Source organism: Erpetoichthys calabaricus, chromosome 1 (genome assembly GCF_900747795.2).
Source record: "Erpetoichthys calabaricus chromosome 1, fErpCal1.3, whole genome shotgun sequence".
In the NCBI taxonomy this organism is placed as follows: domain Eukaryota; kingdom Metazoa; phylum Chordata; class Cladistia; order Polypteriformes; family Polypteridae; genus Erpetoichthys; species Erpetoichthys calabaricus.
Window position 1 is genome coordinate 304,225,231 of NC_041394.2, and position 72,089 is coordinate 304,297,319.

The 72,089-nt window shown below is 37.0% G+C and overlaps 1 protein-coding gene across 1 annotated transcript; it reads left to right on the plus strand.

Annotated features, from left to right (window-relative positions):
* The first annotated feature begins 21,262 nt into the window (after positions 1-21,262).
* LOC114646808 (uncharacterized) lies at positions 21,263-36,390 on the plus strand. Its single transcript, XM_051923240.1, is given in 8 exon segments — positions 21,263-21,273; positions 33,311-33,512; positions 33,779-34,101; positions 34,104-34,772; positions 35,329-35,398; positions 35,706-35,836; positions 35,838-35,872; positions 36,108-36,390. Coding segments are annotated over 7 exon segments (1,548 nt in total). The 5' UTR covers positions 21,263-21,273; positions 33,311-33,313; the 3' UTR covers positions 36,229-36,390.
* The last annotated feature ends 35,699 nt before the right edge of the window (positions 36,391-72,089 follow it).

A 72,089-nucleotide genomic window follows, 5' to 3' on the forward strand; every position in this document is an offset into this window, starting at 1 on the left:
CACAATGGCTAACACGGTACAACACCCTAGTACTACGGTCAAAGGAAAGAAAGGGTGGAGCGGAGAGGGAATGGGAAAGAAAGAAAAAATTCTTGAAAAAGAGGCCGAAAGATGCACAAAAATAATAGATTTGTTCAGCAAGGTGTCAGGTAAGAAGCGTTCATGCTGGTGATGATTGCAAAATATGAGCGTTACTAGTTTGGATGACTGGATGTTCAAAATGAAATGAATGAACTGGAAACCTATAATTTTCTTTCCACTTGTAATACTAAATTGTAAAGTCATCTTTACCAATTTTGGTAGTGAGTGGTGTGTGCAACAATCGATTTCGTTAACATCAATTATCTCTGTTTTCAATTGTTTTCATTTTAATGGTATGCACGTGAACAAAGTTAAACTCAGCACTGATGCTGTGTGGAGAATGCATACTGGATAAAATCAGAGTCTGCTTAAAGTTTTCACGTAATGCATATCTGTTTTTGTTCAATAATGAACGAATGCACACATTGTACTAAATGACTTTTGCATGTGACCTTTAACATTGTCTTCAACAGTAGCAACAATGCTGTGTGAAAAATGCAAACTGGCTGGAAACAGAGTCAAATTTTCACAAAATGCATACATGCACAAAACATTATAGTTATGGTTTAGGCTAAAAAATTCTTTATTATACATACTGTAATGTTAATGTTTAAGGAATGAACAGCCGCACTGAGTAAAACACGTTTTTGATGATGCATTTTTCAAAAAATATGAACTAATGATTAAATAAATTATTGGTGCCTGTGGCTTTTCAGCATTGATTCAGTATGTTATTTGTATAATGTTTAACAGAATACATACAAATTTTGTGCATTCTTAATAGAAAAGTATTTTACATACCAAGTTTTTCTGGGCCTCTAGGTAACAGAGTGACAATGAAATGCATTAGTTCATTCATTATTTTCATAGCCTACATTTCCCTAATTTTGAAAGGCTGCAGGAGTGCAGACATTGCAAGGAGGCAGTTATTCTGGACAGGCAACAGGTACAAGGACTGACAGAACAGCATGTAGAATTGTAGGAAGTTGTAACTGGGGATAGGAAATTGATATTGATATGGAGACCTTGAGGTCTGAATTGACTCACTTTGCCACAAATTGGGAGAGTTTGAAGAAATCACCCCTGGATTGTTATAAAACAAGAGTAGTCAGTCATGAGTCAGTGGAAGATCCTGAAGCTCATGAGTCAGACTTGGTGAGTAAAACATGCTCTGCATGTAAACACTGCACAGTATTTTGCTATCTACAGTAGTTCTGTCTAAATATAATTTACTCACAGATGCCTACCATGTTATTGGTTTGGCATGCAAGTTTCTTCCCACTTTATCTTTTACTCAAGTTGCCTGTGAGAGAACCTTCTCTACCTTGAAATTTGTGAAAAACTGTCTGAGAATCACCCTCACTCAAGAAAACCTTGAGGCCTTCCTTTTGATGTCAACAGAGAAGGAAGCTTTAATGCGACTTGATGTAGATATCATTATAGAGGAAATCGCAGAGAGCAGCGAATTGTTGCATCGCCAGCTGACCTAAGGTATAACTCATAGTTTTTTGTTTACTAAGTGCATTTTTTATAAAATGCTTGATAGAATTAACTCATAGTTTTTTGTTTACTAAGTGCATTTTTTATAAAATGCTTGATAGAATTCTGTGTCTTTTCTGAGTCTTTTGTCTATTGAAGAAATTCAAAGTAGTCTTTTTTGACCAACACTTCAAATTTTGTGGAAGAGTATTCAGCATTAACATCCAGACACTGACAGTGGCTGTGTAGATTCCAGATTCACAGTTGAAATTGCAAACATAATCTATGCACTTTGGATTCCACTGACAACTACTTTTTTATGGTCCAGTGCTTTTTGCACATTTGTTTTGATATAAATATTATAGAACCACATAGTTTATTTATTTATGAAGTGTTGTTCCACACTTTATCAGACGTTGTCTTGAGACTAATATTTAAGGGTGTAATGTATGTGTAAAAGCTGAACCTATTGTTTCCTCATTCATAAAAAATTCAAAGACAAAATGGTGTTTGTTTTTTTTTTGAGTCTGTGCCTATACAAGAAAACTGATGTATATTGTGCGGCCAGGGTTAGACTTGAGTTTTTTAGCCTGAATAAGCTTCCCAGTCCAGCCCTGAGTCCATATGAACTGCAAATTCGACTGGTCTAATATCACAAGGGCCCTGTATAAGAAAGGGCAGAGCAGACTGTACTTCCTGAGAATATTCTGGTCTTTTTATGTATGCAACAAGCTACTGGAAATGTTTTATTAGTCTGTTGTAGTCAGTGTGTTATTCCTACAACAACAACCCTAACCCTAGGAAACCGGCCCAAGTACAGGCAATGTAAAATTTGTGGACAAATTTATCAGTAAAGCAAGCTCCATCACATGACTGACTTTGGACACTCTGGAGGTAATTGTGGAAAAGAGGATGGTGGCAAAATTGGATGCCATCATAAACAATTCTGCCCTTTTCCTTCAGGAGGTGCTTTTTTAGAGTCAGCCATAGGCTCGTAATTCTATAGTGTAATAAGAATCACGTCTGGGGATCTTTTCTGCCTGCTGCCATTAGCCACTTCAATGCCTCCATACAACATCCCTTCCTTCACTCCAGTCAAGAGCCATAGGAAAATAGTAGAAACTTACTAGATATTTTTAAGCCTAATATTTATTGCATTTTATGTTTTTGTTCTATTTTTTCATATTGTGCTTTGACTCAACATCGGTTTATTTAGTTTTTCGTTTGTTTTTGTTATTTTTGTTTTTCTGCAGTATGCATTTGAATTTTCCTTTTAGGGATTCATAAAGTATACTGAATCTAATCTAATCTAAAGTAATATAGCTTGAGGTACCTACTAAAAGAAACTGATTTCAGTTACAATCTAAAGCTATATGAATATGCTTAAATAATTCACAAGTGGTGTGATCTCGTGGACTCTAGACCACAAGACTACAAATTCAACCACGTCCGCTGATTTAGAGTGTGACTATGGAAGTTATTTAACATGCCTATGCTACAGAGAATATGTACTGCTAGTGGCTTTGGATAAAAGTGTTAGCTAATATAAAACAATAAAGTAATATGTTTAAATTATTGCTTTTGGCTGTTTATATTTAAGGGATCTACAATACTGTAAATTTGTCTGTGATTTAGAAAACAGAAATTAAATAGCCAGGCAGAGGTCCTGTCAATTTGATTGTAAGATTAGCTGTTAACTATTTTGAAAAGTTTGATTTACATTCACTTCTCAAGAAATACAGTATATGTCATATTATATAGAAAAATACATAAGATAGCAGTATTGTTTATAGGCAAATTAAACTCTTAAAATTTATTCTTGTTAAAGAAGCTGGTGATAGCTCAGTATTAGATAACACAACTACCATGAACTAAAGATGGATGTCAAGTATTTAGAGGTACAGTGCCTGTTCAAACCAGCTGAAAAAACTTAAAAGTATTTTAAAGTACTTTTCCATATTGGTAAGGATGATACTCATTTCAAACGTCTGCTGCAATTTTTAAAATGCTAGGCTTGCATTGTCAGGCTGATTACTTGATCACTTTTTAAATACTTATGTTACTTAGTTATTTTTACTGGCTCTCACATTCCTTGTTTATCCTGTCATTTGCAATTAGAATCTTTAACATTACACACTAAGTGTCAAACATATATATAAAAGGTACTATTATGTTTTGATTATAGCCTATAAAAAATACAGTTAAGCATTTTAACAAGTGGCAAAAACAGCAAGCCAAGAAAAAGAGCAATTAATCAGGTACTGTCTTCTTCTCTACATTTCATGGCTTTATTGACACATGGATCTCAAAGGAAAATATTAAGGTACCTTTTTTAAACTTTCTCTGAATCGAACACACATTTATGTTATGTTCTTTATCAGATATATATTAGCCTTGTAGATTTACTAATAGTCAATGAGCCAGATCCTATTTGCAAGCAGCCTTAAATAGGTTGTTACACACAACTCAGTGCTGGCCTGTCCATTTAGATGCTCATGTGGGGTCAACATTGTGGTGCACTTATGAGCATCCATCAAAACAAGAGAAGCATGCAGTAGTTGTTTTCCTGAAGGAATAAACATAGCAGACATTCATTAAAGACTAACAGGATAGTAATGCAGCACTGAATTGGCAGAGTAAATTATAAATGTTCAAGAATGACAAATAGAATTAGCAGCCTACCCACCACGTTTACTAACCTGTGTACACTCTTTTGACACTTAATATTAAAATTGCTGAAATACAATTCTAACATTCTTCTCATGACTTTTTTTCTTACTTTGTGATGGTAACAATATAAAGTGAATTTGCTCTATGCTACAAAGATCAGACTCCAGTTTGAAGCAACTGTTGGTAGATATAAAATGAATATCCTCGTGAGAGAAGACTATCAGCAATGAATAGTAATTTTAGATCCTTTAAAAAAATATGTGAATTACAAGTTTCTACTATTTGTGGTTTATAGTGAATGGTTCTTGTTTCAGAATCAAATGAACATGGATGCTGAAAACCACAAAGTCAAGTACTGTTCAATCACTGATTTTGTAATGCTAGAGATCACTACTCCACAGATTAATTCTAACTTTTCATCATGTTCCAGGACCAGTCCACTTCATATGGCACATTCAAGAGATGGTTTGCAGAACTGCCCCATCACAGGATGTCTCTCAAACATGAACAAGGTTCTGGCCAGCTTTCAAAATCAATGAAAGAAAGAGTATTTTGAGTATTATCTCACAGTGGAGCAAAAAACATGAACCAAGTCTTTAGTTTCAGGCGTCAAAAATGTTAACTCCTAAAATGTATTTGACATGAAGCTCTTGAAATAAAATATTTGACATCCACTTCTGATGTTCCAAGATGGATGCTGAGCTAATGATTTTAAACTGGAGGGGATTTTTAAAAAGTGCTTCATAACTGAGGGTTACTTGAGGATATATTAGTATAACCCAGAGTCTAAACAACAATGAAAACAATAAAAGCTTGTTGATTTTCTAACACAAAGGAAATCAGTGGTCCAACCCACTGCCAGTAAGATCACATGCCGAGTTTATTATTATTATTATTATTTATTATTATATGTTGAGTATGTAGTTGTTTTGAATGATTCTGGGAGAAAGTAAGAAAGTTATACTACTTAGGTGTCATACCGAGTGCTGGCATAAGTGTGGACACATCCTTGATAGCCAGGGTGAGAGGTCACCATCTCTCTTTTAATGGAGTCTCTCTGGCATTAAATGAAAAAGTTCATGAAACCTGACTAAGGAGTGATGTGTTGAATGGGAGTGAGATATGGCTAAAGTCAGAATGGAACATGAAGCAAAATAGGATATAAAGTTGGGAAGAAAAGACACAAGAATGATCAGGTGGATGTTTAGAGTGTCAAAAAGTGACAGGGAGGTGAAGGCCAAGATAAGAGATAAGCAATAGGTGTTGTGCTGAGAAATGGGGATGAGGCCAAGAAGGAGGCCAAAGAATATGTGGTTGGATGTGGTGTCAGATTATAACCAGGACTGTAGACGGTGAAAAAAAAAAAACAGAGGGGAACCCAACTGACTTGCATAAACCTAGAAAATGGCCATTAAACCAGTGAGGAAGATGAGGATGCTGTTGAAGATGTAGTTTATATTAGTTATTTGCATAAAAAACACCCACATAACTGCTCAATATTATGTTGATTTGCTTTTGTTGTTTGTGGCAGTCAATCACAGAAAGAATAGTGTTACTATAGGATTTGTCTTTAACCCTCTTTCTTTTTCAGTATGTAAATAACCTTTAACCTTTTTGCCTGTTGCAGATGCACAATGATGATTATTGTTATCATTAACATAATAATAACTGTCTTCTTCAGCATTATTCTTCTCAAAATTAACATTTTAAGACTTTCTGTAAAATGCTTAAGTGGGGGATTGCTGCAGCTGCTTGAGAATCACCCATACACATTGGGGATTATACGGGTCAAAAATGCATTCTCAAGATGTAGGGGCCTAAGGATTACCTAAACTCTGGAACAACCTACCAATATTGGACAAGCTCAATTCATCTCAGAATTAAAATAAAGACTGAATATGAATTATTTTAGCATAACATTGTTAGAGTTGTTGCTGAGGTTGTTTCTTGTTGGTGTGGCGCTTCCTCTGTCTTGGACTAGATATGTCATTACAAATGATGAGCCTGTTTTCAGACATCTTTTATCCAAATGAAACCTTAACCATTTGCCTGTTGAATATTTTTATAATGAGTCTGACCATAAACAATTGAAACTTAAGCTTAAAAGGATTGTGTTTTGATATAAATATTTTTATATACATTGCAAGTTGTTTCTCTGGTTATTTTTCAACTTTATGTTCTTCCATTTATGTTGTGTGGTTATTACTTCAGAATCCAGCATTCTGGCCTCAAATCCGGCATCCAGTCATTGTCCACATTCTCCTCATGTCCATGCAGGCCATAATCCGGGTATTGTGGTATTTCTCCTACATCAGGAAAGACATTCTTGTTAGTTTAATTGGTAATTGTTGGTCCTTGTGTTAGAGTGAGTGTTGGTTTGTGTGATGGACTGCCACCCTCTTCAGAGCTCTTTCTTGCTTTTGCGCAGCACTTTTGGACCCTAAATTGGAGCTTTAAGTTTATGTTTGTTTATGTAATATATCTTTTATTCAAATTGCATTTCTATTTATTGTACAACACACTGGGCACATAAGTAAAATATTCCCTAATTTGAATACGTGGAACTAAATTGAGTTAGTTACTTGTAAAACCTCATATAGTAGAGAATTATACCAAATATGGATCTTAGTGTATAACATCAGTAATATGAAAGACAGCAATTCACATAATTTTTTAGCTACATACCATTGTAAGAGTCACACTTTCCCCCACACTGCTACAAAGGACAAGGAAAATTGTCTACAAAAGAGGGTGTGTTAATGAAACCAAACTGAAAATGCTAAAATGTCAATAAAACCTATGTAGAAAAATCTATAATAAAGCCTAAAATACACTTACAGAACATTGGACACTTATTAAGTTGTGTTATCTGTGCTAAGGTAAATGTGAACTTTAAAAAGCTAGAAATAGCAATCCAAGTACTGCTTTATCATGAACAACTGTTACTCTCTATCAAGGTCAGTAATAAATGTGTCAGGTAACCTACTAGTTATTACAAGCACTGGAATTCAGAATTAGAAAACTAGAGATTTCGTATAATAATATATAATTAAATCTCTGTCTCTTATCCATCACTATTCTTTTGAGCAAGAAAGAGAAAAAACAGTAATGTAAAGCACATATTATAGGAAAAATCAGTAATTATTCTGCTTCTGCATTTAAAAAATTATATTATTCTGTTCCTTGCAAAAATGTATGTGAATCTGTAACTTGTATGACAGCCAGGAATCCCAATTCACAGAAGAAAGAGAAACCTACCAACGGTCTCATTAATTTCCAGCTTTTCTAAAATGAAGCTATTAGTTAAAAAAATAGTAAAACATAAAACATATTTCCCCACAGTGTCTAAAAGATTTTGTATGTTGAAACAAATTACTGTATAATTGTGCTATATTGCATTATGAATTAAGGCAGTTTACAAAGTTATGTTTATACGCCCAATAAAAAAAATTAGTTTCCTTGGCATCTAATAACTATTCACATAGATAAACATGTACAAAATAATCAAATACTTATTCTCCCAATAATTTTCATACTAGCAAAAGTTAAATGTATTTTGCAGTCCAAGTTCCTCCAAATAAATTAAACGAGTTAACTGAAATGTATTTTTCTTGCCCAAATGTGTAATGCTTTATAATTCTATGAATGATGCTAGTTTAAAAACCGTAAAATTCTTAAAGTACGGTACTCACTGCTTACATTTTCTGAATTTGCTTACAGCATAAGGAAACAGAAATCATAAACTTTCAGTTTTTCTTTCAACTTTCAGATATATGAAAACATTAGAAAGTATTTACTGATTAATATGATGCAAAGAAGTATGTTTGCTCATTCCAAAATGAATGTTAAAAAGTACTTATAGCACAATTATGTAAACGTATCACATTGAAGCGTCCCAATAATTTTGGATCCATCATCTTTACAAAAATGCTATGTTGAGTACATATCATAAACCAGGTGACCTAATATGAATTATATTGCATAGTTTAACTTGTCATAAGACAGTATTAAAGCTTTCAAATTGCATGGTTTTTAATTACCAGTAATATTTCATTTGAATATTGTTAATTTTAGACAGAATCTGGAAGGTTAATCATCCATAAAATTTTAAAACAAGTTAGAAAACATATGCTTAGTGTCCCATAACATTCATGTGCACTCTGTAAATTAGTTGACTTTTTTGAACGTTTTAATATTTTTTATTTTTTTACTAAATCATTGGGACATATAGCACATCAAATCCAAAATAACAGTGACAAGAGAATATAAATGACATGCATTAGTAGAGAACATACATGTTTTAAGTAGCATCTTAATGCATAATATCATGTATAGTAACATATTTTAGTGTGGTTGAAGACAGCTTTTATAGATAAGAGATTCCAATTCCAGTGATTGAAATGTTGTATTTTTGTCCTATTGTAAGTTATTGGTTGTAGAGGGATTAATTGTAGTTCATGTATGTTAATCAAAAATGTTTGGTGGAAGTACTTGATGGGTAAAGTGTTTTATTTTGTTTTTAGATCATCTCTGGCATGCACCTAAAATGAAAGGTACCAATTATAACCTCTTAATTTCTTTCCTTAATGGAGGCTATGAAGAACTGTCAAAACCAGCTGTATAATGGTTACTCGTAACTTCTTATCTGTCTCACTTTCTTATTATACCCTATGTGTTCGACTCTAGGGCCCTCTAATGGCTGGTTGCTCACTGACTGGGACTGGTTTTTAGTCCTTTACTTCAGCCCAGTGCACAACATTGGACTTTGCAAAGCATCCTTTATATACTTTAGGGTCTGCAACTAGAGAAGAAATTAATAAATTTAAGCTTTTACTTAAAATTATTTTATTTCTGTAATAACCAATACCAACAATATATAAGCAGGACAAAGTATTATACAACCTGGGTGGGTTCATGCAGTCTACATTCAGCCACAGAGGGTCCAGTTTTTTTGATTATAGATTACTAGCTGTCTAAGCACATGCTGTAAAAAGCCGGGGCTCCTAGAAACTATTGAAATCGTCAGAAAAAGAAATTGAAATACAGAGTCGGCAGTTTCGTTTTGCAGATGTGCTCGCCTCGCTTGTGTATTAGCAGCTAAGTAAGTTTGTCTTTCGTTGGTGGTTTCACTTTGGTGACAGAGTCGCTTTCTTTCAGCTTCATGCTGTAGCCTCATACTTCTTTCTTCTTCCGATTCATTAACTTGGGGCCGCCTTGATGTCTCTTTCAGTTTCATGCTGTAGCCTCTCTGGACAGACAGAGTCACACAATTCCACATGTAGACATTTATATATAAGATATGTTCTTCATTGAAAACTGAAAGGAAAGATTTCTTACCAGAGACAAAGCTCCTTGGAAAGTGTCCAGCAGTTTAGCAGATAGTAAGCTCAATTTAAATTTCTGTGGCTCCTCTCAAAGTTTCAGAAATACAGCAACTTAACACCCCATTCTTGTAAACAAGCTGCAACTGAACTAAAACTGAACTAAGACTCTTATCGGAAAAAAACATTCTAATAAAACGCAGTCAATCTCCCTTCTTGCCCAAATTAAGTGCTCACACCAGGCAACCACCTCTAGCAAAGTGGCTAACACTGTTATAGTTTCTCAAAACACAGGAATGTTATCTCACAAGCTCAAGAACCATTCATATGGGAAATCAAAAGCTGCACTAAGCTGCAAACAGACTGGCTATGCAAAATATTCTAAGTCCCGCTTTAACTTTAAGCTTTCCCAGAATACACTTCACTCCTGTCCAACTTGACAAGTTTTTTAGACCTTGGCCATTTACCTAAAATATGTCATTTGAAAAGGTTTAAGCATCCCCCATACAGAGAGGTAAAAGTTGAAGTCTCAAGCTAAAATTGTTGGCTACAGTAGAAAATGATGGATAGCATGTCATTGTTAAACTATGTTGATAACAGTGTCAGTGAAAGTCTGAAATATCAAAATTTCTAGATAATGCAGCCATGGAGTTGTTTTTGGTGTGTGCAAATACAGATTACAGGTATGTGTTTATTTATTGTATGCATGAGAGCTCACAGGCCAAGCTTAAACAGCTCTTTTCTTCTTTAAATAATTTCTATTTAAGTCATATGACTTTTTTTTGCTTTTCTTGCTTGCATGTTTTGTTATTTAGGTACAAATATCATTTAACTTCTCTGGTATGAGTGATAGCAGCAAGAAAAGTGAGCAGAAGTTTGTGCAAACAGCTGATGTGACATAGTGTTCCATGCTTTATACTCAATCTCACAGCACTTAAATAATTTGCACTGGGAATCTGTTGTGGCATCAGAAGCAACTATTTATCAGAAAAATAAAAAAGGAAATTGTACCAAAGATGACAAGTGAAATAACCTCACTGAAACTAAATGTGAAACAGTAAAATTAATATTTAATTGAGGGTGCACAAAATGTTTTGCCAATACTTTTAAATCAGAGTTTTTCAAATTACAAATATCTCTGTTTGAGATATTTCAGTAAAAACTTAATTTTCCTGACAAATTTCCTTGGATGATAATTATGCCAAACTTTAACCAAACTAGTCCCCTGCAAAGACGTTGTTGCATGCAGACAGACAGATAGATGTCCATACAGAAGGACTGGCAGATATACCAATGACATTAACTGCTTTACACCTTTTAAGAGACTTATTACAATAGATGAAGTCCTTTTTATATCTAGTCTTTGGATATGAAAAAATAACCACTAGAAATAAATTATTCTGAGAAATATCAGGCATAAAATATCTTGCCACTCAATTATGAAAAACAAAAGAAAAGAATGTGAACCCCTTACAATATGTTGACATTTTTAAAGGTAGAGGAATGGGGACTAAATTTATCCAATCTCATCCATATTTCTGGTATTAGTTAAATATAACAGACTGTTCATGTATTGAAATTGTGAACTCAATTTGTCAGTGCATGATACCTTGCCAAATGCCTTGCAATGACAGAAAATGTAATTGGTAATATAAATTTATCATACAATTCCTTTATAATTACTTACACAGCTTGTTCAAGTTTCACACCATGTATAGCAGACATGTAATATTGAGATCTACTGGCCACCAGATAAGATCTCTTCTTGCACTTTTTATCTTAATCTCACATAATTTTCTCCTTAAACCCGCCATCATTCAGTATGCATGCCTTATCTGATTTATTTCAGATTTTTTTCCTATAAACTAGTCTCGCTCAAGAAATTTTAAAGCTGACTTGCCCCTTGACTTCAATTGCAGTCTCCTATAGCAAACATCTGTTCTGAATAACTCCATCAAGGAAATTATCCCTGAAATGTGGGTTAACTGTAACACTTTTGCAGCATGGACTGTTGCATTTAAAAAGGACATTTCATGTTGCCAGCTCTACTGTTTTCACATGACCAGGAAATAACTTTCATAAAGGTTTAATTTTTGTAGTGAAAGTGAAGCTGGTGGAAATGAAAGAACATTCTAATTGTAATTATAAAATAGAACCTAAACCTCCCAGGCATCTTAAGGTGACATTTCCTATAATGTTTTACTGTACAGCTCTCACAATGATATGCACCACTTGGCATTAGAAGAACCTGAAATTAGAGTATGGGCACATAGTGAATCTATTCATTTATCTACAATAATTTATTTTTTGTAAATGCATTTATTGTTAGTTTGTTTCACAAAATGAACTGCTGAAGCCTGGAATATGTAATATTCTGATCCTGACACACTCCTGTCTTTGGGGCTTCTTTCATTCTCTTTGTTTTTACCTTGTTGGATATTCTGTATTTCTGTGTTTTTTGCTTCTCTAAATGGAGGTAGACATACTGTGTTTAAAATATTTTTCTTCTTTCATCATTATATTTTGTCACACGTGTGTGCCTGGGGACGATCTTCCTGGCTCTGGAAAGGTAAGCACTTCCACTCCAGGACAAAAGGGGGCACTAATGCTAACAGTAGCATCTCATTTGGATCCTAGAGTAACAGGAGAGAGCTCTAACTCGTTTCTGCAAAATGTTTAATGACCAGCTCTTGAAGTAGTCTTGTTTGTTTGTCTGAGTAGCTGATTTTCTTTTATTTTTTTTTACTAAACGGGATGGTCCAGTTGGCACTCCAACCTTTTTGTTGTCTACTTTGGTGTGCTTACCCGGATTTCCACACATTTATATTTATATATTTTCTTTTCTTCATAACTAAATTAAGCTGTATGTTTGTTACCATCTGAGTAAGATACTTTATCACTCCTTGGTTTTTCTTTTAAGCTATGGCAGATCAGTACACTGTAATTAGGTGGCATAGATTTCATTTCAGCTCATGTAATCTATAATGCAGAATAGTGCAAGCTGTACTTGTGTATGAAATATAGACAAATACATTTGAAAGTTTTTAATGAAAGAAGAACCTAATTCATTATCAACTTTAATTTTTTTCTATTTCAGTTAAATTGAATGTCATCATTTTAAAAAGAGCAAAACAAAATCCTGATGAACAATATTGGAGGAGATGCATTCTTTAATTTGTAAAAAGCTTACTTTTTTTGTATTTTTTAGAACACAACAAATTTGACAAACAAACAAAAGAGAAGACCATTCAGTACAAGTTTGTTTCTTTAGCTAATTGCTAAGATATCCCAGTATCTCATTCAGATACTTCTTAAGGGTTGTCAAGGTTTCTGCTTCAATTACATGGCTTGGTAGTTTGTTCCAGATTCCTACAACTCTTTGCATAAAAGAGTGCTTTTTGGCTTTGGTCCTAAGTGCACTTCCCTTTAATTTCCACTGTCTCTTCGACTAAGTGATTTATTGTTAAGTTGAAACAATTCTGCTAGATCTACTTTACTTTAAGATGTGGATTAGGTCCCAATATAGCCTTCTAAAATTAAACTAAATTAAACTATACAGGTTTAATTCTCTGAGTCTCTAAATAGTACATGACCTTAAGTTTTGGGATGCACTTGATTGCTCTATCCTGTTTATTAAAATCTATGGGTTGGATGTAAAATAAACCTGCCAAATTAAAAAGGGCAAGAAATAAATTAGGGCACAATGCAGCAGCCAGCTATCTGTGTACTTGAAGATCAGATTTATACAGTCTAAGTCTAATCAAGTACTAACTGAAATTTTCATCACCACCATCATCGTTTTCTTTACACTTTTCCTAGTTACATTTATAATGTCAACATGCAAAACTGTCATCCCTTGTTTGAAACTTTATCAAATATTTGTATGAGGGAGGACCCAAATATTCCTGGAATCAGTCAATAGCACAAGAGTAGGGTGTAGTTGCTGTAGTATGCCTACAGTCTGGTTAATCAGTCATGAGTGGCATTGTGTTGAGTGGACCAAGCACACTTATCTGGGGCCTCATGTATAAAGCCGTGCATAGAATTCACCCTAAAACATGGCGTACGGACAAAAGCAGAAATGTGCGTAGGCAAAAATAAAGGCAGATGCACAAAATCATGCGTAAGCCAACTTCCACGCACGTCAGCTCCATAAATCACGGTCAGAGTGAAAAGTAATGCATGTGCACGTGCCTGCCACTCCACCCTGAGTCCTCCCAGAATTTCACATATTTTAATATACAAATCAATATAAATAGCCCCTTCTGTTCAGTGTTCACTTAAAAAAAGTACTATTTGTTGGCTTATGCAGTAGTATAAGCAACAGAAGCATGGTGGAGACACTCGAAAGTTCAAGTTTAGAAAGTTGCACAAGTGCCCGAAATAAAAAAGAAGTGGTGAGATATCACAGTCGATGTAAAAAGGTGAGTCTCTGTCTGCCGTTTATTTATTCTGTTTCAGACAATATTACAAAAGCTGACCCCCGTGCTAATGACATGATGGTGCTGCTGTGCTGAGTACGTATTCAGGCGCTGCTGCCTCAGAAAACTGCTGAGAGGCCATCTGGCTGTGTGCTGATGGAGGCTGTTCTGGAGTCATAAAATGCAATAGTGGATGCTGTAAGAGATGTGTCCAATTAACTAAGGAATATAAGGGCTGTAGCATGTGTTACTGAACAAAATTTAAATGAATTGGTTAAAAAATAACCATCTGATTACCCGTTTGTACATTCTGCTAATTACATTCAAATTACATTCAAGCAAAGCTGTAATGGTGTCCGATTTGACTGATCATTAGGTGCGTTAGTGTCAGGTTCATTATAATGCATCTCTTCAGGTACATGCCTACACAATGCGACACACTTTCTGTGGACTATAGAGCAGCACATTAATAGAGTGGAAATGCATTCTATTTACATAAGCAAATGCAATCTAGAAAGGTGCTTTTATAGTGTAGTGATGGCCCTGAGCGCTACAACGGATTAGTTCTCTACTCTTTACATGGCTATTTGAGGTGACTCACTATATTTAAAAGAACTGCTTGCCTTTTGCCACACTAGTTGGAAAAAGCACCTGCAACTGTACGGAACTGCTGTTTTTATAGGCATTCCTCCTATATATAATGTAATCCCAGCTAATTCTTTTGGTGATTCGTCCCTGGCTGATGCAACCTGCCAGCTCCTTGCAATAGCAATGTGCGTGCAGCTGACCTCTCCGATTACATTTGGAATACCGGACATTGTTGCAAATTGTGCTTTTATTTTTTGCAGTTCAAACATACTGCAAGGAAATCTTATATATCTGAATGACAAGCAGATAATACCATCCTATACAGCTGGCATGGGGCGACTTGGTGATGATTGTGAAATACCCGATCGGTCAGTAAGTTCACGTTGAAAAGCTCCTGTGGTTAAAAACCAGAGAGTTGAAAGAACTTGAAAAGGAGCAGGTAGAGCACAATTCCTCAAAGTCTGCCTTTGTAAAGACTGCGCCAGTTCAGCACACATCATCATCATCTATAAATATGCAATCTTTTCTAATTCTTCCATTTGCGATATCTTCTAACAATGCTAAAGCAGCAATGGTAGTTGGAATAGTTTGGACATTCCATGCACCATTATATTATTACAGAATGATTACAATCAAGTGAATTCAATTCATTTCGGTGTACTGTATTTGATAAACCCTGCGTCACTGATGCAAATATGAAAATGAAAAGTAAATGACACAGAAACAGTAACACTGTGCTTTGATGCTGGGCGCCGCCAGTTTGCCAAACTGACCAGAAACTGTGTACGCAAGGTGGGGAGCTACTGTAAAAATGTGCATGGCTTCACACCAAGTTTAGTTTTTATACATCTCATAGTGTGCAAGGAAATGGGTATACACAACATTTTTGTGTGTAAGCACCATTTAAACATGAGGCCCCTAGTGTTTATTCTGCAGTCGGGCAGGTGACTTAGGTCATTTTTTGTCTCCAAGCCACCAAAGTAGATTTTCAAGAGGTAATGATGACCATGTTTTTCACCTTTAACAAACTTGTTCATTAAGGGTTTGTTCCATGTGGACATACTGTTAAATAGCAAGATAACATTAAACTGCTGAGGAGTATGTAGGCAAGCAGCAGGAACAAACAATTTGGTTACTCTGAGGTGTTGGCCTTTCTGTATCTTTCAATAATGACTTGATCCGAAAACAAATAATTTTGTTTTCTATGTCAGTATAACTCTTATTTGCACTATTTAGATATAGTGCTCCCTGCACAGTGTTAACCATTTTGCTCAAACAGCTGGCTACAATTGAAAAGATTGATAATTGATTCCTAATTAGATTCCGGGACACAATGCTGTGGATATATTTTCATAATGAGTTACTACAATATTAAATATTACTTTATCATCCAATTTGTAATTCTGATTACATGATTCATTGGTCAAACCCCTTCCCCTTTAGCTGTCTGCCTTCCGTTTTTAAACATCACATGTATCCTGTATGAGGATAACGTGGAAGTTGATAAACCAGCTTCAAAATACTACCAAGTATTAGCTAAAGCCAACAAACAAAAACTATCAAAAAATATCCATACTTCCAATATCAAGTCTGATAAATGTATTTCAGGGTAATGAGGACTATCTTCAAATTATAGTCTGTAATATTCGAAACAGAAATCAGCATGCAAAGGTTCCTGACATATTGGTGAACATAATACTGAACTTTGTGGAAAAAAAATTAGACATAAGGGTCACATAGTGTAAAAGATAGCCAGGCCACAGACAAACACGACACCAAATGACCACAACACACGGTTTATTTACAACTATTTACAATTCGGTTCCACCAACTCACACACGACTACTCAGTCCTTTTCCTCTCTTTGGCCACCTCTACGCCTTTCTCGCAAGCTCCGTCTTCCTCCTCCCGACTCCAGCTCCCCAAATGGAGTGAGGCAGCCCCTTTTATAACGCCCCGGATGTGCTCCAGGTGCTCTGAGATGGTCTTCCGGCAGTACTTCCTGGTGTGGCAGAAGTGCTGCCCTTGCATCCGGAAGCACTCTGGGCATACACAGTTCCTGGAGCGGCAGAAGTGCTGTCCTCCAGGGCTTGGGAACCATCCAAGTGCCCCCTGGGGGTGGCCACGGACCGCCACAGGGTTGAGCTTCCCAGTTCTGTATTCATGGTCCTTGATGGAAATCAGGGGGGCTGCCCTCTTGCGCCCAGGGGAGATATTGCCTCTCTCCCAGTCCTTCCTTGCTTCAGGCGTGCTAGTGGGGCAAGTTCCCTGGTCGTCTACCACACTGCCCCACCCCCAGCTGAAGCCCATAGGGTGAAGTGACCCGTCCCGCGAGGGCTGGTTCCTTTCTTGTGAGGGGGTCGGTGCAGTCCATTGACAGTCATAACACCAACGCACTCCCCTCACTCATGCCCTCGAGGAGTGGAAACACACAGGGAATGTCCGTTCCGCTTTGTTCCTCGCCAGGTTAGGAGCTTCCCTCTGCATCCGCAGAGGGCGGCTCTCGACTGCAGGTGGGTGCACCTGCATCTTGTCAGGAGACCCGGTCCTCTGTTTCCGGATCCTCCTCTTTTCACTCAGGGGCGCAATGAAAGTCTGGGTCTCCTTATGGGATACAAAGAGACCCCGTGCCGTCTGCGCCTCTGTGGACTTCAGCGAGCAGTGTGCTTTGGCAACCGGCACTCACTAGCCGGCTCCTCGCACGCACCCCCGCTGGATCCGCTCCCACAGCATGATCGGCCACCCGCACTGCATCCACTGTAGGAGGTGTGGCTATTCGGTGACCAGAACAATACGATACCGGCACCCCTTCGCTCAGCACTCCTCTTTCATTTACGGTACAGGTCCCACTTACCTGTACTACCGCGTCCCTCCAGCTGGAGAATCCAGCGTCGCACCTCCGCAGCCACTCCTGTACCTCAGTCAGGGGTGCGCCCGCTTTTTCCTCCAACCTCTTGATTGTCTCTCCGAGGATGCGGATAATCTGCAAAACCGACTGGACGTGCTGAAGGACCTCCTCCTGCACTCGTACGGCTGCAAGCACAGATATTAAATTAGTCGGCAGGTGCTGGTGTGGCGGAAGTGCTGTCCTCAAGGGCTCGGGAACCATCCATGTGCCCCCTGGGGGTGGCCACGGACCCCCACAGGGTTGAGCTTCCCAGCTCCGTATCCGTGGTCCTTGATGGAAATCAGGGGGCTTCCCTCTTGCGCCCGGGGGAGATATTGCCCCTCTCCTGGTCCTTCCCTGCTCCAGGCGTCCCGGTGGGGCAAGGTCCCTGGTCCCTGCCACAATATTCATTTAGGATAAAGTATTTTGATTTGCTTTCCATATTAAAATATACCATTAATCTTAGCATAAATAGCATAAAGGGTTAATAAATGTTAGAAACCTGTTCAAGCACATCAGGAACCCATATAAAGACAATAGATGGTCAAAAGATGACTAAAAATCAGCAGATGTCCTGTAAAATAACTGGAATTGTTACATACACAGAAATTTCAAGTGTGGTGGTGCAAATAAAAGGGTATATAAAGAATATAATTTAATAGACATTTATTTTATAATATTCATTTCGGTGTAAACAAACGAACCAACCAGAGTAGAATGTATGCATTGATTGACACTGTATGTAAATTCAATAGTTAATAAAATGAACCTCCGTCCTTTGTTTCTCTGATCATTCTGACCATGCTGTAATAGACTGCTATAAAGAATGCTCCCTGTTCCTGCATTTGCTGAATAATAATAAAAACACAATGAATAGCTTTTCTCCTTCTTGTTTACTTACTCAAAAAGGTTTACCAGTCTTTTCCCTGTAGATGATAAGTTTCTTTCGTTAATTAATATGTTTGATTTCTACCACAGTTTATATCATAGTCACAAACAGTCATGGGTGGAGTTTGAAATGTAGGCTTGTGGGGAAGAAAGATTAACCATAAAAAAATATTTTTTGAGTCACAACTGTACTGCTACATATTTACATAACAGTTTAATTCACATAATATAAATTATTCGTAATACAAAGTTACCAAATAACCCAAATCTCACAATAACACATTTAAAACATTTCATTAATGAAAATGAAAATAGCAGAATTTTTTTTCTGCTTATTGTACTTGTGAAAAAATAACACTTATTGTTAAACCTTTTCAAAAATGTATGCATGGTGTAATATTTAATTATCAGGAATTGAACATGAGAACAATCTAGATGAGAACAGGCCATTCAGACCAACAATGCTCTCCAGTCCTATCCACTTAATTCTTTTTAAAAAACATCTAGTTTGAAAAGTCCCTAAAGTCTTACTGTCTACCACACTACTTGGTAGCTTGGTAGCTTATTCCAAGTGTCTATGGTCTTCTGTGTAAAGAAAAACTTCCTAATGTGTGTGTGAAATATACCCTTAACAAGTTTCTAACTGTGTCCCTGTGTTCTTGATGAACTCATTTTAAAATAACAGTCTCAATCCACTGTACTAATTCCCTTCATAATTTTAAACACTTCAATCATGTCACCTCTTAATCTTCTTTTGCTTAAACTGAAAAGGCTCAGCTCTTTTAACCTTTCTTCATAATTCATCCTCTTTAACCCTGTAATCAGCCTGGTTGCTCTTCTCTGGATCTTTTCTAGTGCTGCTATGTCCTTTTTGTAGCCAGGAGACCAAAACTGCACACATTTGCCAAGATTTACCGCACCAGTGCATTATAAAGGTTGAGCATAACCTCCTGTGACTTGTACTTCACACATCGTGCTATATAACCTAACATTTTGTTAGCCTTCTTAATGGCTTCTGAATACCGTCAGGAAGTTGATAGCATAGAGTCTACTACAATTCCTAAATTCTTCTCATTGGGCTAACTATTTTAAAAAACATGCAGGTTAGTTGGACTGGTGATAGTAAATTGGCCCCTGAGGTGTCTTCCCGTGTGTGAATTCAAAAAACTTTTTTTTAATGAGTTTTAAGCACAGGGAAAAAAAATGAACATTTGAAAAATTCGTAATTTAATAAACCACCAAGAAAAGTAATATTACAACAATGTACGCTACGAACCAATCGCTGTAAACAGAAGTGAAGTGGAGGTTAAAATCCAATAGAAAAAAGTCTTCATTAAATACAACGAGGTTAAAACAATGCTGGAATCAGTCTCTTTAAAAACAAGCCCTTATGCGGCCAGCCCCCTCTCTCCCACGCGCGTGTGTGTGTGTGTGTGTCTCTCTCTCGTACGTGCGTGCATGCGTGTGTCTCTCTCGCGTGCATGCGTGTGTGTGTGTCTCTCTCTCTCTCTCGCGTGTGTGTCTCTCTCGCTTGCTGCACAGGGAATGCACAGGAAGAGACTGAACACGTGCGGAAATCATCGGCGCGCACGATCCAAAAGGGAAACTGGCTTGTTCGTATACCGAGTGTGTGGTCGTGAACAGATACAAAAGTTTGGCGAACATTTTGGTCGTAAACTGATTTGTACGTGTTCCGAGACGTTCGTGAACTGAGGTTCCACTGTACTTTGAAGCATTAAACATGGAGATGTGCACGTGACTTTAAGGTCATTTAAATAGCAGCTTCAGAATTTAGTTTCCCAACAGAAGTGTCACTCTGACATGTAAAAGAAGAAAAAATATACAAGTTGAAGTAAACTCTCTCAAGCAAAATTTGAAACAGTAAACTAATCCGTAATTTAAACAGAATGTTTCTTAATTTTAAGGGTACGCATGGTGTGCAAGAAAGACTAGGTTAGGCGACTTAAATTATTGTATTCATTGAATATTAACTTATTTTAAATTAGTTACGTCATTAAAATATTTGAGGGAAAAAAAAACAACCCTTTACTGGAGATTTATTTTAGTAGTGCATCCGTCAGGATTAGAAATGAGAACATTACAGGGTTGGCTCAAGTTGGACGGTTGGGAGACAAAGTCAGAGAGGCGAGATTCCATTGGTTTGGACATGTGCAAAGGAGAGATTCTGGGTATATTGGGAGAAGGATGCTAAGGATAGAGCTGCCAGGGAAGAGGAAAAGAGGAAGTCCTAAGAGAAGATTTATGGACATGGTGAGAGAGGACATGCAGGTGATGGGTGTAACAGAGTAAGATATAGCGGACAGGAAGATATGTAAAAAGATGATCCGCTTTGGCAACCCCTAACGGGAGCAGTCGAAAGAAGAAGAAGATGTTAATAGTGCATCCATATGTGGCAATTAGGAAGTAGCAGAATTGTTACTTAATTTGCTGAAAAGTTCTATAAATATTCTGGACTTATTAAACCATTTGATGATTACAAAACAATGTGCTACTAAATGTAAAAGGTTTAAAACATACACTGTAAAAAATTGCCAGGATTTCACAGGAGTTAACTGCAGAGGCTTAGCTAGGGTTTTCAGCGCCCAGGGACAACTGAAGATTTCGCGCCCCCTACTGTTTACCAAAATGCAATGGGGAAGGGAAATTTGGCTCCCCCTGGATGCTGTGCTCGGGGATAGATGTCCCCTCTTGCCCCCCCCCCTCCCCCCCTCAGCTACGCCACTGGTTAACTGTAAGTTTTCACAATAAAATACTGTATTCAGAAATGTTTTTTGTAATCACAGCAAGATACACCGTCTTCTGTCAAAAGACAGCAAATTACTGTAAAGTTGCATTGTGGGATATTACATTCACAGTGAGTGGAAGAAATGACACTACACGCTGTAGTGTACTTCGGCACGTGTTACTTATACAAACGGTAATTAACTTAAAACCCTATAACGCCATATGTACTATATTGGATACAGGTATTTCTAAGGCCTGTTCCTCAGTAACAGGATTACCATTTTCCTCAAAAACCAGTTGTATACAATAATATACATGCCTTCTCCCTCTGGTGGATGATCTATGCATCACTGGTGGCAAAGACCACTTTTTTTTGAAGAATCCAAGATGGCTGTATGCAAGGTGGAAGTTAGCATCGTTTTCAAGTTATAAGATGCCCTAATTTTTAAATAGTTACAGTAAGTGAAATGAAAAAAAAAAGTGATTATATTTCAAAATAAGTCTTTACTAGGGTGAAACAGCTCATAACTTAATTTTTCATTCAATATTTTTTAGAAAAACCATCGGGGAAAAAGTGTGAATCAAATATGATACTATGGGTATATAAATGTATTTCATGGGTCAGTGCATCAGTTGTTGTTTTAGTGCATTTCTTGATTAAATTTGTATTATACTGTATGTACAGTAATTCAAACTGCACTAAATATATTATTCAATTTAAGCTTGAATATTTCTTCTGGATATATTTTGAGTATAATTTTATGTTTATGTCAATTGTAAATAGTCAGTATATAATTTGTAAATGTAACAATGTATTGCTTGTATGATTATGATTTGAATATTTAGATGGCAAAGAAGTACAGTGTAGAAGACATCTTAAATATGATAATTGATGGAAATTCAAGCGACATAGAACAGTTAGGGGAGGAAGATGACGATGGTAGTGATGAGGAATGGACTCCTAAGGGAATGGCTGCTACAGAGGGATCAGATAGTAGTGGTGAAGAAGATGAACCTGTAGATGAAACAGACACACCAGTAAAGCCAAAACAGAGCACAACAAAGCAGTCAGCAAAGGGCAAAGTAAAAAAGAAAGAGTACAGATGGAGAAAAGTGCCATTTAAAAGTCCAAGTGTTGATTTTGATAGACATGTTGAGGACGTCTCTACAGAAAGGTCAGAATGGACACCATACATGTATTTCAAGCAGTTTGTTACTGATGAAGTGATTCAGGATATTGCACAACAAACTAACTTGTACAGTGTACAGAAACTGTGAACATCAGTAAACACAACACCCAAAGAAATTGAACAGGGTCTTGGCATGTACTTGCACATGGGGTTGGTACAGATGCCCAATGTAAGAGCCTATTGGGAGATGGAGACAAGGTACCCCACAGTGTGTGATGTGATGTCTCGAGAACGATTCCTTAAATTGCTGATATTGATTCATTTTCAAGACAACCTCAGTGTGTCTGACGACTAGAAGAAAGGCAAACTGTGGAAAATCAGACCATGGTTAGAAAAACTGCGCCAACAGTTTCTTCTCATACCTCCTGAAGAATTTCATGCGGTGGATGAAGTAATGGTGCCTTTCAAAGGCAAGTCTAACCTGCGTGTTTACATCCCATGAAAACCTCACAAATGGTGGTTCAAGATGTGGGCACGTGCTGGACAAAGTGGGTTACTGTATGATTTTGCTCTCTGCCAAGGTGCGGAAAATCCAGATAAGGAGAAATCTGATGTTGGTGTTTCCGGAGATGTTATCCTGAAATTGACCTCAATCCTTCCAGCAGGACAACATCACAAGGTTTTTGCTGACAACTATTTTACATCAGTACCTCTGGTGGATCACCTGAAAGAACGAGGACTCTACTATTTGGGAACAGTTCAAATGAACAGGGTAAAGAACTGCAGTATGATGGAAGAAAATGATTTGAAGAAAAAAGGAAGAGGGTCATGGGATTTCAGAGTGAATCAGAAAAACACTATCATTGTGAGATGGTGTGACAATAAGGCTGTGAATCTACTCTTCTCATTTGTTGGAGTTGAACCAGTGACAAATGTGAAACGCTGGGATCGAAAATCCAAAATGTACATAATGGTGCCAAGACCCCCTATTGTGGAGACATACAACACATTTATGGGTGGTATTGACCTTCTTGACATGTTGTCTGCTCTTTACAAGTTCTCCTTTAGATCCAGAAGATGGTATCTGTACATTTGGTGGCACACTGTCACTGTGGCAGTCATAAATGCATGGGATCTTTACAAGAGAGACCGGAAAGAACTGGAACCTAGGAAGAAACCAATGCCATTGCGAAGATTTCAAGCTTCTGTTGGGACTTCTCTCCACTGTCCTCTCCAGAACACAAGAAAATACCCCTACGTAAAAGACGAGCTGTTGCTGTACCCCCTGATGTGAGAAAGAATGGCATTGACCATTTACCAACTTGGAAAACAAGACAGAGGTGCAAGCACTGCCCAGGAAGTCACTTCTCACATGTCTACATGTCAACCTTTGTCTAAACAAAGACAGAAACTGTTTTTTGGTAAAGCTGCCAAATATACTTTACACACAGTGTAAAGTACTAAACCTGTTGTAAAAAGTTGTTAAATGTTGTAAAACTTATTTGTGTGTGCTAAGGTTTTTCTGAAGGCACACAGTTTTTGGTTGACCTGAAACGTCTGGGGCCTCATGTATAAACGGTGCGTACGCACAGAAATGTTGCATACGAACGTTTCCACACTCAAATCGTGATGTATAAAACCTAAACTTGGCGTAAAACCACGCACATTTCCACGGTACCTCATACCCTGGTGTACGCAATTTCTCCGCTCGGTTTTGCAGACTGCCGGCACCCAGCGTCAAAGCAGTGCTATGGTTCCTATGTGGTCACTCTTTCTTTCTTAGACCCACATTCCTGATGTGGATTTATAAATACACTGAAATTAACTGCATATTGTTTATTAGTGTAATGCATCTGATTGTAATTAACCTGTAGAAATATAATGGTCCAGGGAATAGCCATAGTATTCCAAATACCATAACTGCTTTAGCGTTGTTACGCTCACTGCATCTTCTTCTTCTTTCAGCTGCTCCCGTTAAGGGTTGCCACAGTGGATCCATATTACTCTCACTGCACCACTCAGAGTATTTATATCACTGTATCTGAGTGGGGAATCACAGCAGCAGCTGATCGGAAAGAGAATTATCGGTATACAGTTTCAAGCACACGACCTCAACCACGGCAAAACGCGTCAAAGTCATTCCTGTACGGACCTCGCGTTTCAGAAACAGTTTCATCCCAAGAACTATAAACGCACTCAATCAGTCCATCAAGTGCTCCTTGTAGAACTGTTTGTACTTATAAGTACAATTACCGGTACCCCACTGTAAACTTGCATTACAGTTATAATATTGCACAACCTGCGCCACTTTATAAAGCGCGTATGATGACAATATCATTTTTAAGATGAAATGCAGCAAAATATGTTGCTTATAGTATACAGATAAAACTTTAACTTTATTTAAATAATCTGTATTGTTAATAATTAAATATGTGAGGACACGGTGCCGCAGCGCTAGCTAGTTCATGGATTGTTCCTGCCTTGCGCTGTATTATTGCTGGTGCTGACGCGACACTGGAAGGATAGACGGATAGAATAATTAAATATGTACTACGAAGATATTTCAATGTTCCTTAAAAGTTTTGAAGAATTGGTGTTCTAAGCTTACAGATGGCTTAACGTCTATTACAGAGCTGATTGTGTGGCGATTGGGTATTTGGAGAAAGAAAAGTAAGGACAGGAATTGGAGGTTAGTACGTTTGAAAGAGACAGTACTTCTGTAATAAATTATTTCATCGAAGGTCGCACATGGCGCAGCAAGCCTCTTGCGTGAGATATGAACAATCACTGCGCCACCGTGTTCCCATGTTTAATAACATGCTTTCATTCCTATCATCATGAAAAAGATATCACGTATACATCTCAGTATTTTAATTATTCAGAGAGCTGTAATATCACGAATGCAATGGATTCTGTGTTCTGTCGGAGAAAGAGAAAGAACGGAAGCACGTAGTGATTCACACACATAGAGCACATAGAAGATCAAATACAGAACAAAGCATTTAACGTGCTTCTTGAGAAACTAGTAAAATAAACGATTTTAAGATGAAGTTTATGATGTTCTACTTTAATGACAAAATAAACTACGTGATTAAAGTGGAAATTTCAAGATTAAAGTTGACATTTCGTGCTTTTTTCCCACTGTGTGCCTATTTTTTATTCTCTGTACCCTAATAAGCTTTCATATGACACTCAGACGGTGGGCTACGAGTCGCCTTTTCACGCCGACTTTGATATGTGACTTCTTTTTTATTTCGGGCACTGTGCGACTTTGTGAACTTGAGCTTTTGAGTTTCTCTGACACTATGTCACTCGATCAACTTCCTTTTGTTGATTATACCACTGTTTAAACCAACAAATAGTACGTTTTTCCTTTGCCTCCACTTGGTATTCGCTGAAATTCTTATATTTTCCCCCATGCTTTTCCCATTGTCTTTTCACAGAAGGCTATTTATATCGATTTGCATATTCAAAGAGGCGTAATTCTGGGAGGAGTTGGGGCGGGATAGAAGGCGCGTGCACGTGCGTTACTTTTCACGCTGATCGGGATTTATGTAGTGGAAGAACGTGAAAGTTTGCGTGCGCACAGATTCCTGCATCTGGATTTTTCTGTGCGTACGCACATTCCCACTTTTGTGCTTACGCCATGTTATAGTGTCAGTTCTACGAACGGCGTTATACATGAGGCCCCTGGTGTTTCAAATGTAATACAAAAAAAAAACATATTCCCAGGTCATATTTAAAATTTTTTTTTTGAACTCTCAAAAGGATCCAATAAACAGTTCAATCTTGAAAAAACAGAATTTTCTGACTATTCATTCATATAGCAGGCTTTATTACTATTCATTGGATTTCCCCATTATAATTATAATAATTTCTGCTTTGTCTTGTTAGAGAGGAAGTTATGCGGTCATTTTAAGACTTTATACCTGGAGTGTATTAGAAACTTATATACTGTATGCTTTCAGTTTGTACTTTCTCATATTGTTTGAGTACGTGCCGTTTCATTTAATTTCAGTTTGTGCATTTCTCAATCTACTTAAATCATGCCTTTCAATATATATTAATTCTAGCATTTGTGTACAGCTGTAATTAATGATTTCTTTCATAAAATTTAAGTTCTAGCATTTTCAAACCGTTTCAGTTTGTGCATTTTCATTTATTTTTAACTTGTGTCTTATATAGCTTCAGGTCTGCGTTTTCATATTGTTCCAATGTGAGCTTTTTAATGTAGTTTTAGTTCATGTATTTTTAAACAGTTTTAATTTTTGGATTTTGATAAAGTTTATGTGCTTTTGTTTTAAACTGTGATGAAAGATGTTAGAGCGGGAACAGCATAAATATATATATATATATATATATATATATATATATATATATATATATATATATATATATATATATATATATATATTAATAATTAATGGTGAACTCCACAGGCAAAAATAATACATGGAAGCAAATGTATTGATTTAAGCATGGTTGATAGTAATTTGACTTGAAATGGTATTTTAACGGTTTCTTACTGGTTTAACTTTTTTTTGTAGATACATATTGTAGTTTTTTTTTCTGTTAACATTTCCTTTGGGATCCTAACCATATTGCATTTTCCACATTTAAGTTATAGTTATAGTTAAGTTATAGTTAGCTGGTCTGCGTTAGAAGAGGCAGCCTTAGGAAAATATTTTTGACTCTATTAGCTATTACATAGATTTGCCATTCATTTCACAATGTTCCATTGTAAATTTAGTAAGTGCCAGTATGTCTGTAGTAATGTTACTCAGTTTATTCAACACACAAAGCTGCACAGTAACACTCCCAATTATCAGTATCAGTATGGTGTGCCTACATGCTCTCGGATGTATCGCAAAGCCAGTGTTCTAAAGACACACATATATAGAGACCATAAGGAAGCAGTTCCTACTCTGCGGCACTACAAGCAATTCATTACACCCTTAAACTGTGTGGTTCAGTCATGTGAAGTTAAGTGTGGTGCTTTAACCTCTCTCATAAAGCATTTAAAATCACACATAAAACAAGGACTGGAAATCAATTGCCCATTCAGAGGTTGTGAGAGCATTTTTACAGTTAAGTCAAGTTTAGCCTCACATATTTCAAGGAAACATATAGGTTCAGAGGACCTAGATGATTCAATTCTAGATACATCTGTTCCCATGGATCCCTTTGGTGTTCATAATCATCCATCCATCCATCCATCCATTTTCCAACCCGCTGAATCCAAACAGAGGGTAATGGGGGTCTGCTGGAGCTAATCCCAGCCAACACAGGGCAAAAGGCAGGAATCAATCCCAGGCAGGGTGCCGTCCCACCGCAGTGTTCATAATCAGACAGATTGAAATATTTTAGATGAGGATGATTGTGAACCAGAAAGGCAACTGGCTGTGGATGAAACTCTGTTTTTACAAAACATTACACTTCTTTATCTGAAATTACAAGCTAATTTACACGCAAGACAGTGTTGTCAGAGGTTGCTCTACATAGTGAATAAGCAAAATCTATTTTTCTACTTACACACGTATTTCCTTTCTTTCAGATCATGTCTGGCTCTGCTGTTTCTCATCATAAGTACCTAAACAACCCTGATTCATTTTGTTATATCTGTGGCAGTTTCACCATTCCTAGTCAAAGGGTGAACATCAGCACATTTGTAGAGCAAGCCTATTTAGTTAAACTTGGTGATCAAGATAAGTCTTGGACCCCTCATAAGGTGTGCAAACAGTGTGTTGAGGGTTTACGGATGTGGACAAAGGGAACATGTGATAAGATGCCATTTGGTATTCCTATGGTTTGGTGAGAGCCAGAAGATCATTTCAGTGACTGTCACTTTTGTATAGTGAAAACTTCAGTATATAACAAGAAAAATAAATGTAACATAGAGTATCCTAGTCTACCATCGGCTATACGTCCAATGGCTCATTCAGATGAAATCCCAGTGTCGGTTTTCGTTACACTACCCTTTCTTGAAGAACATGATTATGGTGATGAACTAGGTGACAACAATGATGAAAAGTTTGAAATTGAAGAGGACTCTGTTCATAAGGGATTTGATCAGCATGAGTTGAGTGATTCGGCATGTGATTTGGGACTATCGAAGAAGGCTTCAGAACTCCTAGCATCAAGACTGCATGAGAAAAACTTACTTGAAAAAGGAACAAAGGTATCATACTTTCAAACTAGAGAAATTGCATTTCTGCAGTACAGTACTTTAGAATTGACAGTGGCTTTGTGTATTGCCATAACATATCTGGTTTAATGGAGGAATTGGGAATTCCAATCTATAACTCAACTGAATGGCGACTATTCATCGATAGCTCAAAGCGGAGCTTAAAGTGTGTCCTCCTTCACAATGACAATATATTTGGGTCAGACCCAGTTGGCCATTCAGTTTCTCTTTGTGAAGAATATGCGGACATAAAGAGAGACATTGAGTTGTTGCAATATCACCAACACAATTGGGTCATCTGTGTTGACCTTAAAATGGTATGCTTCCTTCTTGGTCAGCAACACGGATACACCAAGTATCCCTGTTATCTGTGCATGTGGGACAGCAGAGCTTGTGAGAGGCATTGGAATTGGCCTCCAAGATCTGCCCTAAAACCTGGTGATCCAAACATTCTACATGAGCCAGTTGTTGATAGAAAGAATATTATATTCCTGCCTCTGCACATGAAACTGGGTCTGATGAAGCAGTTCGTTAAATTTTTGCCAACTGAAGGAGACTGTTTCAAGTACAGTACAGTCTTGCTTATCCTACCTTCACTTATCCAACTTTCCGTATTATCCAACGTCCCACCGCAAAAAAAAACCCAAAAAAAACGCATCAATCGGCAACAAGAACTGCAAGTTGCGAGTGTGAGCGTAGTCTATTTTTTGTTGCTCCCGACTCTACTGCAGCTAATTAGTTACCCCGACTGTACAGTGGCGCGCCCGTCTACATTATGAGTCATGTATCTGTCATTCGCCCCACCCTCACTCACTCACTGTAACAACTCACTACTCAGTGCAGCACAGTTTATAATTGTATGCGGATCGGTTCATCGTCTGTTACATGCATATGTGTCTGTGTGTGTTAATCTGACAAACGTTGTGTTGTTTAAAAGTTGAAATTTATGCAAGTACAGTATTATGGCAACGAAAACAAAGAAAGTTGTTGTATTGATGGAACAAAAACTTGAGGCAATCAAGAGACTGGACAAGGGAGAGACAATGCAGAAGGTAGTTGACGACTTTGGAGTTGGACGGGTAACAGTAGGACACTGGAAGAAGAAACGAATAGACATAGAAAAATGGTGTGCATCAAGAGTTACAGAGGGTGCATTAAAAGAAACAAAAACTATGAAAAAATGTGACTATGAAAAAGTTAGTGAAGCTTTGTATGTTTGGTTTACACAGTTCAGGAACAAAGGTGTGCCTATTTCAGGGCCTATTTTACGTCAAAAGGCATTGCATTTTCGTAATGAATTCAATGAAGGGAACCCAGATTTCAGAGCAAGTTTCAGTTGGCTCGACCGATGAAAGAAACGCTACGGTGTCCATCAGTTATGTGTTTGTGGTGAAAAACTATCATCGAATTTTGAAGAAATGGAAGCATTCAAGAAAAGACTTCAGGAATTTATTGAAACTGAAAGCCTAATGGGTGATCAGATATTTAACTGTGATGAATCAGGCCTTAATTACAAAATGTTACCTAGTAAGAGTCTTGCAGCCAGAACTGAAGCGGCAGCCCCTGGCTACAAGTGTAGCAAGGAAAGGCTGACAATTTTAGCATGTAGCAATGCTACAGCAAACCACAAAATGAACCTTGCAATGATTGGAAAATCCAAAAATCCTAGAGCCTTTAAAACAGTTTCAAAAAACGCTCTTCCTGTAAAAATACTACAGTCAGAAAAGCGCATGGATGCACAGTGAAATTTGCAAAGAATGTTTTTTAAGGAATTCATTCCTTCAACAGAGAAGTTTTTGAAAGAAAATAATTTACGCAGAAAAGCAGTTTTGTTGCTAGATAATTCTCCAACGCACCCTGATGCAGAGGAGCTTCAAGATGGTGACATTAAGGCAATGTTTCTGCCCCCAAATGTAACTGCCATATGCCAACCTATGGATCAGGGTGTTTTGGAAATGATAAAAAGGAACTATTGCAGAAAGCTACTGTCCACAGTGATAGAAGAAATTGAAGAAGGACAAGACATGATTGAAAAACTGAAATGCATCAATGTAAAGGATGTTGCTTATTGGGTTGCAAGGGCCTGGGCTGACGTAAGGGCTCCAACAATTGCCAAATCATGGAAGAAGCTGCTAGGCGATGATGAAAGTATGGAAACGGAAAGCACAGATCAAACCGAAGAAACCATTCTACCTTTAGTGCAACGTATTCCTGGATGTGAGGATGCATCTTTGCAAGAAATCGAAAGTTGGATGAAGGATGATGATCAGTATGAAATAACTGATGAAGAAATTGTTGCTCTTGTCAATTGCGACGACAATGAAATTGAAGATCAAGATCAAGCACCAACTATTCAGCCTCTCAGAATTTCACATAACGACGGAGTTAAGGCTCTAGAAACTGTAATTAAATACACTGAGCAACAAGAAGGAGCTACAGGAATCGACATAATGATGCTGCAAAGATGGCGAGACTTGGCAGCGAAGAAACGGCACTCATCAGGAAAGCAGACTATGATCAAAAATTTCTTTAAATCATCACAGGACTGAACTTTTTAAGTATAGTACATACTGTATTTAACTTCAGACAATTCTGTAACTGTAAGTTAATTTTTCAGTTAATTTTTTCTGTTGTTTTATTGTAAAACATGATTATTAGGTTCGTAATGTGTAAAATTATAACATAGTTTGACATTTAATAGGCTTTTTCTTAACACCTCCCATTATCCAACATTTTCGCTTATCCGACATTCTGCCGGCCCGTTTATGACGGATAAGCGAGACTCTACTGTACCTCATTTTGGCATAAAGACCGGTGTGTTTGATGGTCCACAGAATCGGCAGCTCATCAAAGATGAACATTTCATCAGGACAATGTCAGAAGACGAAAAGAATGCTTGGTTATCATTCAAAGCCATTGTCAAGGACTTTCTTGGAAACACACGAGCAAATAATTACACAGAAATTGTCCAGAAACTCTTGCAGAGCTACAAAATGCTTGGTTGAAATATGAGCATCAGGGTGCATTTTCTGCATAGCTATCTTTCTAACTTCCCGGAAAACCTTGGTGCAGTCAGTGATGAGCAAGGTGAATGATTCCACCAAGATTTGAAGGTCATGGAAGGACAGTATCAGGGTAGATGGGATGTACATATAATGGCTGACTATTGTTGGAGCATCCGACGGGATTGTCTTAATACTGAAGACTCCAGGAAAAGCTATAAGCGTAAATTTTTACCTTAACCGCTTACCTGATTAATTTTCAGATGTTTTACTGTAAAAAAAATGTCATAGAGTAACAATAAATCCTTTGTATGAACAAAAGAAATTTAAATAAACAGTACATTCAAGTTATTATTTCATTATTTTTTCATTGTATGTAAAATTTATATGTTTTTTGACAAAAATGGAGGGTACCATGTATCATAAAAACTGGATGTGATATCAAAAAACTGGGGTCATTTCTGGATTCACCACAAATTAGTAAAAAACAAGTGTAAGATCTAACTCAACAAAAAATGCATTCCCAGTGTGATGAAATGACCAGGGGGGATTCTCTTAAGATGTATAACAGGGAACTTCTAGATAGATAGATAGATAGATAGATAGATAGATAGATAGATAGATAGATAGATAGATAGATAGATACTTTATTAATCCCCAAGGGGAAATTCACATACTCCAGCGGCAGCATACTGATAAAAAAACAATATTAAATTAAAGAGTGATAAAAATTCAGGTATAACAGACAGTAACTAATGTTAACGTTTACTCCCCGTTTAGTGTGGGGGAGGAACAATCTTCTCAGTCTGTCAGTGGTGCAGGACAGTGACAGCAGTCTGTCGCTGAAGCTGCTCCTTTGTCAGTGGATGCAGTGGATTCTCCATGATTGACAGGAGCCTGCTCAGCGCCCGTCGCTCTGCCACAGATATCAAACTGTCTAGCTCCGTGCTTACAATAAAGCCTGCCTTCCTCACCAGTTTGTCCAGGCGTTAGGCGTCCCTCTTCTTTATGCTGCCTCTCCAGCACACCACCGCATAGAAAAGGGCGATCACCACAACCGTCTGATAGAACATCTGCAGCATCTTATTGCAGATGTTGAAGGACGCCAGCCTTCTAAGAAAGTATAGTCGGCTCTGTCCTTTCTTGCACGGAGCATCAGTATTGGCAGTCCAGTCCAATTTATCATCCAGCTGCACTCCCAGGTATTTATAGGTCTGCACCCTCTGCACACAGTCACCTCTGATGATCACGGGGTCCATGAGGGGCCTTGGCCTCCTAAAATCCACCACCAGCTCCTTGGTTTTGCTGGTGTTCAGTTGTAGGTTGTTTGAGTCGCACCATTTAACAAAGTCCTTGATTAGGTTCCTATACTCCTCCTCCTGCCCACTCCTGATGCAGCTCACGATAGCAGTGTCGTCAGCGAACTTTTGCACGTGGCAGGACTCCGAGTTGTATTGGAAGTCCGATGTATATAGGCTGAACAGGACCTGAGAAAGTATAGTCCCCTGCGGAGCTCCTGTGCTGCTAACCACAATGTCAGACCTGTAGTTCCTGAGATGCACATACTGAGGTCTGTCTGTAAGAATGTCCACGAAGCATGCCACCAGGTATGAATCTACTCTCATCTCTTTCAGCTTGTCCCTAAAGAGCAGAGGTTGGATGGTGTTGAAGGCGCTAGAGAAGTCCAGAAACATAATTCTTACTGCACCACTGCCTCTGTCCAAGTAGGAGAGGGATCGGTGTAGCATATAGATGATGGCATCCTCCGCTCCCACCTTCTCCTGGTATGCGAACTGCAGATCATACAGACATAAAATTGTTCAAATAACGCATTAGTGATAATAAACAAACAATCAAGGGGTTTTATGAATTAATTAGTTAATATTTGACTGTCTGCCCCAAAGTCTCTTTTAGAAAATGAGTCAAGACATAAGGGAAGTGGTGCTGTCTATCTTGCCAAGCATCTCAAATGAATCCTTAACATCTCTTTTTGAACGGTTACAATAGCTTGGTGTGGAAAGCACGGAAGACCTTGCTTTTGTACAAGAGAAGGATCTGGAGAAATACATTAGGCCAATCCAGTGTCGCAAACTATTAAACAGCATTAAAAATGAAGGTAAATATATATTTTGGTAACTGCCAGTGGTAAGCTGAACAAATAACACTGAAGTTCAAAGATTATTGAAGGGCGAACTCACTGACCTGAAAAACACAATCATGTCTTTCATTTACTCCTGTCCTTCTTTCTGTTTCTTTCCGGTGGCTACCAATATAATATATTGAACTGGAAGAATGTAATTTATCATTAATTTACTGTACTGCTTTTTTGTCTTTCTTCCACTGATCTTTTTTGCTGTCATTTCTAGGACTTCTAGGTAACAGTTCAAAGTGAAGTGGATGCTACTGCCTCTTCATCCCTCTCATCAAGCCCCATGAGCACTCCACTCATCCTATCTTCTAACTCCTCAAGAACTCCAAACTCCTCTGTTTCTTTATCCCCACATCCTTGTAGGCCATGGTATGCAGAGTTCCAAGTCAATTGGAATAGGATGCCAGCAGTGATTCAAAAAGTAGTGGCAAATCAAACAAGACCAGCACCAGGGGAATGAAAAGATATGGTGAAAGCAGTGGTTGATCAGATGCTTGAACATGATCTTAACCCTACCAAAACAATGTGTCACAGTGTAGTCCGAGGAATTGTAAGGGAATACTGTACCCAAAAAGTTTTGCGGATGTTGGAAAAAAAGGAGACATGGTTGGAGAGAGCTGCCACTCTCTTCTTCAGCAAGTTAAAACAAGAGAGGAATATAAAAACAGAAAAAATACTCTTGCAAGGCGACACAGAGAAACAAGGTCCCATGCTAATGCAGCAGGGGAGGTAAGAGGCCCTGTAGATCAGTATGGATGTGTGAGGTGGTGTCCTGTAGAACTGCCAACTGGAGAAACGGAGGCATCATTAGATTAAATGAAAATGCATCTACTTAAAATCTTCTCAGAGTTAGGGATGGGTGGAGCAGAGAAAGCTCAACCTCTTATGGAGAAGACCTATATCCTCCAGCGCCGATACCTTAACTGAGTGCCTGCACCACACATTGCACAAATTCAGAAGGAATGGCCTTTCCTTTTCTCACAAAGATGTCTTTACTCCCACTTTAGGCTTCTAACAGACATCTCTATCCTCAGCAAGCTGCAAGAGGCACTGGACAATAAAGGCAGTACAATTATAAAGTTCTGCCAGGAACTAAGCCATCATTCAGGAATTCAGGATGTCCTGTCTAAGTTTGAACCAGAGATTTCAGTTAAGGCTGCATGTATCCTTCTCCTCCTGATGGCATACTTTAAAGAGTCCAAGGATGCAATCCTACTTCAAGCAGATGTAAGATATTAATGACTTTCACAAAGTAATTGTTTTAGAGATAGAAAAGTGAGTTTTGCTTACAATAGACCAGGAACCCCACTGGCTTTGAAAATGCTTTAGAGTTGATTTTAGTTTTTATTTTTCTAAAATCAATGCCTTGAAATTTTTGAAAATGAATGGGGTATCTTGAGGTGTGCTTGATTTTTATATAGCAGTAAATGCTCAGTATTCTATGTGAAGAACTAGTATGATAGAACCAATGAAATGAACATGATGGCTCAACTCAACCTGACCAAGAGTAAAAAAGGCAGGTGCCAATGCTGGAACTTGGGTAGACAATACAGTATATTAATTTCCATACTTGTATTCATACACTCTTAATCCCCCATGCAGACACATAGTTCTCTGACTACTGAATTTTAGTAAAATACATATTGTTAAATCTAGAATTGTGAATCACTGGGGTCAAAGGACTTTCTTCTGGCATCATTTTTACTCTTCACTAAAAGATATACAGTATACACTGTACGTATATCTAGCATATGTTAAAGTTATGTATTACTGTATTTTACAGACATGTGCCACAGGCGCTGAAGTTCAGAGGACAATGATGCTACCAAGCACTCCCCGCTTGATTATACAAGGTAATGTTAACAACACGTGTAGCTTATAGTGCCAGCAACTATAGTAATATGTAAACCTGTATTACCATCTCATATATGTTTTGAAAGGTCTGTGCAGCTGCCCTTTACTTTGCAGAGACCAGAAGAACAGTGTGCAGACCTATGACTCCTTTCTGCTTTTATGATTAATACACTGTAATTATTTCTATTACTTTAATAGTTGTAATCTAAGACCCTGTGTTAGCAGCCCATTCCTTTCACTTTGTTGTTCATTTAAGAATTCCACTTCTTTGCATAAGTACATGATGAGTATCTTCGTTTATTTCAGATGACATGATGAAGCCTAAAGCCTGGATGTTGTCAATTGAAGGACAAGTGGTCATGGGACCACATAATGACTTCATCAATGGTATTGCTGTAATCTTCACAAGTTATTACAACTTTAACTTGCAGTATTCCTGAAGATGCCTCATCCACATTGGAGTTTATCTAAAGGTAAACTAACACACTAACATTGTAGATAACACTTGTCCTTTTAAAGAAGCATGGGTAATAGTGAGACTAGTAAACAACCACAACATTGTTAAAATGGCAGAGAAATATTGTTTGGTTTTCATAGGAGGAGTGTTAGGAATCAGTATTCTGTAGAAAAGAAGAGCATTTAATGTCTTTTGATAAACAGTGTGAAAAAGCTCAAATAAAACTGATAGCTTCTATATTTTGTTTACAGGTGTTTTTTGGGTATTAACCCAGAGTCGGGCTCAAAATCAAAAAAGAAACATGGACACATCAACCAACAAGTTTGTACACTTCTGAGGACACTTAATGATTTTGAATGGATGTCAATGTAGACATTATTTTCTAAAAGGACTCATGATAATTCAAAATAGATTTAAAGTGTTTTTATCCCCTGTTTTGCCTCAGTTTAATTTCTATCTTGCTGTATTTAAAAATGTTAGACTGCTTTGTAGTTACATTTTTGTTTTTTAACATTATGTTTGAAATGTTAAACACTGAAGTTCAATGTCTTGAATTTAATTTCTTAAAATATGCCTTTTAAAAGGACGCAAGCTTTCAGAATTATTGACTGATTTTATGCACTTGACTCTTTAAGATGTCTCTAAATCTGGAGAAAGTAACATATCTCTCTATTATAAAAAAAAAATCCTGGGAGAGATAGATGGGAGACGAGACGTTATCTGCACGTTAAGATCACGGAAGACACTTAAAAGACCCGCAAGACGAAAGAGAATGGCCACGGAGCATCTCGCGGGGACCTTAAACATGAGACTTTGTACCAAGAGATTGACCCAGGACCATCTCGCGATGACGTAGAACATGAGATTCTTGCAAGACACGCCCTACTTACAACCAATATCAAATAAGACAGCGGGCAGCAAAACATTCAGTCTTCTAAAGGATTTGAGCACACACAGATCCAGGGTCTCAGCACATATAAAGCGTATAAGGACAATACGTTATAAATGAAACGTTGATGACTAAGCGAAGAAGAAAGCAGCACGGAGAAAAGAGACTCAAAAGCGGTGGTGAGAAAAAAGAGCAGTAAAGAAGAATAATCTAGGTGCAAATTCAGAAAATAAGGAAAGCAATAATCAGCCCAGAACAAATGGAATTGAAAAAAAGCACGTCAAATTGGGCTCAGAATTTAAAGACAGAGAGTAAAAGACAAAGTAGAACTTTATAAAGACATTCACAAACATTGGTGCTATACACATGCAGAGCAGATTAGAGATTATGAAAGCAGTGGAATTCGAAAGGCTCAAACAATAAAAAAACTGTGCGATACAAATGTGGAGAAAGTTAAAGAATATGAAAGTAGGAAAATTAGAAAGTATAAAAAAAGAAAGTAAAGATCGCAGTAGTGTAAACAAACAGAAATTATTACTCGAAAAAAGGCAAAATAATCACCACGAACCAGGGGGGTATTTTTCGTACGTGGATTACTCGTTTAGCCGGATGTAATTGTTGACGATTTGGCCTGGTCCTGGATTTGTCGGTTTTTTGAAACTCTTGCTGGATGTGTTGTCATAGCAGCACATCCAAATCCTCAAACCTGCTCGGAGCAGGTTTGTTCTATGTAAACAAGGATTAGCTCACACACTTAATCAGTGTCCGTGCATGGAATTTGTTCAGTCATGGCTTCACCGTTCATGAATGAGCAACCAATTGATATCAGTGTGCAAATTATAAGAAGAGAATTTCATATAGAGAGAGTTTTGCGCGATCGGCAAGATCCTTTGTTGCTCCCTGAGGAAATTCTTTTCGAAAGATACCGCTTTAGCCAAGGGGGAATATTTTACCTCAAAGATTTATTACCACCTTATATTTGAAGTCATACTAGGCAAAGTCGGGCTCTCACAATCACACATTATGTACTGCTTTGAGGTTTTTTGCAAGCGGCACTTTTTTATATACTGTAGGCGATGCAGAAAATCTATCTAAAAGTGCAGTTTGCCAGGCAATTCATAAAGTCTGTTTGGCTCGGAAATATTTCCTTCGGGTTTTCATAGTGTTTCCTGGGCATCTGCGTGTGCAGTCAATAAAAGAGACGTTTTATGCCATTGCAGGTAGGTAATACACAGGCAAAAACACCCACAGTTCCATGAAGAATCTCACAATCAGCCTAACATTCTTATTACCCAGGATTTCCAAATGTGATTGGGGCACATGGGACTGTTCAGAGTGGAGTTTGATCAAACATTATTTGGAAAATGTACCTCTCCTCCTGATGAATAATCAGACACAGTGTCTTCGTCAAATATTTGACCTTTGTCAATATCTCATTGGTCAGACACAGGTTCAAGGGATATGACATTCCCTACAACTGACCCAACAAAAAAGAGGGCTATATGGAACATACCTAAGGCACACATGGTTTTAACTTGTACAGAAAACCACAAACGCAAGGAACAAGTGAACAAGTAGTGAAGTGGACAAGTGGACTTTAGGGACCTTCAGAACTCAACTTGATGTAAATTTGAGGAAATTAGGTGAATAGGATGGGCGATCAAGGTTGTTTTAATGTCCTTTGCCGTATTTAATATTGTTATTTCAACTGTAAATTTACAGTAAATTACTGGCTACTGAGTTGCATTACTTTTACAGTTGGCATGTAAAAAAAAGTAGATTAATGTAAATTGGAAATGGTTAATTACTGTAATTCAACAGCAACTTACTGCTACATTACAGTAATTTTGTTGCCCAGTTTACTGTGAAATCACTGAGTGGTATGGTAATTTTACTGTAATATCATACAGTAAAATACTGTAAAAGTAATGCAACTAGTAGCCAGTAATTTAATGTAAATTTACAGTCAAATTTTTACAGTGTACTATTAAGACCCCACAGCATCTATAGTATAGTGTAAAAGGTTAAGAATAATTCAGGGAAATTGTTAACACTTATTTTAAGAGATCACCAAAACCTTGAGCGATAGATAGATAAAACTTTATTTGTCCCCAGGGGAAAATTTGGAAGGAGCTAGAGAGTAAACGTTTGGAAAAGATTTGGGGTCATGATCCCGATGAAACAACCAAACTGGATAGTCAACTGCAATGGAATATCTGATTATATTTTTCATGTTTTATGTTATTTTTGTAAGAATTTTCTTATTATTTCTTCATTATTTACTGCCTCTTTAAAATTGAATCAATTCCTTGTACTTTATGGGTGAAACCCCAGGAGGCAGGACTACCTTGATGTCACTGCTGCTAGGTCCTCTATCTGGCCATATATTTATATAGTGAGAAGTCAAGAAAATGACACCTTTTATTGGCTAACTAAAAAGATTACAATATGCAAGCTTTCAAGCCAACTCAGGCCCCTTCTTCAGGCAAGATGTAATCGAGATTTTAGTTAGCCAATAAAAGGTGTCATTTTGCTTGACTTCTTACTACATCCATAATGGCTAATACAGTGCAACACCCTAGTACTATGACCATATATTTAATAGAGAAAAGGGAGACAGCAGTGGATCACTGAGTCTGTCTGGGAGTTTGCTGTAAGTATTGTTCTTGATTTTCTGGTTAATAGGATTTATTTTGCTTCTGTAGTTGGATTTTCCTTTTGCATTATAGATTGGGATTAGGTCTTTTTGGATTGCCCAATTTTTGTTTTTTTATTTCTTTTCTTTTTTTCAAAAATAATTTTCATTTATAAAGATTCTTTGTGAGGCTTGTCTCTATAGTATAAGTAAGAAGAGGTTTACCAGGAAGTTGGCACATAAAACCAAAAGCAAACAAAATCTACAGGAGAAAACTAATCACAGTATTATTGAACAGGCGAAAATAAAACCAGAAAACCATTATATTCACAGTGCCAACTTTTTATGCCATCATGGGAAGACAATGGCAATCTCAGCATCTGGGACCAAGACCCTAGCAACTTGACATTGAGATTAGTAATGAAGCCCTAACATGGCAGCATCCAAATATAAACAGAACTGGCATTGCACTTAATTAAAAATAAGCACATTTTTATATATAGAAGTTTTTAAAGAAACATCTTGGAACCTGAATAAACCTCTCACTAAATTCCCATCATTGGGTATTTCTTGCTGAAAATTTAAATTCTAACTGGATTCATGACCTTTCAAGCAACATTTCATGGTTTCTGTTTCCCTTCTGATATACTTTGGACACTTTCTTTATATTTTGAACTTTTTTTATTTTCAAAAAGCAGAATATTACCATGGCTTATTACTCAATCAAACAAACAATAACATACCACATACAGCAATTTACTTATAAATTCATGCAGAAAAAAACAAAGGGAAAGACAGATATGTAAAGAAAAACATAAATCAATTTAAGTTTTCTAAAGCCTGATCCCCAGTTTGAAGCCTGTAGGTGGGTAGTTAGGGTGAGGCTGTATCTAGAAATGATATTGCAGGTCCTGTCCTGCTTTATGGCTATTTCTGGAGGCCTCACAGTCTTTTTTTCCATGTTTGGGACTGCTAAACACAACAATCCAATCTCAAACAAAAAGTCCTGGCTGTGACACAACACTGGAACAGCCAGAGGAAGTCATTTACTGATACCATCAAATGCAGGCCTACCAATATCATTACTAACTGGGGGACCCTAAACACATAGTGTCCTCTGTGGTGTCAGCACTTCATGTGATAACATGGTAAAAAGATGGCAAAGGAAGGAACTGGAGGAGTACCCAGCTCTACACTCCCAAATGGGACCTTATTCCCCCATACACCACCATACATAAATCACCTTTACAGTTGGCATTTTCATTTCAAGTGATTACCAAAAATTCAGAGACACACACACGCACTTCATGACCAGAATCAACCAGGCTAATAATGCTTATCTGTTAATCTATTTCACTAGTCATTCATATTACCACCATCTAATTTTTCCCAATCAGTGCATTCTGTTCATGGTGGGTGTTTCATGGAGGGTGTTAGAGCCTTTTTTGTGTAATTATTGTTGTAAAAATTGTAAGAGGTAAGGGGGTATGCAATATCAATTTCTAAAATAAAGCCTCACCTGTGTCAAGACCCTGAAGTCAGGGAAAGTTGGTGCAGAAAGGTGCACAGTAACTTAATGAACTTCCTAACCATGGTTGCAGATTCAAATATACTGTCATATATTTTATTTACTTTTGATTTTGCAAATTAAGTTACATATTTTTACATTAGAAATTGTAATTTGTTTCATTGGTAAAGCCATTTACTTGTGGTATTTTTGACCAGGACTTATTTTAATTCTACACTTAATGTGAAATAATGTAATTTGAAAAAAAATACATGAATTAAAACTCACTAGACGTTAACTAATATTTGTTTAACCCAAAGCAGCAATGGCACCTTGTACAGTTCTGATATGGAATATGGAATTTTCTTTGAACACTGGTCACCAAAAATGTTAGGCGAACAACAAACTTCTGTTCTGCCTTTCTTCAAACTATTAAATGTAAAACAAGTATGACAGAAATCAACACAATAAGGAAAATGAGTTCAAACCATTGGGGAGCTGTTTAATATTTAAAGCAGTGTGCGATGTGGAACAGCTTTCATATTAAAGTACAAACAGAAACAGTAGTGTAGTAACAGAAAGCCTAATAAAATGTGTGTGTGTTCTGGTGAGTGGATTTTTCATTTCTTCAAACAATGGAAAACATATTTGACCAATAACTTTTACATCTTTCAAAGCCAGTCTGAAAAAGTATGTTTGTTTTAATATTCTTTTGGCAATTTAACACATAAAGCATGTATAGAGTTCACTTTTCTGTGAGTTTAGTGAAATTATGGAAGTGTCTGTGAATTTTACCAAACTCCTCAAAATGCATTAACACTAGAATTCCTTAAGCCTTCAAAAAAACTCATAATTCCGGCCCACCTTAAATTCCTTCACAGCTCTCCATTCAGTGTCTTTTGTTTTATAAATGAGTTGATTACCACAAGCAGCAAGCAGCCTGCTATCCCATCCTCCCCACCACCACAGAAAGGGCAAAAAGCTCTCTCAGCTCAAGCCTTGATTATCTGGGAGTGAGGTACCTGGAGCTGTATAGGGTAAATAATATATTGTTATTTGGAACATATGCATTTCATGTGTATTCTGTGTCTACAAAGATCTATGTACAAATGTACATCAGACAGTGTCTTCATCAAATATTTGACCTTCGTCAATATCTCATTGGTCAGACACAGGTTCTAAGGATATGGTTCATTCCCTGCAACTAACCCCCCCCCCCCCCCCCCAAAAAAGAGAGCTATATGGAACATACCTATGGCACACATTGAGGACAAATATATGCAATGACCATCCTTTACCTGAAATGAAGTGACCACTGCATCCTGCCACTGGTTCTGAGGAGGAGCTTCCCTCTGCAATGCCCACAGAAACAGGGCGATGGGCATTTTGCTGGAGAGCCAACTCTTCTGCAGGGGTTAGGTCTGGACCGCGTGGACCTCCACCTGTTATTTACTTGTCTGCCTTCTTATTAGCTTTAAAATTAATTTTCTTTACATTATATATGATTCTTTATGTCAACAGTTCTTTAAATAGTTATATACCAATATTTACCAGTTTGAAGTATATTCTTGTACTTCACTTTAACCTGTTCCCGTTCTCCAACTTCTAAATATGCTCTCTCCAACTTCATTTCTTAGTTCTTTCAAATAAAATTAAATCAAGTAATTTTAATAAAAAAGGTTTCTTTTTATTTTTAAAGTAGATTTACTCATCCATTGATTATCTGTACAGGCTTTGAGATTTCTGAAAGGAACACTGCTCTTTCCTTGAAGATTCATATCCACCTATCCAAGATTTCTATTCTATCCATTAAATGCATTCAGTTTGCTGAGCCTATGACGGTGATTGATAACAAGAGCAGTAACTCTGAAGTTAAAGCTCAATGCTAGTGCTTGCACCTGTGATTAATCCAGCTGGAATGGAACCTATCACAGCAGCAGTGCTCATTATAGACTTTCACAAGGGACTAATTTCAAATTGCCAATTAACCTAAAACATCAGCATCTTTTGAGATGTGGGAGGAAATCTGATGCAGACATGCAGAGAAAATGTAAACTCCACATAAATGATGAATAGTTGTAGAATTCAAACCCAGAATGCTGTTTTTTTTTCAGAAATATAATTAAACCAATGTAGAATGCAGGCTAAATTTGTTAAAGCATTTTGTCTCTTCTTTCCATTAGTCAAAAGGCAATTGCAAAAGTTGTTTTGCATAATATACATTAAGGATGTTTCTTTTAATCTAAAGAATGTATTGCTTTATTGTTGCTACTGATACATAAAATTCAAATTAGTATCAGTTCAAGAATGTTTGTGGCTTCCAACCCTGAAATCATGTCTTGTTCATAGCAGTATGTCGGATTTAATCATTTCATTGATAACAAAAATTACAAAGTAAATTGAGTTAGAGCAAAACTGTTACATTAGTATGTGTGGAACACACACCCTGCTTAGTTTCTGACTGCTCAGCAACTGTGTGCCAGATCAGCATAAATCACAGCTCAAGCTAAACCGCGGGACTTTGTCATGGATCCCAGTAAGTACTGTCTCTCCTTACTAGCACAGTTTAATGTTTAGGAATTACCAAAACAATAGTAGATAAAGTGTTAGCTATGCGGTAGCTGCATTACCTCAATAGATATTTTCAAATGTATAAACAAATGTACTCTTTAAAAGTAAACTGTTAAATAAAGTACGGCATTAAAGGAAAACAAAATTGGAAACAGTGAAACGTGGGGTTGCACTTTGTTGGTAAAGTCAAACTAAGGTGGTCTGCCAGTGATATTGAAATTAAGGGGCTTATTGAGGATCATCAGTTGTATAACCCATTGGTGCTCTTACAATTTTCTTTTTTACATTATACATAGAAATCATTTATGACAAAGAAAATAAAGTTAAAAAGATGTAATTCAGCATTATTTACTATCATTATTTATTAGTTTGCCAAAATAGAATAGAATTTTTGACAAAATGTAGATTCTCAATATAAAAAAAATTGTCAAATCAATTCATATTTCCTGTTGGAATATAATAATATTCTCATTCCTATTCAGAGGGCATGGCAGATTAGATCCTATTCTGGCAGTTCCTGGCGTAAGGCAGGAAACTCCCCTATGCAGGGCAGACCCCACTCACACATACATCCACACTCATACTGACACCCAGACAGGGCCTGTTAGAAGTCTAAGGGGATGTACAATGAAACCCAGAGCTTCTTGATACCCATGCAGAAACAAGGAGAACAAGGGACTTGAACTCTCGATATTGGAGCATAAGATAGCATTGTTACCTGCTATGCCACCTTGTCTCCCACTATTAAATTGTTCTCTTAGCTGTCTATTTACTTATATTTTTAAACATTCTGGTGTCATCAATCTGTTCATTTTTATTTTTCACTTCCTGGAACCTTCAATTTGCATCAGTTGGCATTTTTTTTAAATTGGAGGACCAATGGCTCCACTCTGCCGGGCTGTCATAATAAATAATGATGTCTAAGGCAAGGTGTATTTTTTGTGACACCCCCCCCCCCCCCCTTAATTTTACAGATGAAAGATATTTTTTAAATTTTCTATGAAAATTACAATGCATGGCAACAACACCATCAATTGAAAAGAGAGTAACTTTTGAATTAATAATTTAACAAAGATAAACAAATGTCTGTCAAATAAAAAGTTGAAATGAAAAGCACATGACTAAATAACTTATATTTTTATTTCACACTACCCATTATAAGCTAAAAAAAACACACAAAACTAAAAAGGCTGCATAGTTTTCATAATTATTACAATTTATTTATGTGCACTTTTTCTCTGGAAAAGCTGTGTATTTTATCATCAAAGGTGATCATGTTACAAATTTCACATGCTGTTGGCTAATATTGCTAAATGTGGAAGCCTATCTTGAGCCACGATGGAGTGCATTAAGCCATAAAGTGACATTTTCCGAGTTTCTCAACAGCAGTTTGAGAAACTGCACCAGTGAATTGGCATTTTGCTTGTTAAAGCACTTCCAATATGCACAAATTAGAGGCATACATTCCACCTGATAATGTTTTCACTCAGTTTTCTTACCTAATTGTTCATCTCTCTCTGACCACATTCTGCAATGTTAATGTGATATTACCACTTTGAACCCAAGTTAAGTCTGTCTAGGTGCGACATACAGTACAAGTCATCTCTTAATACAGCCAATATAGATAAGCAAGCTTGCTGGTGAGCGTTGCTGCTGCATCTTAGTTATCTACTGTAGTGCTGCCATGCAGTAGATGGCCAGAGTTTTTTTTGACACAACAATTTGCAGAAAATAGTGCTACAAATAGAAGTCTGTAGTTATATAGTAGTGAAAAAGGTATAAAGCTATGGAAGTTTTGAAACAACTAGATTTATTGCAGGATGAATACTTTAAAGATAATGACAGTGATCAAGATAGTGACAATCAATCGGATTATGTGGAATCTGTAGGCTTTGCCACTAATGTGAACAGCTGCCCCAGAGGCATTTCTTCATCACAAGGTGTCCGACTTGACATGACAACATGGACATTCTGTCTTACACTGAGCGCAAACAGTCACCAACTAATAAATGTTTTACGTGCAACAAGCGTATACTGTGCAATGAAATGTGCTTCTAAGCCTGAACTATGCATGGTGCCATCTCTCAAGGATATTCAAATGGAGGCTTTTAGTCATGTTGCTGGTCAAAATAAAGTACAGTATATACTCGCGGATGAGTTCTCTTACGGATTAGTTGGGATTTGATTTTACAGTATAATTTCTGGTATTTTATAATGTCAGTCGTATAAGTCGAATGTGGAAAACTCACACTATTGGTCCAAGAGATTATGATATGCTAACAACCACCTGAGATAGTAACCACGGAGCACACTGCCTTTTTTTTCACTGTATTGTGCCTACGCGACCACACAGTAATACCCGAACTATTCTGAAGCAACATTAGCACTGATTTGTGTTTTTTGTATCTCACACCCTCATACACCTTTATCGTAAGAGCATCCCTTATCTATGATGGAGCGTTCGATCAGAAGAAAATATGAAGCTAGTTTTAAATTAAACGTCATTGAAGTAGCAGAAGAAATTGGTAACTGTGCTGCTACAACAAAATTCGATGCGTCTGAGAAACAGATGTGAGATTGGAGAAGGCAAGATGTAAAAAAAAAAAAAAAATTAAGTGTTTTTGAACGGGCGTATAAGTTGGGGTCTGATTTTATGATCGATTTTTCGGGTTTCAAGACCCGACTTATACATGAGTATATACGGTAATTAATAGTTTATTCATATTTTTGACAGAGTTACTGTTGACAATAAAACCATTGCTTTATAATACATTTCTTTACATTTTTTATAAATTTGGATAGAGTTCATTGTTTATCATATATGTATAGACTGCAGCATCCTGGTGTTATCAGCTATGGTAGCAAATGAATGAGCTATTGCTGGGCAGAACTTCTGACCAATCTAGCACGTAGATTTATCTTGCTCAAGTGGAAGAATCTCACCCCACCACTCTTAAGTCAGTGGGTAACCAATGGTGTACACTATATGAAATTGGAAAAAATCAAATTCTCACTTAGAGGATCTGTTCAAAATTTTTTTAAATATGGTAGGATTTAATCAATAACATTTTGGAATAAGCTTTCATTTCAGGGAAAGGGATACCCTTCTTTTCTTACTCCTTTTATACAGCAGCTTTGGTTGCTGGTTCCACTCCCTTTCTCTTGGGTGTGGGTCGAATTTTGTTTTGTTTTGATGTGTTAAATTTTGACTAGACTGTATGGAATGTTATATGTTTCCAATTAAAATCAATACAAATATATATAAAAAAGAACTTCTGACCAATGAATGAGAAGAGATGTTTTGAAGAGATTCTTTAATTCAAAACATCGTTCTCATCTGAACATGCTCCCCAGGCGTTCAAACAATCCATTTCTAGAATGATTTATTAAACATTTTTTTAACCAAAATACGTGTGTTTAGGACATTGTGAGCATACGTCTAGATATAGAGACATGGATTATGTGATGAGTAATGTGATGAGTAAACTGCAAATTTTTTCATGGACATTTTGACATTGTGTGCTGCCTTTTTCAGCGTGAGTAGCAACAGAAGCCTATTGTGTCAGGAACTGTCATCTCTGTTCTTCATAAAAACATGACATGAAACATTTTTCTCAGAAAATTATTATTTTTGGGAGGAGTATTGTTTTAAGGAGCAATTTTTAATAAGGAAAAAGTATTCTGTTCCCATCAATGTACTTTGGTTTTGTTTTTTGAAGATAAAATAATTTGCCGGTATGGCACCTGGATTCTAGCAATCAATGCAAAGCAATTGCAATCGTCCTCACAGGTGGCGCAGTGGTATTGTTGTTGCTTTGCAGTAAGGAGACTGTGGAAGATTGTGGGTTCGCTTCCCAGTTCCTCCCTGTGTGGATAGTGCTTTGAGTACTGAGAAAAGTGCTATATAAATGTAATGAATTATACTGTAATTTTATTATTATTAGCAAATGAAACTGTCCTTTTTTGTAGAAGCTTGCTTTCTGTTTAGCAAGCACAACGATCCTTACAGCGACTAGCTATAACACCAAAGGTGTAAGCAACACCATAAACCTGAAAAAAGAGAAAAACAAAAAAGTACAACAGTATGCTGCAAAAGTCTGATGTACAGTCTAAAAAAGGACAATACAAAAAAATAAATAAATGCAGAGACAATCGTCCATCTTACACAAAGCATTGCAAAAGGCATTTGTCCAACAGCAAAACCGGACACTTCTAATTGCAGTTTATGTAAGGAAAAAGCCACAGCCATCCATATACATCACAATATTTTTCCTTTTGGTTACAACATCTTGTATAACTTAATTGCAAAGGTTGAGCATCCTGTTTGCAAGAAAAACCCAAGAACAAAAATTAAAAACCAGATCAAAAGGCACAAATTGAAATCCAAACCAAGGCATCTAAACAAGAGGAAAATCAGACTAAGAACACCAACATCACAGCCTAAACACTTGATTTTTCTTTTCTTAGTCACCATCTAGCAGACTGGAAAAATATTTTTTTCCTCTTAATTTTGATAGATTTGGTTTTCTTGTTTTTGTTTTGCTCAAACATAACAATTGGAAAAAGTCCCACCTTCATTACAAAGATCTGAGAAAAGTCCACATTCTTCATGTGCTTATTTGCAAAATGGCGTCTGTCGTTCCATGCTGACAGGGACGATCACGGTGTAGCAGAGAAAAAATACAAAACTTCCCCAAAGACAAGCTAAACAGTATGAAATGATGGTCAAGTGCTGCTAGATTCTGACTATGCTGCCTCCTAAAACTTGGTCTCTTAAAGTATCCACTGGGTTTCTCTAGATTATGTACTGTCCAATGCACATTATAATGAACACAATCTATGGTCACGTAAGAACTACAATTCTTGTGGATCTTGAATTAAGAAGTTGCCTCAAATAAATTTCCTGACTTGTACTTCATCATAAACTTGCATCTGTTTTGTACCATTACACATCTAGCACAGTATAATCTGCTTGCAGCTGGCAAAGCAGCTAGATAAATGGATGTGAGCTGAAGCAAGTCTTCTGAGGGACATATATGCAAAATTCAATTAATGTTTGTTATGTATACTGCCTAATTTAGGAATGATTATGAACTATCCATTAAATAAACGCACATGGTGGTGAACAGTTTTTGGGATTGAGTTTTTGGTAAGCAGTAGAAGAAGAGCATTTTAAGAACACAAACAATTTTGAAAGTTCTCCCAGATTAAGATGGCATAGTAGTGCTGTTTTTAGTATTGCTGCCTCACAATATTAGAGGTGTGGTTTCAAATGCCAGTTCAGGTTATTCTCTGTGGAATTTAAGTGGCATTTTCCAAATTCTGCCTTAATTCTTCCTCCCACATTGCAAAGATTTCCATGTTAAGTTACCATGTACTCTAAATTGGTCCATAGTGTGTGAGTTTGGCCTGGCATCCTGTCTTTAATCAGTGCCACCAAGACAGGCTGTGACTCTGTAATAAAGTAAGACAGATACAGAGTATTTGTCCACATGAACTTCTCAATTATTTGACTGATGATTCTAGTTGTTATGACTAACAATAGTAACAATGGGTGGATTGCAGGTGTGGGGGTTTGAACGTGAGCTTATATTAAATTTATCTGGTGAAATTTTGTGCTTGCTTTGGGAAACATGATTGGTAAGGAACAGAGGAAATGGTGAATGGTGTTAGTGACTAGGATTGTGAATATGTAACTGGAAACTGGGATAGGGATAATACAGAAAGAATAACCATAATATTTATTTAACTTTAAATTGTATTTTTATTTTTATTTTTTACTGGTTGCCTCTCTAAATCCTTTGGAAGTCACAGATGTTGTTGCCATTTAAAAAAAGTGATTTGTTGGTGGACCTTAATTCAAATATGCATAAACATTTCACATTATGTATCAAGTAATTGAACCTCGGATCACTTTGTTTAATCCAACATAAACCAAATTAGTTTATTAACTGCAGTGGAACAAATTAGATTAATGCAGTTTATATGTGTTATTCATTATTATTTTAATTGATAATAAAAAAACAGTTTAAATATAATAACTGAGAGGTAATTGAAACAAATCAGATGGTTTGATTACATACTCTTACAATATGTGATCAATTCATTTCAATTAAGTAAACCCAAAGAATATTTACATTTTTGGCAATTAAGAAGGAAAAGCATCCGATCCTTTGCTAACCAACTTCTAAATCACACCATTATTAAATAAGACTGCAAAGTAACCAGCTACATCAGATTATTATAAGTAATTGTTGTATCAATACCCTCCTATCATCACATTGACAGAAAAATCATGTTCTTGTTATGTAGGATGTGCAGTAGGTTTGCCAGATTATCCAAGATTAGCTATCCAAAAGCCACTTTCATAGCCACATAAATCTTAAGCATTTAAAAAATGTAATATACAGTACTGTCTCTGTCTTTCCCTTACACCATAAAAATGGGTGTAGATCACCAAAATTCTCTGCAATATTTTTACTAAAAGGGTAAAGCAAATTAACTAAAGGTATGATAATAAGACTTTTTTGGCTTAGGAAAATAACTACACACTGTACAAACAAAAATAGTACTCTGCTGAAGCTTCTTTATTCCTTTTAGAAAATATAAAAAAATCACTTGATTTGACAGAATTTATTCACTTGGCATTATTGCAGCATGATATTCCGATATGAATGGTGAGTTTGTTTGCTTAATTAAACATAAATTAACCTAGGTATTATGATATGCAACAAAATAATATCAATTGGAATAGAAGTAGATATGTAATACCTACTAACATTCTATTTTTTTAGTTTAATCAACTTAAAGTTGTTGTATAATGGCAAATGTTCTCAGAAAATCTTTTTTAAAGCTTTAAAACATTTTTATGTCAACATAAGACAATTAGGTAATAACAATGTACCTTAGAAATGATTTCTGTAAGGACTGCTGTTATTTATGTAATCCATTCATATTGTTCCTATATAAGCCTGAAGCTGATGTCAATGGCTGTGGTTTTGTTCAAATTATTATTATACAGTACTATTCATTTATTATTACAGTTTAACTCATTCATTCATTCATTGTTCACTGGTTTTCCGAAGCCGGATCATAGGGGCAAAAGTTTTAGCAATGAGGCCCAAACATCCCCTTCCCCAGCCACACTTTCCAACTCATACTGTGGGATCAGAGGGTATTCCCAGGCCATCTTGGAGATATATTATACTTTCAGTGAGCTCTGGGTTGTCCTTGGTGTCTCCTCCCAGCTGATTATCCCTGTAAAAGCTCCACAGGAAAGCATCCAAGAGTCATCCATATCAGATGCCAAACCACCTCAGCTGGCTCCTCTCAATGGAGAGGGTCTGTGGCTCTACTCCGAGTTTCTCCTGCATGTTTGTGCTTCTCAACCTATCTTTTAAGGAGAACTCAGCCACCCTGCGGAGAAAGCTCATTTCAACCGCTTGTACCCGTGATCTCATTATTTGGGTGATTACCCGAAGCTGATGACCATAGGTATGGGTAGGGACAAATGAAGACCTTCACTTTCTGGCTCAGCTTCTTCTTCACCACAGTGACTCGCCGCCCCAATCAGTCTGTCACCATCCAATTCCCGATCATCACCATTTAATTACACTTTAAATCTACAGTAGATGTCAACTACAGATTGCAAAACATGGTATACTAAAATGGTTACACTCTAAGAACCAAATTATTTAAGGAAACATATTACCTCAGAATAATCAAGCTATTTTCAGTTGTGTTGACTGTTTATAATTAAGTAGGCAATCTTTTTTTTAGATTTCACAGTAATTAAATTATATTTGTTAAGGATAGTTAAAATTGTTACTTCCCACATTATGATGTTTTGAGTTACTTCCAACAACAATAACAACAAAAATTAATTTCTTGTGTTGCCCAAAATCACACAAGGAGTACAGCAATTGACTTTAACTGGCCTTGTTTTTGACAGCTCCCTAAGAAAACATGAAAAAAACTCCACTTGTAGGGGAATGGAAGAAATCTTGGGAAAGGCAATTCAGAGTGAAAGACTCCTTTCCAGGTGGGTTGGGCGTGCAATGGGTGTCAAATAATAAGGTTAAACAATACACAAAACAGAAAACAAGTAATCCTCTTCACAGAGCTAGATGACCAATCTATCATTGCTACCACAGAAATACACTACAATAGTACAAACTACAAAACAAAATGCAAGTGCAGATTATACCACTCGCTAAATACAGAATTATCACATATGAGAATACAAATTTGTTCAGAGTACTGGAGACCTTGGCCAATAAGCTAACTCCCCACTATTGGCCATTCCACAGTTAAGTCAGTGCTGGGCAGGCCAGTCTGATGAAAGGACCCTTCCACCAGATGATTCCAGTGGTCTTTTATCAGAGATGACTTGTCCATAGGCAGGCAAGCAACTTGGCAGTAGAGGAATGGCACCAAGTGACACTGGTGAATACCAAGAAGACAAACAGAATAGGCAAGCATTAGTAATAGATTATAACTATCATGTTACTTATGTTTTAGTACTAATAACTAACAACAGAGATGCAGTATGCACAGCTGTTCAGCAGCTCTGCTCATGGTATGCTAAACTGAAGTAGTGAGTGTTCAGCTTGGATTTTAAAGCTGAGACTGAAAGGGTATCTCTTATTGCAGCAGGCAGACCTTTCCAAAGTTTAGGGGCCCTGACCGTAAAAGCTTGACCTCCCATTGTTATTTTATTAATCATTGGAATCATAAGCAGACCAGCATCTTGAGATCTTAATGAGTGCTCTGGTTTGCAAGTAATGATAAGTTCAGATAAGTAAGCAGGATCTTGGCCATCTAAGGCTTTATATGTTAAAAGAAGGACTTTGAAATCTGCCCTAAAACTTAACCAGGAGCCAGTGTAAGAATTTAAGAACTTTTTTTTAGTTTTTATGGAAATGCATGCAGTTTAATGTGTTAATGTTTCATGAAATCTAGGCATAGAACATGTAAACAATTGCAAAAAATAAGTCAAGAAATCATTAAGTGTACATAATTTTATTCAAATTTTTGATTCATCAATTGAGCCACCTTTTGTTGATATACTGGCCAAAATATGGTAAACTTGTTGATTCACAGACCTATTGATTTGCAAGTCACAAACTCTGCCTCCACTTCCAGTAAATGAACCCCAGACTATCACACTTCCTCCATCATGATTCACAGTTGGTGTCACATGCTGAGGAACCATCCTTTCACCATCTTTATGGAGTACAAATACCCTGCGTGATAAACTGAAGATTTCCAATGTTGATTCATCTGTCCATAAGAATTTCTTCCAGCCTGCAGTAGTCCACAGCTGATATTTCCTTGCCCTATTTTGTCATTTAAGGAATGGCTTACTTACTGCCACTCTTCCTATCCCAGTAATGATATTATAAGCTTTAAAAAAAAACACAATTTGTTACCACAGAGCCACATTTTATTAACCAGGTTGTGCAATTCTCAAAGTACAAACATAAAAAAATGGCAAAATATAAAAGTCTTCATACTCAATATACATTGTATCAAGTGAAATATACAAAATAAAATAATTTTATCAAATGCACATGATAAATGCAGTACATTTTCACATGTAAACAAGTTATGACCACATGATCCTATTGCCCACATGGGTCATGACAACAAGCATTGAGCACAGAATAGTAACAATAAACTGTAAAAGTATAAAACTGTTAAATTGTAAACCATGAGTGATATAGCAGCTCTGAATGAAATCTAACTTTAAATAAGGGCACAGAATGTTGACATATGCTCTAGTCATCCAGTTAATTTCAATAAGTAGGAAATTCAAACAAAACTACTAATTTGCACACTGAGTGCAGAACAAAGAAGGAATTCCAAATGATTGTGTATATGTCAGAGAAATACACTGGCATAGAAAAACATGGCAACAGCCAGAAACATACATTCACTAGGTGGGATTACCCCTTTAATAGATAAAAAACATTTTTCAAATGAAGGAGTCAAGGCTTCAAATGTTTCCCAAAAGTGAAGGTGTAGGACATTTTTTTAGGATATACCAAATTCAGTGCAAACTAAATAGCTTCAAAAGAGCACCAGGAAAGTTGGAAAGATCTCCTATGATGATTTCACCGTCCACCATCACAGCAACTTTGTTAGGTTTGAAAATGATGCCGTCAGTGGAATTTGAAACAACAGACAGGAGAGCAACAGGCAGATGTAGGATGTTTGGTTCAGCTGATACTGTACATCCATCTGAGGACTCAGATTGTGTTCCACTAAATAAAACAACAGGTAATTACTGTCACAAACACATCCTAACACACAGATCATTTTGTCAATCTCAAACACCAGCTATCCACACTCTCCACCCACACAGCTGCTGTCTTGTAATCTCATATAGTATGTATGTATGTATATAAACCTCCTTTTTATCACACATCAGATTTTCAAATACTCTTCGTAACCTTGTAGTCTAAGTCTGCTATATATTTTCTAATGGCTGACCTAGTATTTTGCATGCAGTCATAGAACCTTTTATCTCGCCATCTGTAGCAGAGGTATTTAACCTGTCCATATTGATTGAAGGCTTTTGCTCCAACCCTGTAGGACTGCATCTCTTTCACTAATACAGTAGGTCACATTCATCTAAAAAAAGAATAATCTTAATTAGTGAAATAAGGTTTAGCTCAGCTAGGCTGATACAAATACCTGCAGCCACTGAGAACAGGTTAAATACCTTGCATTCCCATTCCTTGCACATTTTGAAGCATGTTATGCCCCTCTACATCTGATCCAACTAATGTTTCATTTTTAGATTTTTCGACATCTTTCAAAAATGTTATCTAACAAATAGCCACAGTGCAGCAGCAAAAATATAGGCCTTAATATACTATTCAGTTGTCGAAAGTATAAAACCTGACTTCTATTGCAAGATGTAAAAACATTTTGAAAAATATAGCAACATAGCATCACAATGAAAATAGCAAGCACTTACAAAGATCATGAGGTATGAATGCACAACAGCAGCTACTCTGATCTAAGAATATTTTGGTGCAAAACAGCAACACTCTTTGAACACAGGGTTACAAAGCCATAATAAACATGTTTTCAACAGTAGATAATCAACTAAAATTTAAAATAAAACCTGAAAACATTTACAATTAAAAATATCTCTTTAATTATTAAATAATAATATGAGTTTAACAACAACAAAAAACTTGAACTTGGCAGTGGTTCGAAAGAAAAGTGATCTGAGAAAATGCTGACCTTGAGATTCATTACTTTCACACTGGTTTTCAGTCCATTGAGTTCAAGAAACAGTTTCTGAACTTCTTCGTATGTATACTTTAGATCCTTGGGATAGCTTTGATTCAGAGCATATATTAAGCTCATAAGCAAAGCACAGCACCTTGGAGCATCAAATACCATCCAGGATTTTGGTTCCCACACCATGATGATTGCAGTGTTTGGAGTCTGGTCTTTGATGATCGTAATGTTCAATACTTGCCTGTTAAGGTTTGCCTCAAAATCCTCCATATCCTAGCAGAACAAATGCAAATGTTTGTTAAGTGTGTTGTTAAGAATTCCATTATTACTGCTGACTTTATTTTAACCATTCCAGCACATACGCATACACATCAGCTTAACTGAATTGGCTCAAAATGAGCAGTGGGTACCAATGCCGTCACACAGGACTAGGGTCCTGGGTTTAAGTCTGGGTCATGGCACTGTCGAATTGCAGCTTGCACATTCTCCCCGTGTCTGTGTGGGTTTCCTCTGGGCATTCTGGTTTCTTACCACCTATACTTTTGGATGATATGGTCTATAAAAATAGAAAGATCTCTGTGTAACTCAACCTTTAAGATCAAGTAAAGATAAACCTGATGTATCACAATTTTTAATATTACACTGGCCAAAATCCTTAGACAGCTACCAGAAATATCAAATATCAATACAGATTCAATTTCTCCCTGCAGATGTTATAAACAATGGAATACTTCAAAACCAAGTAGTGCCCAAATACACATATATGATGACGGTGGTGTGTTTAGCATTTAGCAATTTACCTGCATCTTGACTAAAATGGCTACTTTAGAATAACCACAACAAAGATAGGATAAATAAAATAACAAACAGTAAATTAAGAAAAAGACCATACAGTCTTGGAGTGAGGCTAAAGCTTAACAACTCAAAAATAAATAAAGTCAAAGCAAAATTATTACAATTAATGAAGTACCTTCTCAATATGCCATCAGGCTTAAATGCAGTTATACAATGTGGCATCCAAAATCTTTACTCAACATACAAACATATGTGAGAAATCGTCATCGGGTGGAACAAACAAATGATTTTGAGAAAATATGGTAAGATGAATAGCACTAATGAAATCCACCTTCTAGCGAAGAAAATTTCACTAGAGCTATTCGCCTGTTATGCTAAATGAATAAATTATATTTACTATGTTAGAGCAATGCAAATAATAATTAGATTAAAATCAGTCCTCTATAACTTAGGTTTTATCTGCTCCTTTGCCTAATGTTAGTTTGACAGCCATCACAGTAGCCTTTCAGCATTTGTAGCTTAATCTCTAAAGACATAAAGTAGCATTACTATATCCTATCAACACTGCGCAAATAATAATGAAGTCAAATGAACTTGATAAGGAATAAAGTGGTATTCACCTTTGATAGTGGTTAAAATATCCGCTCTATGTCTCACCTTAGTTGGTTTTAGCACTTGCAGTGTGGCTTTACAAATTTGTCATATCACGTTAAGTGATCATAGCTGTAGTTTAGACAAACTTGAATTTTGTTTTTTAGTAAATGAATAAAAGAATTTGAGTTTAGATTACTTACAAATATAAGCTAAAGTATGTACTAATATAATTCTTTCAGGTGTATACGTTAAATAATGTTTTCAAATTAAAATGTTTAACAAAATCAATGAATTTGAAGTTTAACCTGATAGCATGCAATTGATTAATTGAGTCCAGCAGAATGGGCAGGGCCAATACTGGAATGAATTCCATGGGCTAAGGGGCAAACAAGAGATGATAATAGAGGCCTTTTGGAGATTATTCATTTTACTTTTGGAAGGAAATCTAATTGGAATCGATTCTACAACAAGAAAAACAATCTATTATGTGATCCTTCCATTGTATCTCTCAAAAGTATTTGACAAATTTGGTTACAAATAAATGCTATGTCAACAGTATCTCTCTTCTTGGGCTACTCTCCTTTTTCAAATCCCTTTCCAGCAATAATAATGTCCTATGTTATTGCAAAAGATTTTGTGTCCTTTCTCAAATTTGCATACATTTTCTCTCTGTTATACAGTTTTAATTATATCAAAAGAAAGAAAACATTGAAAAAAATAAAGAGGTTTGATTTGAAATTATCTTTTTACACATGGAACATTAGGTGTTCTGGGAACTCAAACAATGAGGATTTAAAGGCAATCAAAGAAAACATAACAGTTAATAATAACATCAGTAATAGCAAAGACAATAATGCTAAAATATAAAAAGGGAATATTTATTTGGTTACTATGGTGAGTGAGGTCTTGTTTCATATTATTTATAGCTCTTGTTTGTTATATGGTGCATTCTGAAGCACTGCTGCATTTTTGTTTTTTTTCGGTGTTACTTTTCTGTATAGTTTTTCGGTAACAAATATTGCATCACATCTGCAACAGCAATCAGAGTTTGTTAGATGCTTTCAGTGTTCAGTTTTTCAGAAATCATCATTGACATCTTTTGCCATGTGTATAATGCAGGGCTACTCAAATATAAATTTGAAAGGTCCACTTACTAAATTTCCATTCAGTCTGAGGTCCGGAAAAGTGACGGTCAAATTCCAAATACAGTAATCCCTCCTCCATCGCGGGGGTTGCGTTCCAGAGCCACCCGCGAAATAAGAAAATCCGCGAAGTAGAAACCATATGTTTATATGGTTATTTTTATATTGTCATGCTTGGGTCACAGATTTGCGCAGAAACACAGGAGGTTGTAGAGAGACAGGAACGTTATTCAAACACTGCAAACAAACATTTGTCTCTTTTTCAAAAGTTTAAACTGTGCTCCATGACAAGACAGAGATGACAGTTCTGTCTCACAATTAAAAGAATGCAAACATATCTTCCTTTTCAAAGGAGTGCGTGTCAGGAGCACAGAATGTCACATAGATAGAGAAAACAATCTCTGGCAAACAAATCAATAGGGCTGTTTGGCTTAAGTATGCGAAGCACTGCGGCACAAAGCTGTTGAAGGCGGCAGCTCACACCCCCCTCCGTCAGGAGCAGACAAAGAAAGAGAGAGAGAGAGATAGAGAGAGACAGAGTTTGTTTTTCAAGCAAAAATCAATACGTGCCCTTCGAGCTTTTAAGTATGCAAAGCACCGTGCAGCTGCACAAAAGATAGCAACGTGAAGATAATCTTTCAGCATTTTTAGACGAGCGTCCGTATTGTCTAGGTGTGCGAACAGCCCCCCTGCTCAATCCTCCTACGTCAGGATCACAGAAAGTCAGCGCAAGAGAAAGAGAAAAGTAAGCTGGGTAGCTTCTCAGCCATCTGCCAATAGCGTCCCTTGTATGAAATCAACTGGGCAAACCAACTGAGGAAGCATGTACCAGAAATTAAAAGACCTATTGTCCGCAGAAAGCAGCGAAAAATCCGCGATATATATTTAAATATGCTTACATATAAAATCCGCGATGGAGTGAAGCCGCGAAAGGCGAAGCGCGATATAGCGAGGGATTACTGTAGAGAACTCCAAAAAAAGGCATTCCCCAAACTTTAGAACTATACACAAAAAAATGACATGGTAGGCCTTTTAGTGTGAAAGGTGACACCTTCTTTATGCCACCAGTTGTTTGAACTTGGGCATAAAAGGTGTGAGGGCAAGGCGGAGGCACTGATGTATATGTTCATTGGTGAGGGTGTTGAGGTATGTGTTTTTCACCATGTTCATAGTGGAAAAGGCAGATTCACAGCAGTACGTTGAGGGAAACATTGTAAGAATTTGAAGGGCCATCTTCTGCAGGAACAGGAACACCTGCCGCAGTAACCATCTTTGTCCAGAAGGTGACAAGGTCACAGTGAGATTCCTGCAGTGCTAGGTTTTCTTGTAGCTCAATTAACTCTGTTTGCAGAGAAGCAGCACTGGCCCATTGGAAGACTTTTGTGGCTTCATTTGAGAATTCTGCAATATTTTTGACAAGAAATGGACTTTCGATGCACAGCAAGACTTGTTTTCCCAAAGGGAAATCTTCAAAGCGAGTTTGGAAATTTTTAATCAGCTTGTCCAGGAATTCAGCATAATTGTGATGGTGATGTTTTCCTGCAGTCTGATCCAAAAGTCTTGGGAAGTGAAGCAGGTCCTGCTGTAAGTCACATTTGAACACCTCCAGCTTCCTCTGGAAAGCACGGACAGCTAACATGAGGTCACACACTGTGCTGTTTTTGCCTTGGAGCTTCATATTAAGGTCATTAAGATGGGAAGTAATGTCCGTTAGAAAAGCAACAATTTCCATTTTCTCGTCATTCTTCATGAAATCCACAAACGGTTTGGCTTTTGCACTCTTCTGATCCAACAGAAATGTCTCCAGCTCTTTCCGCAGTGCCCAAAAAACGCTCCAGTACCTTGCCTTTACTAAGCCACCGGACATTGTTGTGAAGGAGCAAATCATCAAATGTTGCATTCACCTCTATTAGAAATGAGCGCAATAAACGATGTTGCAAAGCAGAGGATGCTCTCAGATAATTGACTAGTTTCATGACTGTTGTCATGACTTCTGAGTACCTTTCTCCAAGGCTGGCACACAAAACCATCTGGTGAATTATGCAGTGGTATGCCATGAGGTCAGGGTGGTGAGTTCTCAAGCGTGACACTAATCCCCTCTCTTTCCCAATCATACATGGTGCGCCATCAGTAGCAATGGAAACAACATGCTTCAGGTCTATCGCTCTGTCTCTAAGCATCTGTGTCACTGCTTCATACATATCATTCCCCCTTGTGTGTCCATGGAGGTTTGTGAGACCCAAAACATCTTCATGAAATTCTCCCTTTTCTTCATCAAAAAATCTGACAAAGACCATGAGTTGTGCATTGTCCATGATATCTGTGGATTCATCCACAGCCAATGAAATGAATTTGGCTTTATTTATAGCAGAACTAAGTTGTTCAAGCAAATCATCAGCGAGTATTTCAGCTCGTCTTGCAGCAGTGGAATCAGAACAGGGTATTTGGTTTATTTTCTGGATTATTTCATCCTTTTGAGTCCCTTCAAACAGAGCAGTCACCACTTCACTCATACACTCTTTGACTACTTCAGCATCAGAGAAGGGTTTCTTGTTTTTTCCCAGGACCCATGCTACTCTTAGTGAGGCTTCTGTTGCCCGCTCCTGTTGTGTGGCTGATCTAACTATTACACTGCTTGTAGCTTCATATGATGATTTCAGCTGGTTTATTTTTATGGTCCTTACCTCTGAGTTCTGAGGGTAATTTTGTTCGAAATGTGCATGCTTGGTTTCATAATGGCGTTTCACATTACCACTTTTGATTATTGCTACCGTCTCGTTGCAGATTAAACACATTGGTTTTCTGCTTCCCACGGGGAGCACGAACGCATATTTTTCTGTCCACTCACTCTTAAATTCGCTTTTTTCAAAATCAACTTTTCTTTTCTTATCAATGTACTGTCTTGAGCCAGCCATCTTCACTTTCAGTCAGCAAAAAAAAAATTCAGTTATCGAAATTTGCACTGCCTGCGAGTGATGAGACTGCCTGTTCACCGGCCTGACCCAGAGCACGTGACCGGTACATAAATCTGGCTGCCGTGAATGAGCAAGCGAGCGAGTATTGGGGGGGAGGCGGGGAGTAGTGGGAACGTTGCTATGACGATACTGTTACAGCTGCTGTGATTGGACATAGATGAAGCAACCAAACCGAGTAGAAACCTCAAAGATATATCGCGCGGAATCACAATTGCGCACTTCATTGAGAACTCATTTGGATTATGATTAAATTTGCATGTTTGTTTTGGCGTCGGTCCAGATTTAACCGTATTTGGGTCCGGATGCGGACCGGAGTCCGCCTATTGAGTACCCCGGGTATAATGACTTGAGGATATCACTAAAGAAGTGTCACATACTTTAAAACCTCAAAACAATTTCTGGCACAATCACTTTGAATGTATTGATGCTTTACAAAATATTGTTCTGACCCCCAATACCATAAACACCAAAACAACCCCAGTCAATGGGACCTCAATATCATCTTAATACCGTCACACCTGGGAAAATGGACAATAATTATTTGGACATGATTGAGCAGACATGATTAGGTTTTGATTTAAAGGAATATTTATTTAATTGCTCAATTAACTAATAATTTTTCATAAAATTGTACCTGTAATTCATTTTTTCTCTACTAACACAACTTTTTTATGTACAAGTTAGAAACATTTGTGTACAGAAGCCAAAGTAACATCCCTAACCTTCTATCAACATCTACGCTTGAAATCCACTCCAGTAGGTAATGATAAAGATATAAGCAGTCTTTAAGAATGAATTCCAGATGATCTTAGGCAATGTTGGGAATGGGAAATTTCAGTAAAAATTTCGGTAAGTAATGGAACTTGAGCAAAGCATGATGTAATCAATCTTGAAATTATACTTCCTATTATGTAAAATGTATCCAGGACAAAATCCAAACTGTGAATGATGCCAGAAAGTGCATACTTCGATGTTCATCATATGTTGTGGGAGCTTCCTGCATTCAGATCACTTTGGGGAAAAATATTTGCTCAACTCTCAGATATTGTTGATTTTACAATTACTCTTGATTCTTTAATAGTATTATTTGGAGTCATACCAGAAAGAATACCATTATGGAATGAATATAGTGATATCCTACAATACATTGCCTGCATGTCAACTTACCTTAATCAGCTTGAAAAATATTAACCCAATATTAATAACTCAATGGAAAAGGAATTTGTTTAAACACCTAGAGAGAGTGCCATTAGAAAAATTAACTTTTAATGACTAGGAATTGATTAGAACAAGGACAAAACAAAATTTATAATTAGAAATATTATAGGGACAAAACAATCTTGTTTTCAAACATAAAAGGCAGAGCAATGTCAAAGTAAAAACAAACAAAGAAATAAATAAATTGGCAACACTACTCAAAGATTTTTACAACATGATTTCAAAGGCTAAAGGCTTTCTTTAGTTCATTTAGAATACAAGATGCTTTATGCCACCATCTTTTATAGTTGTGGTGGGATGACACAAATTCTGAAATACTTTTGGCAATCACATGACGGCAACCAGTGTAGCAATCATAAACAACATGGTTATTGCAATAAAATAACACACAAAATAACAAAAAATAATAATCAAAGCATTTTTTTAATTAAACAAAATAAAATAAGCCCAGTAAAGTAATATTCAAAACACTTGTTATTTAAAATTGTTAAAATTATTAAAACATTCATTTTCTTTACAAGTTACAGTTGTAGTGAGGGCATGTGATACTCAGCTAATTATTAGTTTTACCCTCTGCAATTGTGGCAATTAATTAAAACAATCAACAAGATACCATCCGTCCAAGTGACGCCATGTTAAATGAAGGTGGAGGTGCTTCACTTTCCGGCTGGGAAGCCAGAAGTTTGAAGAGACCTGTACAATTTATGAATGAAGTCAGCTAAAGTCTATATTAACACTTTCACTTTCTCTGTTGTCGTTCAACGTGGAGATAAACTTACTTTCACAACCCAAACATACTTTATTAAAATAAACAAAATACAATTTATTTATAACATAAGGATAACAAATGATGGATATGTGCAATATATATATTTTATATATAGATATATATAGGTGTGGGCGGCACGGTGGCGCAGTGGGTAGCGCTGCTGCCTCGCAGTTGGGAGACCTGGGGACCCGGGTTCGCTTCCTGGGTCCTCCCTGCGTCGAGTTTGCATGTTCTCCCTGTGTCTGCATGGGTTTTCTCCGGGCGCTCCGGTTTCCTCCCACAGTCCAAAGACATGCAGGTTAGGTGGATTGGCGATTCTAAATTGGCCCTAGTGTGTGCTTGGTGTGTGGGTGTGTTTGTGTGTGTCCTGCGGTGGGTTGGCACCCTGCCCAGGATTGGTTCCTGCCTTGTGCCCTGTGTTGGCTGGGATTGGCTCCAGCAGACCCCCGTGACCCTGTGTTTGTATTCAGCGGGTTGGATAATGGATGGATGGATATATAGGTGAAAGACAATGACAATACAAAATGATAATTACGAAAGCTTACTTGACTCTTTGTCTCCTTAGAAAATAGCAAATAACTTATGAATTCTGTCTCTTGGCTTAGATAGATCTTTTTCTCTCTTAGAAGAAAAGTCATAAAATGTATGATTTCTAAACTTTCAATTCAAGTTGGATAAGTTCTTTAGCTAGTTATTAAACCTCTCGTGTTTACAATGTGGCATTCATTTGCTCCCACTTACCACCACCACAGACAGTTTTCTGTGTATGTGCATGTGTGAGATGCTGCTTTGCACTGTCTTACCGGATTTAGGATGAGCAACTCATAATAGACACAACTTATCCTTCACAAAGTTATTACCTTTCAGTTACAGTGACAGTAATACCATAATTCATTAGTATTTATTAAATTATAATTAATCGTTCTCAGAATCAAAGTCATTATGATGCTTATTGTTTCAAATAAACGATTTTATGTTCCTTTTCTGGTGGGCTTTGTCCAGACCAGTGGAGGAATCTTCATAACACTTTCTTTTGTTTCGGAGCTCATCTCCTTCTTTGTCTTGATCACACCTTCTGGTTGTGAGTGGTACTACAGTTTCTCTTCCAGGGCTTTACACACACAATCTCCTTGGTTGCTAGCAAAGTTATGTCTTCTAAACAACTGGTAATTAGTCAGTTTCTGTTTTCAGCAACATGAATGCATGACTTTTACGTATATGGTCTTCCTCAGTTCTGAAGTTGCTATCTCAGGTTCAACTTAATAGCAACCCTGATTCAACTCATGTTACGGACAGTATTACATTTTTTTCTAGTCCAGCTCCTTTTATTGTTTTGGCGTAGAAGGAATCGCTCCAACTTTGTTGTGCCCGCACCCTAAGCACTGGGATCTCTGCTAAACAGCAGAAGTTTCAGCCAGGTTGAGCTGTGAGTTGATAGAGGAAAGCAATCAACTGAGGTATTTTAATGGAAGAGGTCTTGTCATTGGTTTCCTGGCACATAAGCCAATCCTCTTGGTAAATGCTGGTGCAAAGTTATATCCCTCCCTCCTATCCTTAATTTATGGTGCTTTCTTAAGGACTTGGGTGTCCAGATAGAGAGATACTGTATCCCTTCGAAGTTACAAAGTCTGGTATCAATCATTTTATCCATTAAGTCACAGAGACTGCATTCCAAAGGAAGGTCCAGTGAAAAACTGTCTGATAGTAAGAGTGTCTGGCAGTGGCATGCTATGCCAGGACTTGGATTCCAGCTTGGCAAAATTGACAATTCAAGTCTATCCTACACGACCTGAATTTGAAAAACCTTCTATTGCCTCAATATTGTATACTAGAGGAAATAGGTTTCTAAACTGGGTAAGGAAGGGGTGTTATTTATGCTTAAAAAAATTAAATGAAGTTATTGAGAATGTGGTGTTGATATTATTTTTGATGAGACTATGCTTCATATACTCAGTAATATGGCAACAAGAAAAAGGAAATGTTTGTTTTAGAGTTGCAAGAATGGTATTTCTTTTTCATTATCTTAATTTAACACTGAGTCGTGGTGGAGATTGAACCTACAAACTTTGGTTTTATAGCACAATGTCCTAACCACAACATTACACTTTCTGTTTAACCAATGCTCTAAAGTGTGCTCAAGGATTGATTCTGTTTTTTCTTAATCTGCAATACCATTCAGAGTGAGCAAGATAAACAGTGTTCTTACATTTTTTAACACCATTAGCCTGAACCTTAGTGTAAACCCCCATTTTAGTTGTTTTGTACACTCTATGTTTCTGAGTTGTAATATGTGAGTGTGCTATTATAAAACCATGCTAGGGTTTTTATACTCTAATTAATTTTCTTTTGTGACTGGTTACAGCGTCTAAAGACTATTTCAGTCATACATCAGCTGATCTATATTGAGATTACTGCATATTAAGGTTAAGGGCCTCATAAAATCAATGAATTCTGAAATAGTGTTGCATCTAGATGTCACACCATTCTAGTTTTAAGCTGCAGATTTATTGACAATAGAAGGAAAAAACTAACTATATAATTAAGAGGTGTTCAGCAAGCACAGAAATTATTTGCTAAAGTGCCCTTGTTCCATATCTAAATGAATATTGAAATCACTCATCAAGACAACTTTATTATAGTTTATTGCAAGGTCATCCAAAAGCTTGCCAGTTTCAGTCACGGTTTAGTCTAGGCGGTCTGTAAAAAAGCAATGTAATTGTGTTTGATTGTGTTTTATTATCTGATATGATTACCTATAAGGATATAAAATCATAGATTTGTAAGCGATTTCACATTATCCTAGATATTTCAAGTCATGGAAAATGATTGGACATGGTGTCAACTAAGAGTTTTTTTGTGTTATTAAGGTTAATGTTATTTGGTAAACATTTATTTGATACTCTGCTGTTAACTATTGACTGATTTTTGCTCTTTTCAATTAAAATGCACATTTACTCTAACTATGTGCTTGAAACATGCAGTTGAAAAAACAGAAAAAAGGTTTGTGAGGTAACCCTGCGCATGATTTGATTTGTAACAGCAGTTAGCATAAATTCATCTTTTGAATGAGAATGAGAATAGTACTGACTTGTAGGTATTTTATTGTCAGAATCTCATTGTGAAAATTTCAATGATTTGATACATATATTTCCCCTATTTATTTATATTGAGCTTACACATTAAAATATGTAAAACACAATCTAATCAAACTATCAGCTCAATATTTCATACTACTTTAACACTAGAATCCCTGAAGCCTATGAAAAAACTTATAATACCGGCCCACCTTAAATCCCTTTGCACCTCTCCATAGGTGTCTTTTGTTTTGTAAATGTGTCGATCAGCACAAGCAGAAAGCAGCCTGCTATCCCATACTATCCCCCCCACCCCCACCCCAATTTGATGGGGCTCAACTCTTGCAAAAAGTTCTCCCAGCTCAAGCCAAGGGTCCTTATCTACGTGTGAGGTGCCTGGAGTTGTATAGGGTAAATAATACAGTATATCGTTATTAGGAATACATGCATTTCATGTGTGTTCCATGTCTACAAAGATCTGGGTAAGTGTAGGATGAAAGGAAATGGTAAGGAAAAGGCAAGAAATGCTGAACACATAACTAAAGCAGAAACTTTTTACATGTTATACTAATAATGTCATGATGTGTATACTGTGTGAAGACTTTAGTCCAAATATCAAATAAACATGTGTGCTTTTATTCAAGAATATAACCAAAGAAAAAAAAGCATTCAATTTACATGTTGCTGTCAATGACTTAAAAACCCAAGCTCACATGTCAATTGACAGGAAGTTGATGTGTATTCTTGAATGGGGCAGTGGTAAAAACTGCTCTCTTATAGCCTAAATGTACCAGGTTCGAGACCGGGCACTCCACGTTTTGAGTAGTAAGCTGCTATTATTATTATTATTATTACTATAATTTAAAAACATACATTTGATTTGAGTCTGTAACACGCAGTATAAATTTTGGCTGCTTGTAAAAGCGTTGTTTTTTTATTATTGAGTTTTATTCTCTCAGTGACGTTCACGTGGTACAATGAACTTGCCTCTCCCTCTCTGAGTTGATGGCATTTATGTCCATTATTTTCACAACAGCAGCACTGTGGCTGATGCCTGCTCAGAACTATTTGTTGTACCGACAATCAGACTAGACAAAGGCAGGACCATAACAACAGACAGCTTCTTCATAGTGCTTTCGATGGTTAATAGACTGCTGCACGCAACTCTGCTTGGCACAATAAAGTAAAATGAGACTTCCACCTGCAGCTATAATCACTTTAGTACGCAAGCAATTCACCACACTAGTGTTTAGACCTGGCAGTGTCATGCTGACAAGTTCAGACAGGGAAGGGTTGTGTCTCATTAATATAATAAAATTCTATGAGGAAGCAACAAAAGCAAATGATGAGAGGTGCATATGACATTGTTTATCTTGATTTTCAGAAGGCTTTTAATAAGGTACCACATAGAAGATTAGTGCTCAAGGTAATAACACTTAGAGATTCAAGGCAAAGAATTTAGCGAGGTACCAAATTCGCTCAGTCGCAGGAAGCAAAGGGTTAGGGTAAGGGGAGCATTTTTTTTTTAATTTGGGGATGTTAAAAGTAGGGTCCCTCAGGGAGCAGTGTTGGGGCTGCTGGTCTTTTTAATATACATAATTGATCTTGAGAAGAATATAATTAATAAACTAGTTAAGTTTGCAGATGATACCAAACTAGGAGTTAGGCAAGATAATGTAGAATTAGCTAAATTGTTACAGAGGGTCTTGAATAGCATATAGGCTTGGGTAGATTTGTGGCAGATGAAATTTAATGCAAGTAAATATAAGATATTACATATAGGAAGTAGATATTTCAGATTTGAATACACCATGGGAGGTCTAAAACCTGAAATTACACATTATGAGAAGGTTCTAGGAGTCATAGTGGACTCATCACTATCTACATCATGACAGTATACTGAAGCAATCAAGTAGGATGTCGTTATATATCATATCTGTGTGTAGTACAAGACAAAGGGGATTATGTCCAAGATATATAACAACTCAGTGGAGTACTTTGTACAGTTTTGGTCTACATTTTACAAAAAAGACATAGAAGCACTAGAGAAAGTCTAAAGAAGAGTGACTAGGCTCATTCCAGGACTAAGAGGTATGAGCTACTATAAAGAGGGATTGAAGGATCTAAAACTTTCCAGTTTAAGGAAATACAGATTATGACATGATTGAAGTTTTTTAAATTATGAAAGGAATTAGTACAGTGGATCTCAGATGTTACTTTAAAATAAGTTCTGCAACAAGTACATGGAAACTTGTCAAAGGCAGATTTTGTACACATTTTATAAGCCCTTCTTCACACAAAGAACCATAGACACTTGGAATAAACTAAAAGTAATATGTTAGAGAGTCAGACTTTAAGGAATTTCAAATTTTGACTTTGACAATCTAGGCTAATACGATGAAGAAGCTTGATGGAATGACCTCTTCTCGTTCCAATTATTCTAATGTTCTAATAACCAACAGCACAATATAGACAAACTGCAGTTTATCGTAGGTTGTGTAAAAACCTAAAAAAGAAAGTTGAACTGCAGAAGTACAATATATTGGGTTTGTAAGAACTTATTTCACTCCCTGACCCAACAGTTACATGGGGCATGTGTAGACTCTAGGACACATCTATTCCCAACAAAATCATAAGCACTCTGTACATAAATGCAGGGCGGAGTGGTGGCTCTGAGGCTAAGGATCTGTGCTGGTATCCCGAAGGTTGCCGGTTCGAATCCCCGTCACTGCCAAAAGAGATTCTACTCTGCTGGGCCCTTGAGCAAGGCCCTTAACCTGTAATTGCTCCAGGGACGCTGTACAATGGCTGACCCTGCGCTCTGACCCCAAGGGGTATGCGAAAACTACCAAATTCCTAATACAAGAAATTGTATAAGGCGAAATAAAGAACAAAAAAAAAAAAAATAACAGAAAAAACATCATACCTTATGATTCTAGAGCTATGGAAAAGAACACCAGTGTGCAATCTATAAAATAAAATAAAATCATAATCTGTGTGTCTGTTTGTTCACCAGTCATGCAAAAATGGTTGAATTTTGTAATGTTATATTGTAAAACCGAGGAAGTGAGATTCATGCCACCGGACAAAGACAGTGGTGGTATACTCCATACTGGTTCAGATAGGAATTTCATTATACTGTATACCTAATACAATAACTCTGTAATGAACTAATGACAGAGACCTGCAGTGATGTCTGTGAACCCCAATCCCTCTGGTCTAAATATTCAATTATTCAACAAGCCATCCAGTTCATGTGGGATTAAACATCTGTTTGTGAAACCACACTAAACCATGAAATACAAAGAAGTAGCATTCATGTTTCCATCCCAGCGTGGGGTTACAGTAATTACGGAACACATTTTCTACTCATAAAAGCAGAGAAATGGATAGTTATCAGTGAGGAGGTGGAGATGATGGCTAAGAAACATGCATTTCAGCCAGCCATGGCAAAACACATACATATTTGCTTTCTTACCTTAGTCCGTTATAAAAAATATACCTACCAATGATAGGTACTTTGGTTGGTCTACTATAACTACGTTAACATGTTAATATTGAACAGCAAAACTAAAATCATATATTGCATTTTATAATTTTAAATCAAGATTAAAGAGACAGAAGTGAATGCCCTACTAAACACTTCATCATAACATATATACTTTAAATTACATGGCATTAAGACCTGATTTCTGCTTCTCTGAGATGACACTATTTGGAGTATCCCCAAAGGTGGGCATGAGATGGAGTCTCTGACTCAAAGAAATTACAGATCATCTTCACAGATCCATCAGAGATTATCCTTCCATAGCAACAACGTTCTAAAATTTTGGAAAGTCGGGGTGACTGCTGTGTTAGTCATGGTTGTACAAGTCAGTCAGTCTGTTATTATTGCATTAAGACTTTAAATCCTATGTCTGGAAAGTCTTGTTATTTTTTCAAGTTTTTGATCTTAGTGTAAGTTTCACCATTCCTGTCAAAGTTGAAACTGTCGTAAAATGATTGTGTTTAGCTGCCATATTTATTTTTAGCTGCAATATTTAGAAAGATACACTAAGACTTTGATTGCTGTATGTTAAATGGGATACTTGGATAGCTGACATCTGGATTATACCCTATGAATGTAATTGGTATCTGCAAAATACTTACTGAGTGATGAAACATAAAGGAAGTGTTTGAATAAGGCAATTATTGTGCAGTCTCAAGCACGGTTTGAGCCTCAAGGAAAACAAAAACACCTGGTTAGAAAATTAAAGACACAATTGCTCAAAAGAAATAAGAGTCTGTATTTAAGATAATTAAATCATAAAGCAATTTGCATGGGGTTGCTTTTAACACATCTTGCAGTACTGAAAACAGCTTAGTGTTTATCTTCCTGTTGTGTCTGTTCCCATAAATCTTGGACCACCATGGAAATTATTAACATATTTATTTATCCTTACAATATCTTCAAATGCTGACTTAATGGCGTATCTTATGGGGTTTTTTGTTTACCCAATGCAAACTTGTTTTTTGGTGCCATGGGTGTCTGATTTTCCACCCAAAATTGATTTACACTGATTGATCATCTTGACCTGATGCTAAATTTTAGAACAAATGGCATTAAGGGTGTTTTTATGGGCTGTAAATAAACAAACTAATCTAAATGGAGAGTAAAATCCATTCAAGTATATGGTGGGCCACTTGACCCAAAAGACATCACAGTAGCAACTGAACACTTCTGCTTTTTGTACTTACAGTAGTTTCCTAATACGTGTTAACATTATTGAGCTGAAAAGTTAACATTCAGGGTGTTTTTATGGGTTGTGAACAAACAAATTTCCCTAAATTCAGTAGTGATTTTATTAAAGTCAATGGCGGGTCAAAACTGAACTGAAAGACATTGCAAGGTAAATAAAATTTACCAGTTTTACAAATTATGAGATTTTCATTTTTTTCTGTTTGTTATTTCGGGGAAAATTTGGAAAAAATAACACATTTTTATCCTAAACAGATGATATTTAGAGTAGTTCTACTGATTGCAAACACAAAAATGGGTCAAAAGGTTTAACCAGATGATTTCTGCATACAACCGAATTGCAAATTGTAAAATATGACATCTGTCCTCCATTTATCAAACTCAGGATTGTGGACCCTTCAGCCTGTCACAACAGCTTTGGGTACAAGGCTGGAACCAACTCTGTCTGAAGCATCAGTCTATCACACACGACATTTTTGCTTGCACACAGTTTCAAATTGGGTCGAATGAAAGTTGCAAATTAACCTAATACCCAAGACTTTCAGATGTTGGAGGAAAACTGGAGTCCCTGAAGGAAAAGCCCACACAGTCACAACAGGTACCTTTAAACTTAACAGAGACAGTGATTGGGCTGGGATTCAAACTCTGTTCCCTGGAACTGTGAGTAGTAACCACTGTGCCAATGCATCCCTACCTTTTTGTTTTGTCATGAATTACTGTCACTGTATGGATGCAAATCTTTTTCACAAAAGGCACTATATAAGCTTTTTTTGGTTCTTTTATAATTGGTGGACAGGAAATGACCTGAGCAATACCTTAAAAGAGTAAACTTGTGTTATCATCGTTATGGAAAACTGAAACTAAACGATATAAAAAGAAATTTGTTAACTAAAACAAAACTATTCAAGTTAAAAAAAAATATATATATATATATACTGAAGTAAAAACAACAACATATAAAAAGTAAATTAAAATAGAATAAAAACCAAATTCATTTTTGTTTTGATTAAACTCACCCTCAAGTTATCTTTTGTGTATATAACATGTGTGCCTCTCACAAGGAGTCATTAGTTTTGTTCTCTAAACTAAAAGCTCTAAATCACTTGTTTTATATCTTCTTACAAGCACACAAACACACTAGTTATTGTATCTGAGCCTAAAGCCTGTTACAATCTACAGTTAATGGCACTACAAAAGGATTTGCTTTAGGATTTTATGTAACTCCCATCAGCCCCTGTTCCTTAATACACAATATATGCCCCTACTAACATCCTGCCTAAAAATATTTGCCCAGTCCAATTAAAATAATATTGGCCTTTCCATTATGAGCTCTACAGTCTTGTCTACTTATTTTATTCCTTTAAAATCTGCCTCTCATTTAAATATTCATATATTCCTATAGGGCGGCACGGTGGCGCAGTGGGTAGCACTGCTGCCTCGCAGTTGGGAGACCTGGGGACCCGGGTTCGCTTCCCGGGTCCACCCTGCGTGGAGTTTGCATGTTCTCCCCGTGTCTGCGTGGGTTTCCTCCGGGTGCTCCGGTTTCCTCCCACAGTCCAAAGACATGCAGGTTAGGTGGATTGGCGATTCTAAATTGGCCCTAGTGTGTGGGTGTGTTTGTGTGTGTCCTGCGGTGGGTTGGCACCCTGCCCAGGATTGGTACCTGCCTTGTGCCCTGTGTTGGCTCCAGCAGACCCCCGTGACCCTGTGTTCGGATTCAGCGGGTTGGAAAATGGATGGATGGATGGATATATTCCTATATTAACACACCAACGCTTTTAAATAGTACAGTACAAGACTTAATTCCACATACTGTAAAAAAAGGCACCCCCACAACATACCACTCTATAAGGAACAATATTTAATTTGATGAAAAGGTAAAAATTACAAATTCTCATCCCCCTTTTTTACATTAAATATTTTCATTTTTCTCCCTGTTTGTCTCTCTTTCTTTCCCCCTGCTAATCCAAGTGCTAGAGACATGAGTTGACATGGAAAGAAGCTAGTGCACTTATTGGATATTTGAGCTTGACTAAAAACCAGCATGTTTATAGTGTGAAATCCTAAAGA